Here is a 72,089-nt window from a genome sequence, read left to right on the forward strand (position 1 = left end):
TGGATAAGTGATACCCTTCCAACTGCCTCAGAGAAATATGTCTTAATTCATTCCTGTAGATACTACATGTCACACTAGCTCTAAGGAAGTCTTCTCAGATGGCCAAAGCTTTCAGGTAAATTACTCTCTGGGTGCTAGAGACTGATGCCACACAATTTGACACCACAGGAACTTGCCTCACCTAAATCAAATATGCTTGTGGGAAGGAGATTATCCAACTCTGTTTTAATATTTTCAGATACTTTCTATGTTTTGGCAAGAGGATTTCCAGGTATGACATAGATTGGCTTCAGTAACTCTGCTCAGTGTAAATGTACCAAAATGAAGAAGTATTTATTGAAAAGGGATACAATGTGTTGACTTGGAAAGATTAATATCTGTGGCTTCCGAGCAAGGCGTTTGATGAAAACATTAGTTAATCACTTTCAAAGGTAGCTTCCCTCCCTCAAAGATTTAGACGTTTTACGTATGTCTTCAACTCCAAAACACACGTGTGCTTGTGCATGCTCACACACACATACATACACTCCTTGCTGATAGTGATTTAACTTTTTACTAAAAGTGAAAATTCAGTTTCAATAGTCCTATCATTCAATATGAACCAAGAACCTTCTGGAAACTATGTAATAAAAGATGTATTTTGGACTAAACCATGAAAGAGTCTAAGGCTTCCTTTATGTGATAAAACTATTCAATTTACATTTATTATGGTTCATCTGAAGCAAAAGTAACCCAAGGGCATGGCAGAAATGGTAAATTAACATATAGAACCAGATAGAGAGTAAACTGGAAATTGGTAGGGAGCTAAAAGGGAGCCAACAAAATGCGAATTATCTTGGCACATGGGAAAGTTTGAGGCACAGAAATAAAAGATATAATGGGGCATATTGAAGTCCATCATAAAATCATGAGAAAATATTTGCTGGGTTCTTCCACGTAACCCAAATTGAAGCATATGACTAGCTTAGCCTAGATGTAAATACCTTAGAATAGAACAAAAGAAACATATACACTCAAAATTGTAATTCAAAATTCTTCCTCTGCCTAGAGATTGAGGCCTGATTTATACCAAATGACAAGAGAAGTACGCTGATTTCATTCCTTTTATTACAAGTACAGCTCCCTGGGGCAGGGTCGGTTGGTGAAAATTCATGTAAGCTAGTACATTATGAGTCCTTATTTACAAGGCATTAATAATGCATCAGGAAGACAAAGGAACACTCCAAACAATAAACTCTAACAGCACTGAGCCATGTGGTAATGCAGCTCTTTCCCCAATCCAAGTCATACCATAGCTTCCTCTTGTTAGTGAACTTTCTTTCCCTTATTCTCAGTGAGCTTCCTCCAGTGGGACAGGACTTCCTCTAGAGTCTGGATTGTGTTTTAAAACTTGAATTGTCTTGATGTGAGCACCGAAAGAGAGTATGATATTGTTTACTGTGGAAAGGTTTACTATGACCCATTCTTGTCTCTTTTCATAGACATGTGACTGGATGTTTTTGAGATGACTTAAGAGACCACAGACTAAGTCATCCTAATTTTCAGTTCTCAGAGATTTTTACTTTTTTAGGGGATTGATTTCTTAACCAAATAATATGCAGATTTGCAAAGAAAATGAGAAAAGGCGAAAAACTGTCTAAAATGACCCTATAGGCAGAAATAAAGATTTGGAGGAAGCAATGGGGCATTTTATATGCAGAGGAACATATTTATTTTTTTAAGTGGGCATTTTTAAAACACAGCTGCCTTATGGATTATAAAAATGCCCATGTGGTAGGCACCTATGGAAATGTTTGTAGAGCCTTGCATAGTGGTTAACAGTGTGAGTTTATACATCAGAACTACGAGTTTCAAATCACAACTGCAACTTGGTTAACATCTCTGTGCCTGTTGCCTTATGTATAAAGCAAGATTATCTATCTTATTGTTGTGTTTTGCTTGACAAGTTGAATGTATCCAATAAACATTGGATATTGATATTGTTGTATGCTTTGATTTTGCTATTGTTTTTCGTAGTATTAGGACAGCTGATTGTCACATTCAAACTTAAATGATGTCTTACTCTTCTGCTTAAATAGTTCCACATCTGCATACAATAATGAATGCTTCAAAAGAGAGCCATTAATAAGCTTTGGACCATTCAGTTGTAGTTTCTACAATACCTCGAAACATGGCAGAGTAGAGAGAAAATTTTGAAGACAAGCCTGATGTGAACCCCAAATTTTCCATTTATCAATTCTGTGACATCAGAAAAGTTATTCTACTTCCCCTGGGGTTAAAAAACAAAAACAAAAACAAAAACAAAAAACCAAGGTCTGCTTCATCCTATGACAAATAATAGTAAAGAAATCAATAAATCCATTTTTCTTAAGTTATGTGATTTGATGGGAAAAGACCGTAGAGACCCACTGAAGCACCATATTTTCCTCAAGTAGCCTCAGTTTGAGTTCCCGTAGTAAAGCACAAGGGATTCTGAAAGAGCTCTCCAGAATCCTCATTCACTGTCTCTTCCCTTTCTCTCTTTCTCAATTCTATGAATGTTCTGCTCTTTTTCCTCTAGTAACCCAACTCTGTGAAGAACAAAATGACAAACATTAAGCTTACTTAATACCTTATCATGAATTCTGTCCCAGTCCATGATAGCACATTTCGCCTTGTATTCAATTATTTATGTACATATTTTGCATCCTTAGGTAGAATTTGATATGCTTTTTTGCACAAAATCCATGGCAATTACATAGTGACTGCCACATAGTCATAAATTCCACACATATACACATTTATTGAAAACAAATCAGTTATTGGTCCTACTGACTTCTGAGAAGCTAACAAACAAACAAAAGAGAATTGCCCACGGTTGTTATTTGGGACATGATGTATGAGTTGCTGACATATTAATTCTAGTTTATGGTATAAGGTAAATGGTTCCAGTAACCAGATGTGTTGCGTGCACAGTTGTCGTCAAGTACATGTGAAACATCTGTTAAATTCTGAGCTCTCTAGTAAATCTAAAACACAAAATAGTCTCTTTATTAAATAAGCAGATGGCAGTAGTTTGCTAGGAGAGTAGTACAGAAATGGCCTTATTTTGCACTAAGACATAAATTGAAGAAAACTGTTAATATTAGCCCAAAAGATAAGGGATCATAGTAATAAAAACTGAATATACAAGCATCAAATTTCTCCTGTTGAGATTTAAAACCTGAGTGAAGCAGGTGAACAATGAGGGATTCATGAGCTTCTCAGTTTATTAAAGCAAACGACAGAAGCGGCATGCTTGGGCTCTTACACATGCTCATGAAAATGTCCATTAATGAACTTTGATACAGGGAGTCCAATTATTATTCAGTTTTGCTTCCGTTTTTTATTTTTAATTTTCTTCCTTCACAGGACTGTACCGCAGTAGGGCAATAAGACAGTGTGCTTTTGAAGTAATTTTCATTAACTTTTAAAACACTTTACTGAATAGAAAAGAAAACCTAAATAATTAACGGTTGTAAGAGCAGCATGGACTTGGGTCACATAAAATTGGTTTCCAATGCAGATTCCACCACTTTATAGCTGCCAGACCTTGGGTTTATTAAGTAGCATCCTTTTTTCTCACTCCACTGCAGTGTTTAAGATAGAAAAGAGGGGAAGGACATAAACTTTGGCTTAGGATAAACCAGCTTGTGAAGACTGTTTGACTAGTGACTTGGGAAAATGATATACTCTCTTGAGCCACTGCTGTAAAAGGAGACAATGAATTTTGTAGAATTGTTTTGAGCAGTGAATAAAATGTAGGAGCACAGGGAATGGCCCATGGTGGTTACTCCATAAACGCCAACACATTTTATTGCCACCCTCTGCCCTTCCATTGCCTCTGATCCCCCACCCAACCTGTACCATGCACAGAGTGAGTGTTCTATCAAAGGGTGATCAAACGATACACATAAATGGCTACCCCACGGTCACGGTCATGGGCTTCTCTGCTCCTGTGCTGCAGGGTGAGATCACTGGCAAGGAATTGCTCTGCCTGTGTCTAGATATGAGATAATTGCTTGTAAATGGATCTTTTGTGAAGAAAGATCAAACTGTGAAAATGACTACTGAAACAGGAAGATACATCTTTCTCTGAAGACAGCTTTGCCCTCACAACTACAGCCACGCAAACACTCACACAAAGTTTAGGAAGAGAACAGTTAACGTAGCACACAAAAAGTATGCAGTGTGGATAGCATGGATGTGTGAGTGAACAGGTGAAGAAAGAAGAGGGCAATAGACAAAGCAGGATCTGCAGATTTCAGGGCTTACATTCTCTCTGCTGTATGTTGCAGGTCTCTTTAATACCCTCTTCTCGTTCCTACTGATCACACTGGCCACAGATGCTCAAATGAGTCCCTCCAACTTTGACACTGAGGGTGCAAAGTGCAATCAGCAGTCCACCACCAATCTCTTCTAGCTTTCTTCGTACTATTTTCATATTTGTGTGTCTTCTCTGAAACTTTTGCTCCAGCTCAGGTCTGTTGTGTTACTACTATTATAAAATAATCTCTGGGGGACTGGCCAGGTGGCTCAGTGGTTAAGTTGACTCGTTCCGCTTTTCGGTGGCCGGGGCTTGCCAATTCGGATCCTGGGTGCAGACATGGCACTGCTTGGCACACCATGCTGTGGTAGGCATCCCACATATAAAGTAGAGGAAGATGGACATGGATGTTAGCTCAGGGCCAGACTTTCTCAGCAAAAAGAGGAGGACAGGCAGTAGTTAGTTCAGGGCTAATCTTCCTCAAAAAAAAAAAAAAAAAAGATAGGAAAAAAAAAAATCTATGCATGCATTACTTCCTCCATGAAAGTAAGAATGTTGTCCTACCACTCAGCACCAAAAAGGCAAAACTCAGGATGAAAGAAATAATTTTCTTTTAGTTCTTGTTGCTAATCAATACAAACATATCAAGTGACTACTTTCTGCTGGGCTCAGTGCAAAATCGAGATAAGAATCTTTACTTTCATGATGATTCAACATATTCATACAACAAAATGGTAATAATACCAGATGATACAAACAGAGGGGGCCAGAATGATCCATAATTAACTGTTAGATAAATGGCATAGAGACAATCTTGCTTTTGGAATTCATAAAAGAAAGAGGCTTGGTATGGCACAAACTAGTCAAAACAGATGGAATTTGAATAGCAGCTTTTGGATGATTTGCAAAATGGAGAAAAGTAAGGAGTCATTCCAGTTGGGAAAACTGCATGAGCAAAGTGATAGTAGCCAGAAAGAATAATTGTCTCTCTGGCAAGGAGAAAGCAAGTTTGCCTTTAAGAGAAGTTAATTTGAGAAATCAGAGGAAAAGGACAGGTTGACGTAACATCATAGAAGGATTTATATGCTAAGCAAAATAATTTGCTGTAAATAAGCCAAAAATGTTATAAAATAGGGGAAGAGAAATAAAATATTAATATATGAATACACTTAAAAAATAAACTAGGTTTTTAGGGCAGTGGAACCATACTGTATGATACTGTAATGGTAGATACACGACCTTATGCATTTGTCAAAACACATACAACTGTACAACACAAAGAGCAAAACAATGTAAATTATGGCTTTTATTTAATAATAACATATCAATATTGATTCATCAATTGTGACAAATACACAACACCAAATAAATATGTTAATAATAAAGGAAACTATGAGAGGAGTGAGAGAGGGTATGTGGGAAATGTTTGTACTATCCCTTCAATTTTCTGTAAACCAAAAGCTGCTCCAAAACTAGTTTATCAATTAACGAAAACTACCTTTACAGAGGAAAACCTTATAATTTGTTTTGTGTTTGTTAAGGCATTGTTTTATACTATGATCTTAAAATATATTGTGGTTTTAAAAATGCATCTTTCCTTTGAGTTCTATAAAATGCATTATCTAAACTTTGATGAGGGAATTCTGTAACAGAGTGCTTTCCACAAGAACTTTGCTGTGCCTTTCCTTGAAAAATGTTGTGGAATCATGGTGCTAAAGAAAGAGGAGAAAAGGGAGGGTGTGATAGATTTGTCTTGCTGCTGTAGTAGATTACCACAAACTCAATGGTTTAAAACAACACAAATGTATTACCTTACAATTCTGAAGGTCAAAAGTCTAAAGTGAGTCCTAATGCAGGGCTGAAAAGTCAAGGAATTGGCAGGGCTTCCTTATTCCCAGAGGCTCCAGGAAAGAATCTGTTGTCTTGCTTTTGCTGGCTTATAGAGGTAACTCACATTCCTTGGCTTGTAGCCGCTTCCTGCATCTTCAAATCACGTCACTCCAACTATGCTTCCATCATCACATTGCTTTTTTGACTCTGATCTGCCTGCTGACCTGTTAAAAGGACCCATGTTATTACATTGGGTCAACCTGATAATCCAGTGTAATTCCCCCATAGCAAGATCTTTAATTCAATCACATTTGAAAACTTATTTTTTCTAAGTCTCTTTCTAGGCATTAGGGTGGATACATCTTTGGGGGTGCACTATTCCACCTATTAGAGGTGGCTAGATCAGAAGCTGAGTGCGGATGGTTTATCTGATTGAGGAATGGAAAAAGAGGGTCATGGGAGATAAGAGAATTAAAAGATCAGAAGAGAATCTTGAAAAATGGGAAAAGGAAAAGACAAATGTGTGTCACTAAAGTCTAAGTACACACTTCACCTGGAGGGCTATTTTTAATGAAATATATTGTTAGGAGGATCTTTGTAGATATGCCATTTGAAATACACAAAATAAGGATTTTAGGTACCTCCATTGTGCTTCCCTTGCAATTGTAATAACTAATGTGGAAATTCATTTTCAGCTGTAGTTTGTCATGCAGCTGTACAATTTGTGAAGGATTTGCAGAGGAGGGGACTAGATAATGTGCAAATGAGCAAAGGCTCATCCAATTTACATCCAATTTATGAACAGAAAATTTACATATTACTGAAAAACATTTAATGATGTAATTTTTCTCAGTTTCCCAAATAAAGAGATAATTATAATAAATACGATGTAAGTAAAGTTTCTATTCCAACACATCAGGGTTACCAGGGAGTTGATATTTAAAACAAACTATGTTGTTGTTTTGTGTCAAACAAGGAGTTTGATTGGAGAGACAAATCCAGGTTGGAATCATGCCTCTGCTACTGAGTAATAATTTAATCTGAGTCTCAATTTTCTCATCTAACATGTGGATATACTAATGTCTTCCTCATTAGCATTTTTGATAACAGATGGGATAATATATGAAAAGTATCTGAGATATAATTATATACAAGTCATTATTTAATGCACCTCTAGTGCCTCAGTAAATGGTAATCAGAGTTAGGTAAATACACACCATTCGTTCATCTATTAATCCATTATTGAATAGCTACAGGGTGTCAGGTACTGGGCTGGAGCTGGTGAAACCAAGAACATCTGGCATGAGAACAGAGCTAAGTCGTCCTTATTCATGCTGATCCCCTAGAACTTAGCTCAGTTCCTGCTACAAAATAGGTTACCAGTTAGTGTTTCTAGTTAATATATAGACGAACGACACACAGCTTGTTCAATCAAAATTTTCCTCCTCTTCTTATTAGGGTGAGGGAAATAAAATAAAATTCAATAGGTGATTACAATAAAAATTATAAGTTTGTGTTTAAGAGATGCATTAAGAGCTTTGGGGAACCAGAGCAGGAATACTTACGGGGAGAAGACTTTCTGATTCCCTCCCAGGTAACAAAGTGGGAGAAGTACATTTCAGGGAACTGGAACATCATATGTGCAGAAAGAAGAGAACAGAGACATAATCTGGGAGGTTAGAGAGTTTTTAAAACATTTAGACTGGACATCAGAGCAAAGGGTGGAGTAGGCAGTTTCAAGTGTCCATCCCTCAGTCAAAAACCCAGACATAACCTGTAGAACTAACTTTGCCACAACTCTGGCAAACAAAAGTCTACAGGACCCAAGTAAATGCTGAATCAAGGAAAAGGCAGCTTTAAAATGGTAGGAAAGCTTTGTGACGTTTTTACTTGTCTTTGTCTTACCTCCGGTCAGGCTCACAGAGATCTTGAAGAGGGCAGGCCACATTCCCAATATGGGACTCTGGTGTCTAGTTCTGGAGGGAGCAAAGAAGATCTTATTTGCAAAGAAAGAAGATTTTTCTTTTTCTATTCTAACCTGTCTGGCTACTACCTGAAGGACTGAAGCAGGGTGCTCATCTCTGTTTCACAAAACGCAGAACTCACCCAGGGCAGAAAAGCAGCAGGCATCCTCTGAAAATATGGCAAGGTAAATAAGCAACTCATAGCTTCCTGGGGCAAAAGATCATTATCTGGTTAAGGTACACAAGAGGATGCCAAAAGCCTGGGAGAAAAAGCTGGAGAGAGAGTTTCTTTGGAAAATTAGAGCATTCAAAAGCACCCAATTATACTGGGAATTTAAAAAACCATATGCAAGCTCAGGGCAGGATGCACTTTCAGAAAAGAACTGAGGACACCCTCAGTCTTCACCTCTGATTTCTAGGCTCAGTGCAAGCAGGAAGTGAAGGCTAAGGCAGAATTACCAACAGTCTGGCTAGGCATTGAAGGAATGCTCCAGCACCGAACAAATCTGTAAAGACTGGGAGAGGTTTTTTATTTGCTTTTTGTGTTTCCTTCTTTCTTTCCTATTTTTTTTTTCTCTTTCTCTGTTATTGTTTGTTTTTTGGCTTTTGGTGTTTAAGGAACTCTCTCAGAAAAGTAACAGACACTGCAGATATCATACACAATGAATACAGACTTAAAAAAAGAAGTTCAGAAAAGTCGCTAAACAAACACCCTACAGAAAGCAATAAAAAGAAACCTTAAGGAGCGGGAAGAATCTGATTTCCAGAATAACTACATTACAATATCCAAAATGTCTCATTTTCAACAAAAGTTATGAAGCATGCAAAGAAACATAGAAGTAAGGCCCATTCACAGATTAAGAAAATTATCACTAAGGAAGTGCAGGCTTTGATATTACTAGACAAATCTTTTAAATTGTCTTCCAGATGCTCAAAGTGCTAAATGAAACCATGGACCAGTTGATTTTTGACAAGGATATAGAGACCTATGATAGGGAAAGAATAGTCTCTGTAACAAGTTGTGAATTTTTGGACAATTGGATAACCACATGCAAAAGGATGAAGCAGGACTTCTATCTCACACTACATACAAAAATCTACCAGAAAATGCATCAATTACCCAAATGTAAGATGTGGAACCATAAAACTCAGGAAAAAAATAAAGATAAATCTTCAAGACCTAGGATTTGGAAATGGATCTTTACCTGTGACATGAAAAGTACAAGCAACAAGAGAAAAAATAAATTAGACATCATCCAAAATATAAACTTTTGTGCATCAAGGGACATTATCAAGTAAGCAAAAAAGCCATCTACAAAGTGGGAGAAAATATTGGAAAATCATATGTATGATAAGGGTCTAGCATTCAGAATATATAAAGAATTCTTATAACTCAACAGCAAAAAGAACAAGTGACCAAATTATAAAATGGGCAAACCACTTGAATACACATTTCTCCAAAGAAGATACTCAAATAGCCAACAAGCATATGGAAAGATAGCTAACATCATTAGTCATCAGGAAAATGAAAATCAAAACCACAATGAGCTACCTTCTTACAACAGTAGGATGGTTATAATTAAAAAAAATAAAATAAAATAACAAATCTTGGTGCAAGCATGGGAAAGTATATCCCTCATCCACTGCTGGTGGGAATGTAAAATGTTTTAACCTCTGTGGAAAACAGTTTGTAGGTTCCTCAAAAAGTTAAACATAAAATTATCATATTACCCAACATATGTGCTCCTAGGTATATATTCTTAGGTATATTGAAAGAATTGAAAGCAGATACTTAAACAAATAGAGTTTATGTACATATTCATAGCAGAATTATTCATAATAGTCAAGTGGTGGAAATAGTTCAATATCCATCAATGGATGAATGGATAAACAAAATTTTGTGTGTACAAACAATGAAATATTATACAGTCATAAAAGGGATGAGGTAAAATGAAATATTATACAGTCATAAAAGGGATGAGGTAACAATATATGTTATGGCGAACTTCAAAAACTATGGCAAGTGAAAGAAGTCACACAAAAAATGTCACACATTGTGTAATTAGCCACCCCTGGTGATAGTGGTTAAGATTCAGTTCTTTCACTGCTGTGGTCTGGGTTTGTTTTGCAGTCAGGGAACCACACCATTCATATGTCAGTTGTCATAATGTGGTGTCTGCATGCTACTATGATGCTGGAAGCTATGCCACCAGTATTTCAAATATCAGCAGGGTCACCCACAGTGGACAGCTTTCAGCAGAGCTTCCAGACTAGGGCAGACTAGGAAGAAGGACCTGGCCACCCACTTCCAAAATAATTGCCATGAAAACCCTGTGAATAGTGGGGGAAGATTGTCTGATACAGCATCAGAAGGTGAAAGGATGGTGCTAAAAAGCTGGGCAGGGTTCTGCTCTGTGGCACACACAGTCACAATGAGTTGGAATCAACCTGATGGCACTAACAACAAATTATGTGACTCCACTTATATGAAGTATCCAGGAATGGGTAAATATGTAGAGATAGAATACAGATTGATAGTCGCCAGAGCCTGGGGAAAGGTGGGCATGAGGAGCAACTGTTTAATGGGAATGAGTTTCCTTTCCTGGTTGATGAAAATATTTTGGAACTAGATGGTATAGTAGTTATACAACATTGTGAATTTACTAAATGTCATTGAATTGTTCAATTTAAGGTGGTTAACTTTATGTTATATCAATTTCATTGCAAAAAAATACAAAAAAACCCTACTTTAGTACTGACAGAAGGGAATAAATTTATGGTTTTATAAAATCACAATGAGTGGCACAATTAAAATAATAAATAATTTAAAAAGATGTTTGATACCTACAGGGTAAATCGTGATGGATCTATAACAGATTATCTTTCCAGACTAAAACATTTTGAGGCAAGTCAGACTTTGACATCAGGTATGATAGTCCCAAGAAAGAATGAGAAAACACAGAAATGAATGAATACTTAACATTAATCTAGCATGGTATTTCTTATGTTCTTCAGTATTATCTGGGTATGTGATTATGTGTGAACATGGAGAAATCTTTACAACTGTGACAATATAATTGTTGTTGAGTTATGAGTATATAGAATAAAACAAAATGACTACATGTATTTCTCAAGAATATTTTAGTGTTTATTTTAAAGGATACTCTCAAAGTGAAGTGCTAATAGATACCAACTCTCTCAAAAACCATCTTGTTCAAACGATATGTCTTCTGACAAGTCTAAATATCCAAATCCTAATAACTTACTTTCCTTTCCCCTGATCATATAGCGTAATATTCCCTGATTATATATTTATCTAGACCAGCGCAGTCAAAAGAAATGCAATGTGGGTCAAAATTGTGAAACACATATGTAGGGTTTAAATGTTATGGTAGCCAAATTTTTAGAAAAATAAAAGAAGATGAGGTGCCACTAATTTTACTGATATATTTATTTAACCCAGTATATCTAAAATATTATTTCAACATATAATCAATGTAAAATATTAATGAGACATTTTACATAACCCTTTGATAGTAATTCTTTCAAATCAGATGTGTATTTTACACCATACCTAAATTGAGACTTTTGGCTAGTGGGTTTGGTATTGAGCACAGGTAGACCACTACAATAACATATACTAAAGTATGTTACTGTCATTATTCATAAACTTAAAAAGTCATCAAACTTTAGCTCATCTATTCAATATAAAACTATGCAGCTAACAGAAGCATCTATGAAGTGTTAAAATAACATGAAAAATACATAGCCTAAAGATTTCGGTAGAAAAAATTAAAAATTCAGGACAACTATAATCATGAAAACTAAATCCGTCCTCTTTTCCACCACTCTTTTCCTGCCTCCCTCCTTCCCTTCCCTCCTTACTTCCCTCTTTCCTTCCTGTTAGAAATAATTCACAAGTAACTGATATAAATTGCTCCTTAACCCCAGTGCCTTTTGTCTGTGGCAACACCCAAACTGCATTCGAAAGCACGCTTACATCGGTCTGCAAAATTATGCTCATATAATAAATGTTTGAAAGTGTTTATATCTTTATTCATCAGAATTGTTATAACAGTTTTTAACCTTCTGATTTCTTTTATACTTCATTTATTAAATTATATAGTTACTATTTACTGGTCAATTGCCCTTGATCATTTTGTTGTGCTAGGTCGTTCTTCAGGTGGAATATATAAGAGCTGACTCTAGGATGTATTCACTAATTTTACTTTTTTTCTAATTAAATACTTTTTTCTTTCTTTTTTTGTTTGCTACATATGTATTGATAGATATCTATTATTAATAGCTATTCTTTATTATCTAAATGTAGAGTGAGTAGGTTGAATTTTATTATTTCTAAAAATAATAAAAGTAGTTAAGGCTATGAATGTGCCTCTGAGCTTAGCTTTAAGTAATATATATGTATGTTAGATATATATATAATACATTGTTGCATATATTATATATTACATTCTAGGAGAGGAAGACATTTCCTCTACCCACTCTGGGTCCTTCCAGCTGCACCATGAATTAAACTCACATGAAACAGAATAAGAGAAGAAAATTAAACGAAACTTTATAACATGTATGCATAGGAGAGACCCAGAAAAACTGAGAAACTCACCAAAATGGTAGAAGTTCTCCCCTTAAATACCATCCTCAGCTAAAGACAAAGGAGGATGTTAGGGGTCGGGGCAGTCAGTTATGGGAGGCTACCAGAAAGTACAGTAAACAAGAGTAAGGTTATTATGCAGGTTTAAGTCCCTGCTTTTGGCACTGATAAGAGTTTCCAGAGATAAGGTTATATCCACTTCTTCCTGGTACAGAGAGGGAGACACATTTACAGATGGAGATTTCCTTTACAAATGTAAATGTCTCTTAAAGGGTAACTTCTACTTATCAGAGTTTCTCCCCTATTTTCAGCTTTTAAAAGTAACCACCCCAAAATAATCCTCATTCCAAAGAGATGTATCTTGGGGTGGCCAATTCCAGTCCCTTACAAAATATTATATTTAATATGTTATGTATTATATATTATGTATCATTCTTTTCTTTTTTGCTAAGTACTATATTACTGAATATTCAAGTTTTCTGTAACCCCTTACAAAGTAGATATTTATACATGCACAGCTCATGCATTCTAGCAGAAAGAAGCAGACAATAAAATAATAAATAAGTAGTGGAACAGGATAGACAGTGATAAGCATTGTAGAAAAGAAAAAAATAAAACAAATAGAGAAATTAGAGATGTGTAGGGGCACTGCTTGCTTGCTGTAATAATTAGAGTGGTTATGTCAAGTCTCATTTAGAAGTTTAAAGTTAAGTATAACAATTAAAGGAAGCAAGGGAATTATCTAAATAGTTGTACGACAGAAGAGTGTTTCAGGCAGGGCAAACATCACAGAAGAGGCTGGTGCATTCAAGGAGGAGCCAGAAAACCAGGAGCTGGAGCATTAGGGAGAGTAGGAAGGAGAATCATAGGAGAGAAGATCAGAGAGGAAATGGGGCTAGGTCTTGTAAGAACTCGAAGTCTTTGTAATACCACTGGTTTTTATACTGTGAAATGAGGACAAATATCAGGGGTTGTGCATAAAGGTAAAATGAACTGACTTTTTTTTTCTGCTGTGTTGGGAATATACTCTTAGAATAGAAATTAGGTGTATTAATAGTTATATACAATAATCCTGGTGGGAGGTGATGATGACTCAGACCAAGGCTTAAGGAATGAGACAAAAAGAAGTGTTTGGATTCTAGGTCTGCTTTAAAGGTAGAAATGGTCACGAAATACGGCCTGTATTATTCTGACTTTTCAAAATTAATAAGCAGTTACTTGAGGGATAGCATGCAGTAAAAGTTCTATAGACACTTGAAAAATTTGAATGTTTACTGATAAGATATGAAATTTTAAAATTTCCATTATTTTAATATTATTATTATACACTCTGCAACCATATTTAAATTTTGTCTACTAGGTTAGTCATAAACTAAATGTTATATATTAAACATTCTACTGTGTGACAATCTTGTTGATTTCTTCTTGTATTTCAACACATTTTTGCTTTGTGAATTTGGATACTACGTTGACACAAAATGATTTAAGAGTTATATATTCTTTGAGGTTTCTAGCTTTTATCAATATAAATTGAACTTCTTTCAATGCTTTAAGAAATCCTACTATCTGCTATGAACATTTTCATTCCTGTTTTGAGGATTTTGCTGTTCAGCTTCATTTGATATATTTACCCATTCTTTATTTTTAATATTTCTTATTTTAGGTATACAACTAGCAAGAAGCAATAGAGTATCTTGCTCAAATGGTTCCTAGATGCGCTTCCTTCGTACCAAATCTGAGTAATGGAAATGTTTAATAACCATGCCCATGACTACTTGGGCTATAAAAAACTTCAACTCTAGGAACTCTACTTTGCACCAAGTGGACAACCACACCATGTATCATGACTAATATAAAATATTTGTTGACACTTTAGAAAAGAACAGCGTGAAAAATCAAGTTCAATACCTCCCCCACAAAAATTGGTTGCAATGTTTATATGGTTACAGTATTCCTCAAATGAAGGAATATTTAAATTCTATCCACAAATGGATTTTCATTCTGGTTTAAACTTGAGACAATGTTTCAAAAAAGTGACATTAGTGTATCTTGCTAGAGGAATTCCACTCTGCCCATATGACTTGTGCCTTTTGTTGTATCTCAGATAAACTGAATCTACTTGACTCTGATCACAGATAATGTCCACTTTATTTTGATTGTCTTGATATCCTTAACACATCTATACTATTGGAATTTTCCATGAAAGAATTATATTCCGTCACCTTGATTAAATCATACTTGGACATGGACTTTGCTTTTGTTAATAAAAATGAATACAGATAATATATGCCACTTCTAAGCAGAAGCTTTAAGTTCCATTGCATAGGCACAGCATTGCACATTTCTTCTTTTACCATATTAATCTATCCCAGTTTATGGCAGTTGTATTAGCTTACATCCCAGAATGTCCAACCATGATGGACACGTGATATGAGAAAGAAATAAATGTATTGTTATATGCCATGGAGATTTTATTTTCGTTTTGTTTCATTTTGTGTGGAACTTTGGCACAAACTAGTGAAGCCAATACAGAAATCAGTACCAGAGAAGCCAGCTTCCACTGTAATAAGAATGAAGCAAAATATGTAACTCTTGCTTAAAGCTCAGGAATTGTACACTGAAAAATCTATTCTCAGAGACTAGAAAAAAGACATCTCACATTATGTGTTGGCAAAATATTTGTGTATCACTAGCAGCCTTGAGGAAACCACTTAATTTACTATATAAGTATGTGGCTTTTGGTGAAGTGCTGGGGAAATTATTGACATGACTTGGATGCTATTTCCAAGAAATAGAAGAACTCAGGAAAAAATTGACACACAGTTATGCAGAAGTTAAAGGGAACACAGAACCCGGACCAGTAGATTTGGAAGGTTAACTGATTTTCATTTACAATTGGCAAAAGATAAAAGTAGGAATACTTTTAAGTAGCAAAGTATTACTAAAATACACTTTATGTAAAGGATAAAATCAAGTGTATTGCAGTCACAATCACTGTTTAAATATCTGAAATGATTAATAAGTGAAAAAATATCACTCAGAGAAAAAAACTACAATGTGGCTATCCCACAGAATCTTGATATGTTCAATGTGCCTGTAATTAAACATGGATTAAGAGGTATGTCTGGAAAATAATTATCAGTAGAATAGTTGTCACATGAAACTGATGGGAAGGAATGAAATAGACAGAAGATGAACTAACTTTTTGAGAACCTTACCTGCTCAATGAACTACAAATCTGAATCAAAAGACGCAATGACAGTTTAAGACACCAAATGATTGTTAAGTCACCAACTTTCTTATGGAGAAGTAGTCTGAAAAAGCTTAGTATCCTCCCACTCCTCAATGCCCTCTTCAGATGGGCCAAGAAGGATAACAGAAAAAGAAGGTCCTCAGAGGCAGCAAATCCAAGACCCATGAAGTACAATGGGCTGGAGAGAAGAACTGAGGCTTAATCAAGACGCGAGGCATCTCTAGTGACTCCTTAACATCTCCTTACTAAGATTTCATAAATACTATGGACCAATGATTTCATGTAGCTCACTTTCTTTATTTTAATAATGACTGAGGTGAATATAATTAGACCACCTCTATTTTGCCACTCTACGTTGAATGAGTGAGGATATAAAGTGGGGAATCACATCTGACCAAGCTCATGGGATCCTGGACTCTGAGCCTGACCCTGTGATTGGATGATACTGTTGAATGTTTTCCCTTGGGAAAAGGGGGTGAGCAAAATTTTCTTGTGGAAGGTGAATATATGTGATAAAGATGGAAAGTTTTAAATTTATTACAAATTTCAAGGACTCCTTGCTCCTCTCTAAAGGTAGATTTTAACTGTTAACATCACTCTTATCATGTGTCTTTCTTTAAGCCCATGAGAGCCATTAAGAGCCACTCTGTGGTATCCTGTGCCATCATAATAGTAAGTTCCAGAGAGGAGTTGTTTCATTAGCCTGGGTTTCAAAATGAAGACAAACTATGATGGAGATGTGTCATGAGAAATAAATAAACCTTTGTTTTTGCAAACCAATGAAATTTGGGGACTATTGGTAATCAGAGAATAATGAGGTAAAAGCTAACTGAGACAAGCCCACCACAGATTCCAATTCACTTGACCTACCCCAGGTAAAAGTTAATCTTAAGAAAATATCTTTGAGATTTCTACTCAAAGAGGGATGAAATAAATTATCCTTGTTTCCATTCTCTCTCTTTAAATATTCTAAAAAATAGGAAATCTAATAAAATAAAAAAATGCTAAATGAAGCAATCCATGTCTAAAACCCCAAACTACATATTACCTTACAAGTAAGTACTACTTTTCCAAACTCAATTCACTGACTATTTAACTGACAGGCAAGATTTGAGTATGTTCACAGGCTAGGAGAAATGGGAACAGCTTCACTGGATATGATGGAATATCTCAAGAGATATGGAAATGGTGGAGAAATAACACAGTGATGTCATGTTTGATTGCCTGTGACCTAGCATCTTAGTTGAGGGAGAATGTCGAGGAAAGACCTGAGGGAAGAAGCAGACGCTGATACTCAGAGTGAAGTGTAGAGACTCTGGAATTTAATATCACAGGGAAAAAAGTCACACTATAATAAATACAGTGGCTAGTATATGGAGAGACATAGTGAAAATAAAAAATAGTAAAGATATAAAATTAATGTTAGAGAAATTAAAGATATGAAAGACAGAGAAAGGAGATGATACAATGGAGGAATTTTCACAAAGTTCTGAGGAAAAATAATCAAGGGATTCTCTAATATTATCTCTAAACAGGTTGTCACTTTAATATCAAGATTACAAACAAACTTGTACAGCCATTTAAAATTTCAAGGAACTACTCCAAGAAGATCCCTACTTGTGAAAAAAATAAAAACTCAACTTGACTAGTAAATTAGTAACTTTAAAATGGGAAGTACCGTTAAAAATGATTGGTAATGAGTGTTTACTTCCATTAAATGAATAACTAACAATGCTACATCATGGATTATAAAATGTAGGAATATAGAACAGAACGTAAAATGGATAGATTTTAATAATATAAAAATAATAGTTTATATAAGAAAAATCTAGATATAAAGTAGGAGAAGACAGAGGGAATACATATATGCTCATTTGTTTGACTTAATAACAAAGAGCCAGTGGATATTCTACATGGATAAAACATGTTTTTTAAAATTAGCATGAACTTTAAAAATATTTTATTTTTTTAATTTTAGAAGAATTTCTTTACGTGACTTTGCCTTGAAATAGGGAAATATCTATCTAAAGTTCAGTATTTCAGTTTTCTTTCAGTTTTGTTCTTAAGTTAAATTCAAATAAGATTAAAGATATGCTTTATCTGAATAACATGCATACTATAATCCTGGTTTTTAAATACTTATTCTCTGCCTTTAAAATTTAAATTTCTCTCTCTCTCGCTCCCCTTTTACACACTCTCCTTCATTTTTTCCATTTGTATATACAAGAAATATGTTCATGAAATATAGGAAATGGTTATTTCTGTGGTAGTAATTTGAGTGATTTTTTTATTTTTCTTCCTTTACTTTTCTGTATTTCATAGCTGTTTTCCTTTTGTTTTAGTCTTCTATAATGAATATATATCATTTAAAAGTTAAATTATACTTCTAAAATCAATTGATTGCTTTTGTAAGAAGTGAAACAGCAAGATTCTTCACAACTCCTCAGGACTGTGCACTGACCATGCTTCTTGTCCTGAATGGCCTTCCAGTTAGCAGAGGTTCATTACACGCCCCCTTGGGACCTCATATTCCTCATCTGTACAATAAATGGCTTGGAATAAGTAATTTCTGAACTACCTTAGGGTTCTGTGCTCTGTGGTTCTAACTAGATTCCCAATGACTTGGAGAATTAAATTGTGGCTGAAGCAATAAATAAAAAATGTACTTTTGAAATTATGGAAGACAAAAATGAAGCTTAAATAAAATTTTCTGGCCACATTCCAAAATTTATATTATTATATTGACTGAGAGAACATATGAATTGGACTTTAATCAGTGCATGGTGAACACTAAATTGACCTTGGACTTATGGCTAGTACTGAAGTGCGGGTCTTCATCAATTTGATTCAGCAGGCAGGGAAGAGCCAAATGGAGAAGTGATGATTGTGCCTGAAGGCTGGAATTTATTATATTTTCAGTAAAAACAATTTTTGAAGTAGGAGGATGGTTTTCCTCTGAATTGTTTCATTAAAATTTGATCAGAGAGAAGAATGTTTCTATTTAACTCCAGAAAATGTAATTTCAGCTTCTACCCACAAAGAAAAGTTTCGACAGTGTTGTTCATACTTGTGGAGAGCACTAGTTTGAATTATCTTTCCTTGTGAAGTGCTATTTCAAAACCAAAGCTATCAGGAATAATACAACATATTCTCCAAACAGATTTGTCCTAGAAAAACTACCTACTTATGGTAAATTATATTCCATTAATAATATCTTCCTGCATGCCGCTTCTTGTAGATGTTCTTGAATATTTGGTTGCACTAAACAGCAGTTGTGCTTAGTGTTGCACTCTTCATTGGTTAAGAAATGTCATTTTCCAGTTAATCCTTCTTGTCCATTAAATATTTAGGCTCTCCTACCATGAGACTAGAGGCACAACTTCCTTGTTTACTTGTATTTGGGAGAGGTGATTTGGCTGTGGTTTGGTGTTCAGTTCTCTTGCAACAAAAATAGTCTAACCTACTTAATCTTGACATTTTTTTTAAAGCAGACTTTCTTTTAAAATATGAAAGGACTTCCAATACAAGTTTGTGCACAATACCATTTCTACCAACAAAACATCATGGAGAGCAAGATTAATACTATTTTTAAAAGAACAGGAGAGAATTCTAGTGTTGGAACAATTATCAGGACAAGTGCGTATTTCTCTCTAAACTATATCTCACACAGGTTAGCAACAAGTCACAGTGTGTTTAAAAAATAAATTTTAAAAATAAAACACTCTTTAGTTATGGAAAGAATATTAAAAATTCCATTAAAAAACACTTTCTGTTAGATTTTTTTTTAAAATCTGAAATGGACAAAGCTAAAGCTGATGATTTGTGTTTTGAAATTTAAAACTCCTTGAGCCAAATGATCTTTCTGTAAGCCAAACACACACATACACACACACACACACAGACAAACCCACCAACACATGAAAAATGGATGTATGGTAGGCAGAATATTGGCTCCCATTTTACTCACTCCCTAGTGTTACTTACATGATTATATTACATTATGGGAAAAAGATTATCTGAGTGAATCTAGTATAATCACATGAGCCTTAAAAAGAGGAAGTAAAGATGAAATCAGAGAAATCCAAAATTCAAGACTGCTGGCTTTGAAGACGGATGGGGCTACCATGAGCCAAGGGATGTGGGCAGCATTTACAATCTTAGAACCACACTAGGCTAATAGCCAGCAAGGAAACAGAATCTCAGTGTTACAACTACATGGAACCGAATTGAACCTGAATGAAACTGGAAGAGATTTTCCCTCAGAACCTCCAGGTAAGAACTTGAAATGGCCTACATCTTGATCTCAACCTGTGAGATCCTAACAGAGAATCCAACTGAGCCATACTGTGCCTGAATTTCTGACCTACAGTGATTGTGGAATAACAAGCATTTGTTGGTTTGTGGTCATATGTTTGTGGTAATTTGTTACACAGCAATAGAAAATGAACACAAGGGCAAGCAGCTATCTAATAAATAGAAGGACATCTTGTCTTTGAAATGAATCTGAGTAGAGGATGGTGTCAAGATGGCAGCATAGTAGGACTCTGAAGTCATCTCCACGCATGGACACAATAAATTTACAACTACTCTTTGAACAATTACCCCTGAGAGAGAACTGAAAATGGGATAAAAAGAATTCCCACAATGAGGAATAGTGCTAACTGAGGTGGAAGAGGCATAAGTTCCTTTCTGGAGAGAAAAACCTTCCCCTAAGCCATGGTGCTTCTCAGCCAAGCAACCTAAGTTAGGGAACGTTCCCTGGAGGAGAAGGGAACGAGAGCAGGGGAGCTTATCACTCTAAGCAGCTTTTGGACTCAACACAACTGAGACATATGTCATAGCATATGGCTTTGCTGGCTATTAACTACAACAATAAATACCCCCAGAACGCTATCGGACATGAGGGGGACAAAAGCCAACTCTTAAAAGACTGATGCAAATATTCAATCATTTTGGAAAGCAACCTAAAATCACCAGGAAGAAAGATTCACAGTCCTTTGGTGAAAAGAGACTCACTTGATAGGCTCTGGTTGCATCTTGGTGACAGGAGAGATCTCGCCAGGCCTGAGACTTTGGAGGCCATTATTGTGACCTAGTGGAGGTGTGCTGACACAGATGCTGGTAGACACCATTGGAGTTCTTCCCCTGGCCTGTTAGCCCAGGGTCTGCCCTGCCCACTAGAGCACCAATTTAATCCAGTTCAGCCAGGCCAGGCAGCCTGCCCTAGGGACTGGTGTTACCCAACAGCAAGCCCTTGGGTAACTTGTGGGCCTGCATAGGTGGGATGCCTGGAACCTCTGCAACCAGGTGAATGGGTCCACCTCTGCAGGGCAGGGCATGTGGAAGGAGCAGGGAGAGTGTGTGGGGTATTGTTGTAGTGTATAGGGTCTCTGCAATGGGGTGACAATCTGCTTCAGTGGGTTGGAGCGTGTGAACAGGGTAGGACTGTGTTGATGTGGTGTGTGACCCTGGGGGCAGTGGGGCTTGTCAGCTGCAAAATATTTGTGCTTCTCAAACAACCACATAGGGGATCGGTCCCACCCCCCAAAGCTTGAAACAATTGGATGCTTCTAGGACTGGGGCCAATCTGGCTCAGTGCCTTGTTGAGAGAGCTGAAAATAGCCTTACAGGTAGGAGGCATACACCAATTTTAAGCCCCTGAGCCTAGCATCCAGCCATGCTGGGGGCCTACTCACTTAACAGAAAACATGCAACAGGAATGTGCTATGAGTCTTTGAAGCCAACAGGCTGGGGTTCCCCATGCCTGATAAACTGACTAAAAGGCCTATAGCAGCCACATGCAGCTGAGAATTACAACAGGCTGTCCAAGGGGACAGCTTAGTCTACCCAGGCAACTACAGCAAGAGTAACCCTGCCACAGCAGAAAGACACATGTATTCGAAACAGGAGACACTCCTGGAACATTTGGAACTGGTGATGAGAGGGAAGCACACTGCTGGGCCTCATAAGTCATTTGTTACATAAAGCCAACTCTCAAAGATTGGGAGATGTATCTGGCCTACGTAATACACAGACATAAGCACAAAGAAAGAGACAAAATGAGGAAGCAAAAGAATACCTTCTAAGTAAGGGAATAGGACAAAATCCCAGAAAAATAATTAAATGAAACAGAGATTAAAAAATATAGATGACAAAGAGTACAAACTAAGAGTCATGAGGCTGCTCATTGATCTTGGGAGAAGAATGGATGAACTCAGTGAGAACTTCAACAAAGAATTGCAAAATATATAAAAGAACCAATTAGAAATGAATAATACAATACCAGAAATGGAAAATTCCCTAGAGGGACTCAACAGCAGAATAGATGATACTAAAGAATGGATCAGCAAATTGGATGAGAGACTAGAGGAAATCACCCAAGCTCAACAGATAAAAGACAAAAGAATTAAAAAGAGCGAGAACAGTCTAAGGGAGCTATGGGACAATTTCAAGTACACTAAAATTTCTATTAGAAAGGTCCCAGGAGAAGAGGGAGACAAAGGGGCTTGTCTCAAAGAAATCTGCTTGAAGAAATAACAGCTAAAAACTTTCCTAACCTAAGGAAGGCGACAGACATCCAAGTACAGGAAGAACAGAGAGCAGCAAACAAGATAAACCCAAAGAGGCCCACACCAAGACACATTATAAAAAATGTAAAGAATTAAAGATGAAGGGAGAATCCTAAAAGCTGTAAGAGAAAGGCAACATGTTGCATACAAAGGAAACCCCATAAGGCTATCAGCTGACTTCTCAGCAGAAAGCTTACAGACTAGAAGGGAGTGGCCCAATATATTTAAAGTGCTGGAAGGAAAAAAAATCAGTTGCATTTCTATACACTAACAACAAAGTAGCAGAAAGAGAAATGAAGAATAGAATCCAATTTCCAATTGCAACAAAAGGAATAAAATACTTAGGAATAAACTTAACCAAAGAGGTGAGGGGTCTGTACACTGAAAACTATAAAACGTTGTTGAAAGAAATTGAAGGAAACAGAAAGAAATGGAAAGATATTCTGCGCTCTTAGATTGGAAGAATTAACACAGTTAAAATGCCCATACTTCCTAAAGAAATCTTTGATTCAATGCAATCCCTATCAAAGCTCCAACAACATTTTTCACAGAAATAGAACAAAGAATCCTAAAATTTATATGGAACAAGAAAAGACCCTGAATAGTCAAAGGAATCCTGAGAAAAAGAACAAAGCTGGAGGTATCACACTCCCTGATTTCAAAATGTACTACAAAGCTATAGTAAGAAAAACAACATGGTACTGCCACAAGAATGGACACACAGAACTATGGAACAGAATCGAGAGTCCAGAGATAAACCCATACATCTATGGACAGCTAATATTCGACAGTGGAGCCAAGAACATATAATGGAGAAAGGGAAGTCTCTTCAAGAAATGGTGTTGGGAAAATTTGACAGTCACACGCAATAGAATGAAAGTAGACCCTTATCTCATACCATACACAAAAATTAAATCAAAATGGATTAAGACCTGAAACCACGAAACTTCTAGAAGAAAACATAGGCAGTATACTCTTTGACTTTGGTCTTAGCAGCATATTTTCAAGTACTGTGTCTGGCTAGGCAAGGGAAACGATATAAAAAGTGAACAAATAGATCTACATCAAACTAAAAAGCTTATGCACAGCAAAGGACACCACCAACAAAATAAAATGACAATGTAACAATTGGGAGAAGATATTTGTAAACCATATATATGATAAGGGGTTAATATCCAAAATATATAAGGAACTCATACAACTCAACAACAACAAAACTAAAAACCAAATTCAAAAGTGGGCAAAAGATCTGAACAAATATTTCTCCAAAGAAGATATACAGGTGGCCAACAGGCACACAAAAAGATATTCAACATCCTTAGCTATCAGGGAATGCAAACAAAAACTACAATGAGATATCACCTCATCCCTGTCAGAATGGCTATAATTAACAAGACAGGAAATAACAAGTGTTGGAGAGGATGTGAAGAAAAGAGAAACCTCATACACTGCTGGTGGGAGTGAAAACTGGCACAGCCAGTATGGAAAACAATTTGGAGATTCATCAAAAAATTAAGACTAGAACTACCATATGATGCAGCTATCCCACTGCTGGGTATTTATCCAAAGAACATGAAAACACGAATGTGTAAAGGTACATGCACCCCTATGTTCACTCCAGCATTATTCACAATAGCCAAGAATTGGAAGTAACCTAGGTGCCCATCAAGGGATGAATGGAAAAAGAAGATGTGGTCTATATATACACAATGGAATACTGCTCAGCCATAGAAAATGATCAAATTTTGCCATTTGTGACAACGTGGATGGACCTTGAGGGTATTATGCTAAGTCAAATAAGTCAGAGAGAGAAAGTCAAATACTGTATGATCTCACTCATAAATTGTAGATAAAAACAACAACAAAGAAACATAGAAACAGAGAGTGGACTGGTGGTTACCACAGGGGAAGGGGGAGGGAGGAGGGCGAAAGGGCTGACTGGGCACATGTATATGGTGATGAATTGTAATTAGTCTTTGGGTGGTGAACATGATGTAATCTACACAGAAATCAAATATAATGATGTACATCCAAAATTTCCGTAATGTTTTTAACCAATGGTCCTGCAAAAAAAATTAATAAAATTCTTTAAACAAAGAAAAAACAATGAGAAAAAAAAGAAACTGAGTAGTGTCACCCTAGGGACTTTAAACTTATTAGCAGCTTCCCAGTGCCCAAAAGATGATTTAGTACTTTTTAAGTAAAATAAACACACTAACTTTTTTCACATGCACTAGACTCTACTGGAAAGTGACCTTTGATGGTGGGGGAGTTACAGGATTACAGAAAGAGTAAAAAGCAAAGGGGAAAAAAAAAAAAGAAAGAAGTACGGGATATGTAGAGTCCATTTGCATAACACTCTCAAAAGCACAAAACTATAGACTTGGAGAATATTTTAGTGGTCGCCAGAGGATCGCCTGACAGAATTGGAGGGGGGGATGTGCAGATATAAAGGGGTAGCATGAAAAGTTCCTTTATGGCTATGGAATAGTTCTGTATCTTGATTTTAGTGGTTGTTGCACAAATTTATATGTGGTGAAAAATTTCATAGAACTAAACACACAGACACACAAATGGATTCATATAAATAATGGTGAAAAAGGAATAAAGTCTGTAGTCTAGTTGCATTGCACCAATATCAATTTCATGGTTTTTGTATTGAACTATATTTAAATAAGATGTTCCCCACTGGGGAAGTTAAGCGAAGGGTTAGACTCCATGTATTATTCAAATGGGCTCTGTGTATTATTTTCGTAGTTTCTATGAATCTGTAAGCATTTCAAAAGTAAAAGCAACAAAACAAAAATGAAACAGCCCATTAAAATGTAGACATATCCATCCTTAAGTGAATCTTTGAAATAAGATGAATTCCAAAGTTGGCCCCATCTCAAAGTTGCTATTCAACAATAAATTGAACTCCCATGCCAGAACCCATTAGTTGACTAAATACTTTGAGATGTTTGAATTTTATTACTTAATTTAATCCTTGTACCAACAATCAGATGTGGTTACCAATACTTTCAGATTACAGATGAGATATCTGAACCTCAGAGAGTGAAATAGGTTGTCCAGAAGGACAGGTTCACCTTGAACCCCAGGCAATGGACCAAGGACCCTCCCTTGACAAATCATTGCTACTCCAGAGAGCAAGAGAGAAAAACTAAGGATAATGTAGGGGAACTGGGGCATATGTAGATTCTTAGAATCCCAGGGCTTTGGTAATTATACAGATAACTTTGCCTCTTTCTTCAGAATAGAGAGGAGGAAAAACAAGACATTTATCAGAAGTTCATTGGTCCCCCATAAACTTTTTATGCAGTTGGGCTTAGGTGAAAATATTTTGGCCTGACTTTAGAAGACTGCCTTTATTCATAGAAATGTCCAACTAGCTCTTAGTAACTTTTGTATTTATTACTTATTGATTTAAAAATTGTGCTCATAAGTTTTCTAAAGACTAACCAGATCTACCTGGAATTTTATTTAGGAATTCTATAATATTCAGATTCATTGATCGAAGCAATTTTCAAGCAGAGTCTTCTGACATGATCTCCATTAAGTTTTCCATATATTTTTCCCCAATGAAGATAAGTCTGCAGGCCAGGGATCGGGTTTGTAGTCTCAACTAATGGAAGAGACTTACCTAACACAGAGCAGGCGCTTAAAGTTTGGAAATAAATGAATGGTGAGGAAATTCCCTCCCCACTCCTAAATACATGAGACTTTATCTAAACATTGCCGTTAGTCAAAAATCTGACAGAGAATTAAGAGTGCAACCTATTACAACAGTTTTGAAAATAATATATACATATATTACCAAATACATGTCTAAAGGGGGAACAACGGAATTGGACATTTAATTTACTTACCCCAAATTTCAGGACGTGCTTTAAAAAAAGAGAAGAAATAGAGAAGAAAAGAATGAGACAAAAAGGGAATTTTGCAAAGTTGTGAAAGAGAAAACATCCTTTTACTCAGAATCGAGAATTCTATTCTATAATTTTCTAGAGTGAGTTGACCCACAATGAACAACAAAAGAGGCCATTAAAACAAATATTTACATTTGGAACTGGTTGCTTCTAAAATAGGTTGATATATTTGGATGCATGAATATTTTTAAGAAAGATAATATAAATTAAGGGATGATAGCTACATAAAGTATTAGTAGGGGGAGCCAAAGATACTTTGGAGTTACTTCCATCAGTTTTTGAATTTGACGTCATGGAATTTAACGCAACTTTCCCTAAGCTGCCTTTTTTTTTTTTTTTTCTGAGACAGAACATTTGGCCTCTTTTAAGAAAAGGGCAGTACTAGCAACCTCCTTTATAGAAGGCAGAGAAATCTTAAGGAGATGGAGTCAGTTCAGACACCAAAAGAGTGGCTCACAGTCTGTTGAGATGAATGGCATGAGAGAAACTGGAGACCAAAACAAGGGTTAGAAAGACACCTGCAAGACAAGTGCCTGTGCAGCCTGCAGTGTTGGCGTGAGCAGATTTCTTGGAGTAGGGAAGGAGGTGATGATGTTCCAAAGAGACCAATGTAGGAGGTTAAATGATAAGACGTGCATATTCAACCATTTTTACTTTCAACCTTGGTAATTTCACATCATTCAACCTATAGTATAAAACAGGCCAACAAAAAGGTTTGAACTTCCAAAAAATTCTTCTTCAGGCATAGTCTGTGTAATATGCATGAAATGTTGAATGTCCTGACTTTCTCAGGGGAGATCAGGCACCATTCACCAGTTCTCATTAAATCCTTTTTCTCCTGATTCCCATCTTCAATTTTCCTTTCATTAATTTTTTCCATTATGTCCAGTCATGCCCAATTTTATGTGAATATATGTGCACTAGTCTTTAAAAATAATCTTTGAGTTTTTATTTTAGAAGAAGACTATTTGATTATAACACTTGAGAAAACACAAGCTTTGTACTCATATCCAATCGGCAGATTCATATTAATGTTTAAAGCCTATTCATCACAAAAACGTTTTTATTTTTAGTATGCTAAAGTTTAATTATTAATTAAAATTTCAGGAGCATATATCTTGGGAAACTGAAACTCAAGAGGCCTCATGAAACGTAAGTGATTTGATGTAAATGCGAAAATGGAACAAGAGCTCAGACATAATTTATCACTGTCACAACTAATCATTGGGATTGTTAAATGAGTAACAAGAAAATCAATCATTTTATTTACATATATCAAAATAGTAGCAATGTTGATAAGTGTAGAAACATGTTTTTATTGCTCCCTCCCATCTTTTTTAAAAATAACCCTCTGCTTATCTCACTGCTTCCAGCTATTATGCCATTTCTCTCCTTCCCTTTCAGCAAATTTTCTTTGAGGACATGTCCATATGAACTGCCTCCAGTTTTATTCCTGCATTCTCTGTTGAACCATCCTCAGTCAGGCAATCATCTCCAGTATTTCGCCAAAACTGCTCCTGTCAAGATGCCCATGACTTCCATATTGCTAACTTCAGTGTTTAGTTCTGTCAGCAGTGTTTGAAATTATCCATCATTCTCTCCCCTCTTGAAACACTTTCTTTCCTTGATTTCCAGGTTTCCAAAATGTGCTGGTCCTTCCCACTCCCCTGCCAATATTTGGCAGCATCTTTTCAGTTTCTTCCTCATCTCTGATAATTAAATGTTGGAATGAAGACTTAATCCTGGTATCTTTCCCCTCTTCTATCTACACTTACCTCTTGATGATTTTATGGCTTTAAATACAATGTATATGATCATGTTTTCTGGATGTATATCTTCAATCTAGGGTTGTCCCTTGACGTCCAGACCCTCTGTCTAAATTCTCACTCAATGTATCTATAGAACACGTCTAAAACTGAGGTCCTGCTGTCTCCTCTCCCCCAAATATACCCTTCCTACAGACTTTTGCATGTCATTTAACTGTAACTCAATCTTTATGCTCAAGATGGAAAGCTTGTAGTCAGTTCTGACTCCAATTTCTTTCACACTCCACCTCCAAATTAATAAATTTTGTCAAGTTTAACTTCAAAATAGGTATTGAATGTAGTAACTTCTCATGACTTCCACTGCTATCTCTGTCGTCCAAGGAACCATAATGTATATGGTTTACTGTAAACATCTATTTGCTGATCTCTCACCTTTCACTTTTCCCTTCACCAGTCTATTTTCAACACAACATCCACATATAGTTTGTTAAAATATAAATCAGTTATGTTGCTTCTCAACTCAAAATCTTCAGTGATTCCTCCTCCTTTTTGGAATCAAATCTAACATCTTGACTGGGACGAGCAAGGCCCCATAGGATATATCTTCTTTCATTTTCCATGACCTCTTGACTAATTGCTTACTTCTCTCGCTCTGTTACCTGACTCCAACCACACTAGCCTGTCACTTTTCTGTAAAGAGGCCAGGCGACTCCTACACTGGGATCTTTCTCCTTAGTCATTTTTCACGTGGAATCTTCATATCTCACCCCAGATAGCATCATGGCTATCTTCTTCACTTCCTTCAGAGTATTTCTCAAATATAGACTATTTCTCACATTAAAAGTGAGACACCCCCAGGCAACCCTCCCTAACATTTCACATTTCTTTCCCCACGCTTTGCATCTCTCTTCCCTGTTTATTCTTCTTTGAACATATCATTGATATTTTAATTTTATTTTCTGCTTTCTCCTCTAAGATTTAATCTCCACAAGAATGGAGATTTTCTATTGTTTTCACTGCCACAACACCCAGTGCAGTGTTTAGCATATAATAGAATCTCAAGAACTATTGATCGATTGAATTTGTTCATTAATGATAGTTTATTATTGCTGTTGTTATTGTTATAAAAGAACTTCTAAGTGAAAATCATAAGCTTATATCTACCATGATACCAAAATAAATATTGAACAATGGGAAGTATATTAATCAATAGTTCAGTTAACTGACAACATGCTTTTTATTTAGTAAAACAAACAGATGTAGCCATTCTTTCAATAGACAACCTTCACTCATTTATTTCAGTACTGTTCAGGAAATTCATTTATGCATCATTTAGCGTTAATAAATTGCATATAGCTAACTTTCAATTATAATCACTGCTGAAATAAACACTAATAAATTGGGTTTAGCTAACTATTCAATTATAATCATTATTGACATAGAATACAAAGAAGCTTGCCTAAGAACAGACATTAGTTGGGATACTTGCTAATTTTAAAATTTTAGATAATTTTTTTAGAATCATAAGTTAAACTAAAATTTCTTACTAGTTTTCTAATATTTTACCTTTGCTGTACCATCCATTATTGTACATCTGTATTGCTCAGCTATTTTCCAGAACTCTCTCAATGTTTAGAATCTTTCCGTTGGCCTACAAGATGTGCTTGATCAGTGTCCACATTAACCAAGTTATCGTTTTTGCTCCTAGATGATGCTAGTTACCATGAAGATTATTCTCTGTGAAAGATGACAGAAGAGAGAACATTTTGGCTGAACAGTGTGACTTCATGGATTTAAAAGACTTTAAATAAATTGAATGACAGAATGATTTGAAAGTAAACATAATCTTCAACTTGTACATCTGGTAATAGAGTGATACCTTCCCAAACTGAAATCAAGCTGGAAATATTTTACCATGAATCTGGTTGAAACAGTAGAGGCACACATTTTATTTTTGAATACCTATTAAAAGTCAATTTTATGTCTGTAAGGAGTGGTAATTAATAACATGGAAAGAAACTCTGATATTATGTAAATAGGAGAGCAACTGGAATCTGCTGGATTTGGTGCATATAACTTGAAGGCACATGATATATAATACTTTTGGTGGTAAATACCTTAATCAAATCCTTCTCTTCAATCACATACATCATTGAGTCACCACGATTTTGTAAAAACATATTTCACAAATATTTTAAAAGTTTCCATTAACAAATTATATATGAAAGTGCAGTACATGTAGATCGGTTTATATTGACTAAGAATCTCTATTTAGCTAGACTGCTCACTCACGGGTCTGAAATTTCCCTGCAAATTCTAGTTAGATCAACTCATTCAGAGTCATTCATGTTTGTTAATACCTGGAGAAGTTCTTTAATTTGGCCCCTTCTGAAAGCATGAATAGAATAGTACAGACTTTAGAGTGTATTATGACATTTATATTATAAAACACGAAGATAGTAGTATAAAATATACATACAGTATGTTATTATAAAATACATAATTTACTTAAATAAAATTATGTTTTTATCTCTCTGTTACAACATATTTTAAGATTATTCACTTGAACGTCTCCACCTCAGGGGGCATTTAGAGATGTATAACTTAAAGCCCAGGCCACACGGTATTTATAAAATTAACATTGAGGAGTTGTGAGAAGCACTTCAAAGAGATAGTCAGTCAGTTGCACAGAAGTTGAAGTTGAGATAAAACTATCAAACGATGAAGGAAAAAGCATGTTGTGCATAATAAGCTTCCTCCAGTAGTGAGCACAAAGTATGATTTTCCATTGAAGCTCCAAATTTAAAGCTACAATGACAGGTACAGATGTTAGCCATAATTGGGAAATTGAGCTGCTTCTTATGAAGGAAAGTCTACGATTTAGGGTAAGTTGTGGAAATGATAATGATTTACCTGAGGAACATTGAGAGTCTTACAGTGGATCTACATCTCAAAAGCAAATAAATATAGCAAAGTAGAAGTTATATTTCCTACAGTGAAATTTTGGAAATACTGATTGTCTATTTACGCTCAAGATTATTTTCATTTACTATAGCTCTCAAATCTACTTTTCCACATTTCATCAATTTTTATGGAATTGAGATCTAATATTGAATTTCAAAGATCTTGAAATTTTTGTCAGGAGGATTCCTTTCAAGACTAGATCGCAAATGAAAAGTGCTACTTCTGTCTCAAAAGTTTCAATGTCTTGATAACATTGTGTTATATTACGATCTCTTTACTCTCTAAGAGCACTGAATTTTATAGTGTAATCTTTTTCTAATTTATTTTTGTAGACCTAGATTGGCACCTGGCAAATAGTTCATTTATAATTATGGGGTCTGAGCAATTACTTTGATTCACCATGTCTTAACAATTTCATTATACTTCTAAAAGTCAAAGAAAAAATATGTTCTTATTCAGCAATCATTATGAATATGCATGAAATACACAGGAGGGAAAAATTTAGCCTATTAATTTTTCCATCTTCCCCATGTGTTTTTAATATTTCACATGAAACAGATTTTTAAGTATTTTGCCAGTATTTGTTGCATAAGCTCAACCTGTTGGAAGATTTTGATTAACACAGAGAAGCACAGTTTTGAGGAAAACAATTCTAGGTTTATTGACTATAGCTAGTTTTCCAAACGTTCTGCTGTGAATGAGCCAATTTCTGTTTAAATGGCTACTTATTTTCTTCCATATAGCAGGAGAATACTTTTGGCCAGACAGAGCAAGATAAATTAAGATGTGTTGGCTTTAAATGCTTCAGGAAACTTGCATTGGGAAGAGTCAGTAAAACAAAATATAGACAGTATTCTTTTGGTTTTCCTCCATGTGCTAAAATCAATATTCTTGCCAAGTAACAGGTCTCACATCTGAACGGACTAGTCTTCTTTGATTAAGCTCTGAACTAAGCCCTCAGGACAGCCTCAGCTGTTCATATTTGGATGTGGAATCACGTGGCTGACATTTGGAGTTTTCATCAAGCCTTTTGGTGTTAAACATGAAAAAGAGACCTTTTCTAAGAATTGTTAATTAATGCTCTCTGACAGTATCTTATCACAGACCAGCATTAGGAATTTGGAGAGGCATTTTTTTTTCTTCTTAAAATCTTAATTGTCAGTATTGTTATAATGTCTGAGTCTGCCTCCTGACTTCTCCTTAATTAAGTATGTGTGGGTCTGGTGGCAAGTGGAATTTTCATTCTGTTTCTGTAAATGTCTTCCTCACAGATTAAATTAATTTCACTCCTAAGCCCAGGAGGAAGCAATATCTCATTCTTTTTAGAGTCTAGCAATATTTAAAGGTGAGCAACATCTTTAAATGCTTCCAAATATTTAAGGACGTTCAATTTCACTTTTACTAACCTAACAAAAAGAGGGCATTAAAATAGAAATAAAACAGCATATACTCTATTGGCTAATTAAGTCATTTAGACTGCAAACCAAAATGATTAAAAATATAATGAAAATATGAGGGTGACACCAAACTGACACAGGTTTTTAAGCCATTTAGTGCAGGGTGTGTAGCCTGGGTCTACATTTTACGAGCGATGAAATTTGGAGCTAGCTACATAATCTCTAAATCTCATTTAATTCAGTTTTAAAATCCTCATTCTTATATGTCTCTCAAAACTCAGGCACCATCTTCCCCAAGAGACCACTCCAGTCATCTGCCAATCCAGGTTTGGTGATTTTTGTAAGGGTACCACTTTGTGGCAACCTGCCATATTGTGCTTCGATTTGCCGTTTGCCTGAGCGCCTCTCCTACTAGATTAACAGCTACTTAGCTGAGAAACTGAGACTTTTTCCTCTTTTCCTCAGTTTCTAACACATTATTCAACTTATAATAAGGGTTTCACGTATGTCACAGTCCTTTCTTTCCTCATATTATCCAATGAGTTTGAAAAGGATTATCCATATTTAGCTAATCAATGAAGGACATACATATTCAATAGATTAATACAAAATATCCGGTACTTGTCCACACTTCAGGAAAACCTGAGTATTCCATAATTTTAAATTTAGGAAAATTATAAAATTATAATGAAAGGCCTAAGATACCATCTTAATAAATGTAGAAATATAACATATTTCTGGATGAGAAAACTCAGTAATGCAAGACCAATTCTTTCCAAACCACCATGATCCCAATCAAAACCTGAGACAAAGGTGCATCGAATTGGAGAAGTTTTCTTGGAAAATGCATATATATGGGAAAGAAAATGCACAGGAAGAGGGAATAATATCTTGAAAAAGAAGAACATGGACCCATGAGCACAATCAGTTTGCAAGTGTAATTACAAAGCCATAGTAATCAAGTCAGGGCTGGATTTATGCAAAAACAAACAAAAATATTTAAACATAGAATCCAGAAAGAAATCTATGCATATATGATAATTTAGCTTTCCTTAAGTGTGACATTTCAAGTCAGTGGGGAAAGGATGCACTATTCAATAAAATATATTTAAACAACTGATTATTTGGGGAAAAAAATCAGATACTTCATACATCTCTCTATCTTACACACACACACACATACACACACACACATTTAATCTAGATAGATTAAATGTATAAAAATAAACCCTTAAAATATTTAAGGAAAACATATTATAATATATTTTTAGTATTGGGATTGAGAAGGCCTTTAAAATAAAATATAAAATATTAAAGAAAAAGACATAAATTTTCCCAGATTAAAATGTCAAACTTCTTTGTAAAATGAAAAGAAAAACCTGTAACAAAGTGAAAAATAAAGAAAAAATGAAAGAATGACAAAATATTTTCTGCTTATGCTCTGAATAAAGCCCTAATACCTGGAGGATACAAAAATGACTAAAAATATATACAAAAATAATAAGTAAAACCACAGACTAATTATATAAACAGAAAATTCACAGAGAAAATACAGATAGTCAATAACTCATGAAAAGATACTGTCTCACCAGTACCTGTAAAATGCATATTAAAAATAATGTTACAACATTCCTGTACTCCTAGAGCTGATGATTATTTAATGATAATATCAAATATTGCAGCAGGTGCAGAGAATATATTGATGACAGGAGTTTAAATCTGTAGAGCAATTTTGTAGGGCAATTTGGCACAAAAGATAACATTTAAAATGTGAATACTGTATGACCCAGCAATCTAGTCATTTGTATACATGAAAGAACTTTCTCATGTTAATACAAGAAGGTATGTATAAAGATATATTTTGCAGCATTGTTTATAATAGCACACTAATATATTAATGATAATATAATAATCTAAATATTCATCATGAAGAGAGAAGTAAAATAAGCTGTTATGATTCCAAACTGTGGAATACTATCCAACAGTTAAAAAGAATAAAATTGTTCTATATATATTAACTTGGGAGTCCTGAGTGACATATTTAGGTGAACAGAGAAGTTGTCCCACAAATTTTTTTCATAGAGCTTCCACATTTTCTCATGGCCTTGGGATTTACTTACTTTGGATAAGCTCTAATTACTTTAGTTCAATCAGGCTCAGACTACCCTTCTTGACATACTGATTGGTTTAGGAGATGCAGTCAACTGGTTCATGCCATTCTCCTTCTAAACCACATGGATTCAAGCAGAGTATGTGACTCAATTCAAATCAATGATCTGTGTTGGGGCAGTTTGCTAGAATCTTCTGTAAAGGCAGTGTCTCATTCTTCTTAAGGAAATAACAAAATGTTTCTTCTCTTCTTATAGACAGTGTAGAATTCAGCTGGAAAGCTTGAAATCTCTGTAGCTGCTTTTCTCTTATGATAACATAATATTATACATGTATTTATTTGATTATTGTTTATTTTCTGGCTCTCTCACTAAAAAATAAATTCCATGATAATAATGACTTTCACTGTATTATTCACCAACCTATCGTCGGCAGTTAGAAGCATCACCAACCCACAGTAGGCACGCAGAAAAAGTTTGTTATGTGGATAAACAAAGCCTCCCTAAGAAGATACTCACAACAAAAGAGAATAAATCTAGAAGAATCAGAGTGAAGTGGAGCCACAACCCACAGATGAACTTCACGCCCCCTTGAAGTTTTCAGTTCTGTAAACCACCAAATACTTTTTGATATTTACAGCAGATTGGTGGGGTGTGGGTGTGGATGGGGTGGGAAGAGTTCTGTATCACGCAAAAAGAAAGAGGAATCATATAATGCTAACAAATAAAAGAAAACTTTATAACAATGTATGTAGTATAATACCCACTTATAGAAAAAATCTAAAAAGCTACATGCATGTATAACTACAAATACAGACACACACAGGGAAAGATGTCTGAAAAGACACTGATCACATGAAAGTATTCAGAGCAAAATGATAACTAACCCAGAATTCAGAACTTCCAACTGGTCAATTCTGTCAAATCAAAGAGAATAAAATAGTTCATACCCCATGTCAGCCTAGTGGAGCAGATCTAACAGTCATGAACAGACATAATACAAAGGATTTCTGTTCATCACTGTTGCTTAATCTCCTCCGCAGCAAGCATCTGTATTGACCACAATCAGTTCTCCCCAAATGACATATCACTGAAAGTACTAAATGATGTTATTGGCCCTTAGCCATACATCACTGAGGGCACTTTATAGCACATTATATTATCTTGTCTAAGTGATTTCATTTGTTTTTCCATTATGTTGCCATAAAGTCACTGATCCTCTAATAATCCAAACTTTTTTTTAAATTCGGCTGATTTGGACCCTATAATATTATGAAGCAGATATTTAGCTAGAATGCAAGGAGTTTAAGGTTCCATTATTTGTTCATGTAGGATTGCATCATTAATCATTTTGACCAGCTGTTGAGAGCAATGAATGATGATCTTTCAGATTTCTAGAATTCAATGAACACTACAGAGTTATAAAATAAGATTCCTTTTGCTAACAAAGGCAATGTGATTAACATAAAGCAATTTTGTTCCAGAGTCTGGACAATAGCTAGGCTACTAACCTGTGACTTCAAGTTAGTTTATGAGGAGGGTTGTGTTGCACAGAGAGAGCAATGTCACCATTAACTGGGACTCTGCTATGTGCTAGATTCTTATATAGTCTATCTTTGAAAGTTGGTATTAAGTAGATATTATTCCCATTTTACATATTATGCACCTATAGCTCTGATGGTAATACGACTTGCCAAATATCAATTGTTAAAAAATAATAGATCTAGAATGAGAATCAGGTCTAGCTGACCCCAGATATAGCGGTAAAAAATTTGATAAATATTCCACTGCTCATTAATGAGAACTTAGTATGACTTTGTTAAAGGAGCTTCCAATTTTAGCTCGCTAATTAAAGAGCTTGCTGTGTGACTCACAACAATTGGGTCTCACTTTCCTTGCCTATACACTCAGGGCTGTCAGATCAATGGTAGGGATGGATACCTTATAGTAATCCTTCTAACTTGGCCATTTTATGTCTCAATAAAATTTTTCATGTGAATACTTTTAAAACACAAGTGGGGGTAAGGAAATAGTGCATCATATCTATTGTGAAAGGTAGATACGGCTTATTGAAGAAGTCTTGAATTTTTATTGTTTTTTTCCAAAACACCAAGCAAAGTTTCCTTTTAAAATGTGAAAATTCTGATGAAACAATGCATTGGAATGTGGTAAGAAGAAAGAGGATGTTAGTTCAATTTAAATTTCCAAAGGACAAAGGGAGTAAGTAAACAAAAAAAGTATGTATTACAATCATACAATGAAAATTATACTGTAGCTAAAAGAACAAAGAAAGTATATATATAATTATGTGTATAATATATACGTATACATCCCAAGAATATAATATCGTATTACAATCATACAATGAAAATTATACTGTAGCTAAAAGAACAAAGAAAGTATATATATAATTATGTGTATAATATATACGTATACATCCCAAGAATATAATATCGGGAGCACTAGTGGAAGATGCAGAAACACATGTTCCATATGAAATATATACATTTCAATACAAATTCTGGGAAGATGGTGGTGGCAGGGCCTACGTTGTGAATTTCTCTGTACCCCTAATAAAAACAAATATAATAAGTAGATACCTAAACCAATACCCATAGACATTTACCACAAAATTGTGTAAAAAGATATTATCAAAAAATGAAATATATGCAAGTGGGAATAAACTACCAATGTTCACAATGGCTTCATAAATTGTACTGACATCTCTGCAGGAGAAAGCAAAGAGAAACAGCAGAGTATTTGATAAACCTGAGAACAGGAAAACACCGAAGGAGCCAATGGATTTTCCTTGAAAAGCATGACAAACAATCTGAGGTTATCAGCTGAAGTAGAAAGGGTGCACACGTTCCAATAGGAGTGAAGGCAAAGGATCCATAGTAACATCTGCAGGTGCTGCATGAGCCTCGCTCCTATGAACACTTGTAACTGTTAGTCAAGGGCTCCCTTACAGAAGGATCTTCACTGTGGACAAATGGCTTGGAATGAAATAAAAATGCAGTAATACATGAGAAATAGAGAAGAAAAGATGAGAAGATTTAGATACAAGTAGAGAAGGAGAAAAAGCTAGGAAATCTCAGGAAACAAACAACCGAATTTTTCAGTACTATATGAAAATAAAAGAAGAGAATTCTCTAAGGGTTTACAAAAGTGACCCGAATCAAGCCTAATTCTAATAGTTCAGGGAAACTAATTAAGGTCAAATTAGTTTGATCAATTGAGATCAAATTGTGGAGGCAGAAATTTGCTTTAGGAAAAAGGACAATAGGGAGCAGAATAACATTTCTGCTACAATAAAACATGCCAGAAAGACACGTCAGTAAAACAGATCAAAACTATTATATTCTATACAAAGTAAGCTAAAAAGTAACAAGAAATTCATACAAGGCATAAAGAAACAGCAAAGTCAGAGTTAGAAAAATCTCAGAAATAGTGACACACCTCAGAAATAAATAGAAATAAAAGTTTGTTTCTGATATGGAGACAAAATTGAAAGGAAAGCTAAAATGAACAAACAAAGCAGATAGTACCTTACAATAAACAGGTGAAAAAATTGAAAATGCAAGACAAATCATGAAAGTGGTAAATAGGATTCCATAGAAAGTCACAATTATTGAAAATAGGCTTAAAAAAGCCAACAAATTAATAATAGGCTTCGGTGAGAAATAAAACCAAAGTAAGAAAATAGAAAGAAATGCTAAAAGCCAATTTCCCTCCAAAAAATCTAAAGTTAAAAAATATGTATTTTTAATTGTACATTAAAAGAGGACACTTCATTCCTTATAATACTGAAACAGAACAGCAACACCAAGACATATTCTGGTAAAATTAATCTGATTTATAGAAAAATAATAAAATCCTTTGGGCATCTTTACCAGGAATAGGCACAGTTTTTTTGAATAACTATTAAAATACAAGCATTTAAAAATGTTAAAAAAAAAAAAAAAAAACAACACAATCCTTAAGTGTAGACTGCAAAAAAGCAAGATGCAGGTAAAATTTGGCTTAGATGTAGTTTACTAATCCCTCCTCTAGGAAAAGAGCAAGCATAATATAATGAAATTAAGATAATATTATTATCAATGTCTTAGAGTGTTGATTTATCAGGACAAAATTGAGTTACATACTTAATATGAACAAGGAAAGAAAATGTGAGCCAAGATTTTAGATTCCAAAAAATTGAATTTAAGTTAAGAGACAAACTGTTATCAACAACAGCTCGGGGAATATTGTTTTTTGAGGCCTTCCTAAGAAATCTATTAGATAATGAGATACATAAAATACACAGAAAACTAGAGGAATGTTGACATAAGGACTGGTGAGCGTTAATTACATAATTACTTACAGAATTAAAACTATGTGAGGGTTACAAGGGAGAGAGAATCACATGCAATGACTACATGATAAGACAATGTAGATATAGTGAAGATGTATAAAAATAGAGTGGGAGTAGGTGGATCACATTCAAAAATATCCATTTTCAGTAAATATATATGGTAATAACATCAATAATATTTTTCTAAGTCTGTTGTGGTTGTATTATTTGGTAAAACAAATGAATGATTATTCTATCATACTCCACATCATTGGGAATGAGCACTTTGAGTATAAAACAAAGAAAATATACATGTAATATAAAATGAGGTAAATATTTTGTTGGACCTATATTTGCATGGGAGGTATCAAAATGAGAGATTATATCTTAAGTGCGTGTGTATGTTTGTCATAGCTCTGATCATTGAAAAGCCATACATAAAATGACTAATCCAATGGCAATAAGCATTCTTTGTGCTCAGAAATACCAGTTCCACTAAGAGAAAGTAGGACTTGGAGAAGTTTAGTTTAGATAAATGTTCAGGGAAAATTATATATAAGATGAGCCTGGAACATCTTGTCATACCAAATAGAAAGCTATCAAAGACTACTAGTGTCATGTCAAAAGTACCCAAAAGCCAATTTTATTAGACATCTACTGTTTAATTATGGGACAATTGGAGTTTTAAATAAGATAGTAATTGCATTAAATTTAAGCTTTTTAGAATATTAAGTCTACGAGTTCATAATATCTAAAAAAGAATTATTCACTTTCAGAGAAGGATAGAGAAACAATTAACTTCTTGAAAACTAGTCAAGCATGTATCCTGACTTTTTTTAATGAATTGTACCATAGGATAACTAAACAGGAAATTGTTGCTTATTTTCATACTTCACTTTTTTTTTTTTTTTTTTAAAGATTTTATTTTTTCCTTTTTCTCCCCAAAGCCCCCCGGTACATAGTTGTATATTCTTCGATGTGGGTCCTTCTAGTTGTGGCATGTGGGACGCTGCCTCAGCGTGGTTTGATGAGCAGTGTCATGTCCGCGCCCAGGATTCGAACCAACGAAACACTGGGCCGCCTGCAGCGGAGCGCGCGAACTTAACCGCTCGGCCACGGGGCCAGCCCCATACTTCACTTTTAAAAAGGTATTTTATTACGGATAATTTTTAGGTGCTCACTTTTTTCACTTGAAATTATTGTAGTAAAACTCATCAATACTGTTGTATATCACTGTAGTTTATTCAGTTTAATTGTTGTAATATAAACTATAATGTGAATATCCTACAAAATGTTTATCTGTTTTCCTGACCATGAACACTTGGGTTGGGTCCAGTTTTTGCTGTTATGAAGATTCTTGTACACACTTCCTGATAACGATTGGCAAGTCTGGGGTATATAATTAGGATTGATACTGCCAGGTCTTAGGGTATGTGAATGTTCAACTTCATAAAATAATGTCATATTCCCCAAACTGGAATACTTCTAATAGCGATTATTAAAAAATCTAGTATGATTGGCATCCTTCCCAACACTTGGGATTTTAAGACTTCTTAATTTTTGCCAATTGTATGGTTAGTAAAATAATAAGTTATCATGGTCATAAGTTTTTCCCCAAATTACTAATGAAGTTGGATATCTGGTTGTAAATTTAGTGAACAGTTGCATTTTCTCTTTTGTAAAATGCTCACTTATGTTCTAGATTGTTTGCTTTTATCTTATTGATGTTTTGAGATTTTGTATATACACAATATTAATCATTTATTGGATAACAGAATTGTAAATTTATTCTGGAGATTTGTAGTTTATCTTTTTGCTGTGTTTATGTAACTTAGAGTGAATGGAAATTATATTATTGGAATATCCAAATTTATTAACACTTTTTTTGGCTAGCACTTTTATGTTTTACTTGGGAAACTTCCTCTACTGAGAAGATAGAAAGCATTCACCTAGATTTTTGCTTATGACATTCAATTTCTTAATCCATTAGGGATTGACATTTGTGTACCATGTTTATGTGTTTATAATGTTTTTATACATAATGTCACATTTACTGAATGCTGCATCAGATCTTTTATAGAATATGTTCTGTAAATTCACAAACAAGTGCATACAGAAACTACCGCATAATGGAGGGTGGAAGGTGTATAGAATGAAAAGAGTAGACAAAGTAGCACATGAAATAGATCACTTCATTCTGCCAATGGCTGGTTATGGACAACGATAAAAAGGCTGTTGAACAGAAAGTGTAAGGGAACAGCTGTGAGATATGAAATGAGGTTCTGGCACCTAATCTTGCTTGGCACAATGCTAAAGAGCTCAATTAATATAACTCTATGATTGCTTCTTGATTATCATGGTTTTCCACTGAGTTTCAATGGTCTTCAATTTGACTTTTCTTCTTTTTTTTTCTGCTTTGCAATTTAATCTACATTTTTCCCCCCAGAGATGAGTCAACAATAAATGTTCCATAAAAAATTGAATTATAGAACTAGAGATATCTTCAGCTCTTACTCATATCAATCTGAGCGATTATCAGAAACACACAGGAGAAATTTTAAAAGTACAAAATCCAGGACTTTAGCCATTGGAATTTGTGATTAAACAGGTTTTCTATGGGCCAAGAAATCATCCTAAAATATTATACAGACAATTTAAACAGTTAGGCAATCTTGGTAATTATCAATTGAAACTTTTCATTTTATAAGCAAAGCTAGTCTGGGCAAGATTGCACCACTTTTGACAGTGGAACATAGAATAGTTTCAAGATCATGCGCAGGGAGATTTAGTAGAAATTAGAGTTTACATCTAGGGATAGATGATATAGGCATACATATAAATATGCATTTATAAATAGATACTGATATATGTTAGACATACATCCATCCTTCTATCTTGATTTCTACTCTAAAGGAGGAGGCAATGGGAAGAAAATTCACTTGAAGAACAAATCTGAGGAGGACATCTGGGTTCTAGTTCCCCATGTCAGAATCTTGGAAGTTGCCGATACATCCTAAAGACCAGTAAAAACAGACTGAAAAATCAACAACTTTCATGGATTTGTAAGAGAGGAGAATACACAGGGCAAGCAACTGCGCCCAAGATGGGAGAGACAGACAAGTGAACATAGGCAGTCATGGCTTACCGGAGCAGAGACTCATGCGCAGAAATCCTCCTCAGGAAGCAGTGCTGCAGTAGGAAAACCTGAACTGTAATTTGCAAATTGCTAGAGGCTCAGTGTGGACAATTCTAAGAGTTAAAAACTCCAGAGGGGCCCAACCATAGTGGGGACTGGTGGGGGAACAAATTCTGAGATTGACCTCCAGGAGCTCAACTAGGGTTTCATCGTAAATATTAGAGAAAAATTCCCTCATGCTTCTCATAAGAGGAGAGAAAAAAGAACCAGTTTGAAATAAACTTTAACAAGGTCTGCCCTCAGGGGAAATTAGTTAACCAGAGCCTAACTGGCTGGGGTATTATCAGAGCCTAACTGATCTGGCTGAAGGGAAACATCCACCTCTAGCTGGCTGTAGCCTTCGACAAGCAAGAAGGAAAATGATCAATTTCAGCCCACTCTACTTATCCTGTACCACCTAAGAGGGGGAGGAAAAAAATGCTCTTGTGAAGTTCACAGTCTGGAGGTTTAGGATCACTAAAAGACTAAGACCTAATCACAGGACTATAGAAAGCTTTCCTTTCATCCACACCTCACCACCACATTCCTAAAACCTACGGTAGTTCCTTTTGCCCAGTACATCATGTCCAGCTATCAAGAAAAAAATTACGAGACACACCAAAAGTCAAAAAATACGATTTGAAGTGACAGAGCAAGCATCAGACCCACACATGGTAGAGATGTTGAAATTATCAGACTGTGAACTTAAGACAACTATGATTAATTTCTGAAGGACTCTAATGGATAATGTAGATAATGAAAGAACAGATGGACAGCATCAGCAGAGAAATGGAAATCTTAAGAAAGAACCAAAAAGAAATACTGTATATAAAAAACACTGTAACAGAAATGCACAATTCATTTGATAGGCTCATTAATAGATTAGAAAAGGCTGGTAAAAAAAAGAACTTTGATCTAGAGGGCATATCAATAGAATCCTCAAAAACCAAATAGACTCTGAAAAATAAAAACAAAACAGAACAGCTAAGAATTGTGGTTCAATTACAAAATGTGGAACATATGTGAATGATGATATCAGAAGGAGAAGAAGGAGAGAAAGTAACAGAAGAAATGATTGGAATGATAAAGAGTGAGAATTTTCCCCAAATTAATGTCACCAAACCACAAGTACAGGAAGATCAGAGAACACCAAGCAGGATAAAAAACTACACTTATGTATATCATCATCAAAGTACAGAAAAGTTCAAAAAGTGATTTATAGAGGAGGAAAATAATATGTCAGAAACTTGGATCTATATAAAGAAAGGAAGAATATCAAAGAAAGTATAGGGAAGATAAAAGTGGTGTATTGGTTAAGTTTGCACACTATGCTTTGGCGGCCAAGGGTCTGCAGTTTCAGATCCCAGGCACAGACCAAGAACCACTCTTCAAGCCGTTCTGTGGCAGCATCCCACATAAAATAGAGGAAGATTGCCACAGATGTTAGCTCAATGACAATTTTCCTCACAAAAGAAAAAACCCAAACTTTTATTTTTCTTATTCTTATCCATGTGTTCCAGATAATAATAGTAACAATGCATTTGATTATGTGTGCTTATGTATAAATTATATATGCATGCTTATATATTAGTGAAATAAACGACAGCAATGAAACAAGTGACAGGAGGGAGGAATTAGAATTATTTTGTGTTTATAAGATACTCATACTACCTGTGAAGTGGCATGGTGTTATATGAAGGGACATGGATTAGTTGTAAGTGTAAATTGCAAACTGTAGGGCAACCACTAAAAAATGTAGGGAAAAAACACCCACCACAACTGGCATGCTAAGATAGGAGAGAAAATAGAATCATATAACATGCTCAATTAAAATCACACAAAGTACAAAAGAGTGAAACACAAAAATAGAAACAAAGAACAAGGGAGACAAATAGAAAATAGTAATAAATATGGTAGATAATAATCCAACTATAGCAATTATCATTTTGAACACGATCTAAATGTACTTTCAAAGTGCATTAAAAAACAGATATTGTGACTGGATTAAAAAAACAAGACAATCAATTGTGTCTTGCTTACAAGAAACATACTTTAAATATAAAGACACATAAAGATGAATAGTAATGGATGGAGAAAATTATACCATGCAAAAACTAATCAACAGAATGCAGGAGTAGCTACACTAATTTCAGACACAGAAGAATTCAAATCAAGAAAAGTTATTAGGTATAAGGAAAGGCATTATATAATAATAAAGGGGTCGGTGCTCAAAGAAGACATAACAATTCTTAACATGTATGTACACCCCAAAAAATATCAAACTATGTGAGGCAAAAACTAATGGAAATGAAGGGAAAAATAGATAAATCCACTAATATAGTTGGAGACGTTAATATCCGTCTATCAGAAATGGATAGATTCAGCAGGTGGGAAATCGGTAAGGACATAGTTGAACTCAACAGCACCATCAGTCAGCAGATATAATTGACATCTAGAGACTACTGGATCTGACAATAGCAGAATACATGTTCTTCTCAAGGGGACATGGAACATTTACCAAGACAGATGACATTCTGGGAAAACACACACACATACACACCTCTTAATAAATTTAATTGAAAGAGTAGAAATTGTATGGTGTCTCCTCTCGGATCAACATGGAGTTAAACTAGAAATCAGGTAACAGAAAAATAATTGAAAAAATCCCGTAATACATGGAGATTAAACAACAAACTTCTAAATAACACATAGATAAAAGAAGACATCTTAAGAGAAATTTTAAAGTTTTTTGAACTAGATGAAAATGAAAACACAACTTATCAAAATTTGTGGGATGCAGCAAAAGCTGTACTTAAAGGAAAATTTATAGTATTGAATGCATATATTAGAATAAAGAAAGATCTAATATCAGTCATCAAATCTTCTACTTTAGAAAACTAGAAGAAAAGGAAGAAATTAAGTCTAAAGTAGGTAGAGAAGAAGAAATAGTAAAATAAGAGCATAAATAAATGAGAATGAAAACAGAAAATCAACAGAGAAAGTCAGTAAAACCAAAAGGTGGTTCTTTGAAAAGATCAATAAAACCAAGAATCCTCAAGCCAGGCTAAGTAAGAAAAAGAGAGAGAGAACACAAATGCCCAATATCAGAAATGAAGGAGGGAACATCACTACAGATCCTACGGACATTAAAAGGATAATCAAAGGATACTATGAACAACATATGCCCACAAATGTGACAAACTTGGTGAAATGAGCCAATTTCTTGAAGGACATAATCTGCCAAAACTCACATGAGAAGGAATAGATAATCTGAATAGACCTATATCTATTAAAGAAATTGAATCAATAGTTAATAATCTTCACAACAGAATGTGCCAGACACAAATGAGTACACTGTTGAATTCTACCATACATAAAAGGAAAAAATTGTATTGATTCTCTACAATTCCTTTACAAGGACAGAAAGAAAAGGAAATACATCCTAACTCATTCCAAGAGGCCAGAATTACCTCAATGCCAATACCAGACAAAGATATATAAGAAAACTACAGACTAAATTCTCTCATGAATAATGATGAAAACAACCATCAATAAAATATTCAATAAAATATTTGCAACTTAAATCCAACAATGTACAATAACTATAAACCATGAACAAATGGGACTTACCTCAGGTATGTAAGGCTGGTTCAACATTCAAAAATCAGCTAATGGGATACAACACATCAATAGGCTAGAAAAGAAAAGTCACATGATTATATCAATCAATGCAGAAAAAGCATTTGACAAAATCTAATACCCATTCATGATAAAAACTCTCAGTAAACCAGGAATAGAAGAGAATTTTCTCAACTTGATAAAAAAAAATCTACAAAAATTATACAGCAAATATACTACTTAACGGTGAGAAACTCAAAGCTTCCTCACTAAGATCAGATATTTCTCACTACTCCTTTTCACATTGCATTGGAAGTGCTAGCTAATGCAGTAAGAAAAGAAGTGGAAATAAAAGATATGCATATTGGGAAGACATCTTTGTTTACAGATGATATGATCATCCATGTAGAGAGTTCGAAAGAATCTACAAAAAATTTCTGAACCTAATAAGAAATTATAGTAAGGTTACAGCATGTAAGTTAATACACAAAAGTCAATCACTTTCTAGGACCATCCTGGTTGCATAGTGGCTAAGTTCGTGCACTCCATTTCAGTGGCCTTGGGTTTGCAGGTTCAGATCCCTGGTGCAGACCTACACACGGCTCATCAGCAATGTTGTGGCAGCATCCCACGTACAAAAAAAAAGAAGACTGGCACAGATGTTAGCTCAGCAACAATCTCCTGCAAGTAAAAGGAGGAAGATTGGCAACAGATGTTAGCTCAGGGCCAATCTTCCTCAAACCCCCTCAAAAAAGTTAATCACTTTCCTAAATACCAAAAAAATAAATAAATAAAACAAGCAGAATTTCACAATAAAAATACAATACCATATACATAAGCACCAAAAGAAGAGAAAGACTTAGATAAAAAATTTAACAAAACCCTATGTAGAGATTTATATGAGGAAACATACAAAAGTTTGTTAAAAGATATCAAAAAGAAGTAAATAAATGGAGATAAATTTCATTTTTATGAATAAGAAGACTCAATATTGTCAAGATTTCAGTTCTTCTCATCTTGATCTATAGATTCACCAGAATCTCAATCAAAATCTCAGCAAGTTATTTTGTGTATATCAGCAAACTGATCCTAAGGACAATATGGAAAGGCAAAAGACCCAGAATAGCCAAGACAACATTGAAGGAGAAAAACAAAGTTGGAAGACTGACACTACCTGACTTCAAGACTTACAAGAAAGATACATTACTCAAGACAGTGTAGTATTGACAACAGAGTAGACAACAAATTCAATGAAAGAAAACAGAGATCTGAGAAATAGACCTCTATAAGTATAGTCAACTTATCTTTGACAAAGGAGCAAAGGCAACATAATGAAACAAATATAGTGTCTTCAACATACTGTACTGGGACAACTGCACATCCACATGCAAAAAACTGAATCTAGTCATGAACATTATATCCATTACAAAATTAACTGAAAATAGATCACATGCCTAAACGCAAAATGTGAAACTATAAAACTCCTATAATATAAAATAGGAGAAAATCTAGATGACTTTGGCTTTGGCAATGACCTTTTAGGCACAACATTAATAAAGGCATAATTCATGAAAGAATGAATTGATTAGCCTGACTTCATTAAAATTAAAAACTTTCTCTCTGAGAAAGGAATGTCAGAGAATGAGAAAACAAGCCACAGACTGGGAGAAAACTTTTGCAAAAATCATATGTATTAAAGGACTATTATCCAAAATACATAAAGAACTTTTAAATCTCCTAAGACAAATACAATCAACCCAATTAAAAAATGGGACAAAGGCTTAAACACACATCTCAACGAAAAACATATACAGATGGTGATAAGCATAGGAAAGGATGCTCCACATCATATAAAATCAAGGAAATTCAAATTAAAACATCATTGAATCTGGGAGTTTGGAAGATAGTGGCATCAGTGGATCCTGACTTCATCTCTGCCCACAAAAATACCTACAACTACTTGTGGAATAATTTCCTCTGAGAAGATCTGGAAACTGGATGAAAAGGACCTTTACAATAAGGGACAACGCAGAGAGGGGTGAAAGAGGCAGAGATACAGCCCTGCTTAGGAAAATGCCACAGCCTAGACACAGCACTTCACTCTCAGGAGCAATCGCAAAGGTACGGAGCTTTTGCTAAAGGAACAGGGGACTCAAGCCCCACATTAGACATCCAAGCCCTTACATCCAGCAGAAGAGAAAGGAGAGTCCAATACACCTGGCACTGAAAACCAATGGGGAATATACCCAGTAAAACTGTAGAACTGTAGAGAAAGGAAACCTCCTTTTCAGGAGCCCACGCACAGACTCACTCGATGCAGAAACCATCACAAAAACTGCAGATAGGAAAGTGGATAGTTCATTGGTAAAAGAAACTCACGTACCAAGCTTGGAGTACATCCTGGAGAGGCAGTGGAGGCTTGCCCTCCTGCCCAGGACTGAAACACTGGCAGCAGCCATTTGTGTGACCTAGTTCAACCATACGGACACAGAAGCTGGCATGCACCATTTAGAAATCCTTCCTCTAGTCTGTAAGTGCAGGGATCTGCCCCACCCACGACAGCACCTAACAGCAATGAACTACTTAAGTACCCTTAAAGAAGAGTTAAAGGAACTTTTTAAGTGGAAGGGAAAAGGCCACAAATAGAAAGAAGAAAAATATCAAAGAAAAAATATCACCACTAAAGGCAAATATATAGTAAAGGTGGTGAATCAACCACTTACACAGCTAGTACAAAGGTCAAAAGACAAAAGTACTAAAATCATCTGTATCTACAATAAGACGGTAAGGGAGGTAAATATGATGTCAAAATCATAAAACGTGGGGGGAGAGTTAAAGTGTAGGGCTTTTAGTATATGGTTAAACTTAAGAGACCATCAACTTAATATAGATTACTATGTACATAGATTCTTATATACGAACCCCATGGTAACCACACATACAAAAAACCCCCTGTAATAAATACACAACAAAGAGAAAGGTACCCAAACACAACACTAAACAAAGACACCAAATCACAAGGGAAAAGAGCAAGAGAAGAATAAATAAACCAAGAAGAACTACAAAAACATCCAGAAAAAAAGTTAAAAAATGACAAGAAGTATATACCTAATAATTATTATTTCAAATGTAAATGGACTAAATGATCCAATCAAAAGATATAGGGTGGCTGAGTGGATAAAAAAAAACAAGACCCATATATGCTGCATACAAGAGGCATACTTCAGATCTAAAGATACTCACAGAGGCCAGCCTGGTGGCATAGTGGTTAAGTTCATGTAATCTGCTTTTGGTGGCCTGGGGTTCACATGTTTGGATCCCAGGGGTGGATCCCCCACTGCTCATCAAGCCATACTTTGGAGGTGTCCCAGATACCAAACAAAGGAAAATTGGCACAGATGTTAGCTCAAGGGAAATCTTCTTCACACACACACAAAAAGATACTCAGACTGAAAGTGAAGAAATGAGAAAAGACATTATGTGCAAATGGAAATGAAAATAAAGCTGGGGTAGTAATACTTATATCAGACAAAATAAAGTTTACAACAAAATCGTTACAAGAGACAAAGAAGGGCACTTCATAATGATAAAGGGAACTATCTAAAAAGAGGATATAACACTGTAAATATATATATACCCAATATTGGAGCACCTAAATACATAAGGTAAATATTAACAGACATAAAAGGAGAATTTGACAGTAACACAATAATAGTAGGGGACTTTAACCTCCAACTTACATCAACGGATAGATCATTCAGACAGAAGACCAATAAGAAAACATTGGCCTTGGATGATACATTAGACCATATAGACCTAATAGTTACATATGGAACACCCTATCTTAAAACTGCAGACTGCACATTCTTTTCAAATGCTCTTGGAACATTCTCCAGGATACATCATATATAAGGCCACAAAACAAGTCTCACTAAACTTAAGAAGACTGAAATAATATCAAGCATCTTTTCCAACCACAACGGTATGAAACTAAACATCCTCAATAAGAAGAAAACTTCAGGGGCCAGTCTGGTGGCACAGTGGTTAAGTTCGCATGCTCTGCTTTGGCGGCCTGTGGTTTGTGGGTTCAGATCCTGCATGAGGACCTACACACTACACATCAAGCCATGCTGTTGTGGTTTCCCACATACAAAACAGAGGAAGACTGGCACAGATGTTAGCTCAGAGGCAATCTTCCTCAAGCAAAAAGAGGAAGATTGGCAATGGATGCTAGCTCAGGGCTAACCTTCCTCACCAAAACAAGAAGAAGAAAACTTGAAAAAGTCACAAACATGTGGAGATTAAACAAAACGCTACCTAACAACTACTGTGCCAACAAAGAAATCAAAGGAGAAATCAAAAAGTATCTGGTGACAAATAAACATGAAAATATGATATACCAAAATCTACGGGATATAGCAAAAGTGGTACTGATATGCAAGCTTATAGTAATACAGGTCTATCTCAAGAAAGAAGAAAAATCTCAAATAAATAATCTACCATTACTCCCAAAGGAACTAGCAAAAGAAGAACAAAACAAAGCCCAAAATAAGAAGAACGAAGGAAATAAAAGTCAGAGTGGAAATAAATGAAATAGACTCAAAAGACAAGAGAAAAGATTAATGATAAAAGAGCTGGCTCTTGGAAAAGACAAACAAAATTGATAGATCTTTAGCTGGACTCACAAGGAAAAACAGAGAAGGTTCAAATATATAAAATCAGAAATGACATATATGACAAACCCACAGATAATATTATACCCAATGATGAAAAACTGAAAACTATCCCTCTAAGAACAGGAACAAAACACGGATGCCCACTTTCCAACTCTTATTCAACATAGTATTTGGAGCTCTAGTCAGAGCAATCAGGCAAGTAAAAGAAATAAAAGAGGTCCAAATTGGAAAGGAAGAAGTAGAATCAATACTATTTGAAGATGAAAATATTTTACATGTAGAAAACCCTAAAGAATACAGAAAAAACTATTAAAAATAATAAATGAATACAACAAAGTTTCAGGAAAAAAAATCAGTATAAAAAATCAGTTGTGTTTCTATACACTAACAATGAAATAGTAAATAAATTAAATAAATAAATAACAACATTGAGATATAGCTACACACCTATTAGAATGATCAAATCTAGAACACTGATGATATTAAATATTGATAAGGATATGAAACAACAGGAATTCTCATTTATTGCTTGTGGGAATGCAAAATGGTACATCCACTTTGGAAGACAATTTGGCACTTTCTTACAAAACTAGACATACTCTTATCATGCAAATCAGCAATGGCATTCTTTGGCATTTACCCAAAAGAGTTGAAAATCTGTGTCTACAGAAAAACTCACACACAGAATACTTATAGCAGCTATATTTATAACTGCCACAACTTGGAAGCAGCCAAGTTTTCCTTCAGTAAGTGAATGGATAAATAAACCTGGTACATCCAGACAACGGAATATTATTCAGTGCTACAAAGTAATAAGCTATCAAAACCTGAAAAGACATCAAGGAACCTTGAAAACTTATTAGTAGGTGATGCAAATCTGAAAAGGGTACATACTGTACAATTCCAGATATACGACATTCTTTAGGAAGTAAAACTATGAAGACAGTACATAGATCAGTGGTTACCAGAAGTTAGTGTAAAGAAAGATGAATACGACAAGAACCAAGAATTTTTAGGGGAGTGAAACTGTGCCGTATGAAACTGTAGTGACATGACCTTGTAAAATTGTGCAATCCCATGGAATGCACAACACTGATGGTAAACCCTAGTATAAATTACAGACTTTGGGTAATGATCATGTGTCAATGTAGGTTCCTCAGTTGTAACAAATAAACCACTTTGGTTTGGGATGTTGATAATAAAAAAATCCTATGCATATGTGAAGGCAAGGGTTATAGAGAAAACCTTTGTACTTTCTGCTCAATATCACTGCAAACCTAGAAGTGGTTTAAAAACTGAGCTCTCTTAGAAAAAGAAAAAAATCTGAAGCTCAACATACTGATCTTATGTACAAAAGAAAAATCTGAAAAACAAAGTGGAAATAGACAAAAAATGAAATGACCTGTGGGAAAAATTACAAAAATTCAAATTTGTTTTATTAAAGTCTCAGAAGGAAGAACAAAAAAGAGTGGAACTAAAAGAGTTTTCAATGAAATAATGACTGAAAACCACTATTTTGCAAACCTTACACATCTACATATTTAAGTTTGAGTCAATGCTAAACAGGATATACTAAAATAAAGCAGTTATGACACCTCATAATGAAACTAAGGAAAACTAAAGATAAAGAAAAAAATTTCAGAGTAACCACAGAGAAATAACACATTATATATGTAAACAAAAATTTGAATTTCAACAGATTTTTTACTTGAAATCATATAGGACAGAGGGAATAGAATAAAAAGTTTTAAGAGCTGAAAGAAAAAAACTGTCAACCATAAGTTCTATAGTCAGCAAAATTATACTTCAGGAAGGAAGGGAAAATGAAATCATTCTCAGACTAAGTAAAACTAACAGAATTTTTCACCACTAGATTTATGCTTAAATATTGATTAAAGAAAGTTCTTCATCACAAAGGAAATGATAAAAATAAATAATCTTGGAACATCGGAAAGGAAAATAAGACAATGAAAAGAGCAGAAATATAAGTCCTTACAATAGACTATTCTTTCTTCATGAGTTTTATAAATCATACTTTATGATTGAAATAAAAATTCTAATACCATCTAATAAACAATTCAATAATATTCAAAAGTGAGGGAAGTAAAAAGAACTAAATGGGAGTTCGGTTTCTGCACTTCACTCACAGTGGGAAAATGGTGATATCAGTAGATTGTTATAAGTCTTGTATGTATATTCTAATACCAGTGCAGCCACTATGATATTATACAAAGAGGTACATTAAAAACACTTTAAATAAATCAAAATGGAATTCTAAAAAAATGTTTGTTATACATAGCAGTACAAGAAAAGTGAAACTTAAGAACACGAACCAAAGGAAACAAAAGTAAGCAAATAATAAAATGGAAACTTTAAGTTCTAACATATCAATAATTGTCTTAAATACAAATGACCTGTATATAGCAATTTCAAAAACCCAGAAATTGACGTAGTGCATAAAATATATGACCCAAAAATGTTGCTTACAAGAAACTCACTTCAAATCCAAAAACATACTTTGAAAGTTACATGATGAAAAAATATATAACTTTAATATATTAATTGTTTAAGAGCTGGGGGCCTGTATTAATATTAATATAGACTTCAGAAGAAAGAAAATAACTAGAAACAAAGTAGGACATTAAATGCTGATAAATGATTCAATTCACCAGAAAGACATACTCTACAACTGTTCATTGCTGGTACGTAAGAAAGAAATTGGCTTTTGTATATTAACATTATATCTTACAACCTTGCTATAATCATGTTAATTTCAAGAGTCTTTTTGTCCATTCTTTGGGATTTTCTACAGAGACAATTATATCATTGAGAACAAAGACAGTTTTATATCTTCCCTCCCAATCTTTTGAGAATCTTCATACCTTTTGTTTCCTTTTCTTGTCTCATTGCATTACTATGACTTCCACTATGATGTTGAACAGGAGTGAATAGGAACGTGAGCTGGAGCAACTGGAGCCGGATGTCTGCAGAGCTCTACCTGGTCATCATGGTCATTATGGGAAGAAAATGTCACCACTTTGAAAAGCTACTCCGGAGTATCCTCCTCTTTGACCCCCAGTTTGCACTGCATGGTTATCAGCCCTTTCAACCCTTCAGGGAACTTTCCATGAATGCCATGGCAGCACTGGATTTGGAAACACAAAATGACCTGTAACCATGGTCTGTTACTCTTCCCTCACCTGAAGACTGAAGTAGCTTTTCCTTCTTAACCCTTGAAGGATCAACTGTCTGATGAAATTTCCTTTCCTAAATAATTACTGATTCTACGCTCTTAAGGATAACCACCCTCAGTGCCAGCATAGGAACTGTATTCATCTGTGGGAAAGCCCAAGACTACCTGTCTTACCTCAAATAAGACTTAACATTATCCCAAATCTCCTACTTACATTATTTCCTTTCTACTCGAAGTATTTCATTCAACTCTTTTTATAGTAAGGGGTCTGCTGGTGATGAATTCCTTTAACCTTGTATGTCTGAAAAAGTCTTTTTTTTTTAATTTGCCTTTTGAAAATATGTTCACTAGCTGTAAAATTTTAAACTGATGGGTGTCTTGTTAATTTCTAAAATTTTCTTCTAGTAATTTAAAGAACTAGCTCTGATCTTTTCTTCTCATTTATATTGTGCTTGGGTTTAATTGAACTTCTTTGATATGTAGGTGTATAGTTTTCACCAAATTTGTAAATCTTTTTTTTTCAAATTATTTTTTCTGCTGGCCTCCATGCCCTCCTAAATTTCTTTGAGGACTCCAATTATACCTAAATTAGACTGATTGAATTTATTCCACTGCTCATTCATGCTCTATTCATTTAAATATTTTTTTATCTCTGTTTTATCTTAGATAGTTTCTATTGACATGTCTTCTAGTTCACTAATCTTTCCTCTATAATATCTAATCTGCCATTAAGATAATCTAGTTTATTTCAAACCTTGTAGATTTTTTCTTATGAGTTTCATCTGTTTTTACTTCATTCTAACTCTACTTAACCATTTGAAATTATGTAAAGCAGTTACAATAACTTTCAATGCACTTGTCTGATACTCCTAACATCCTTGTCAAAACTGGGACAGGTTCCATCAACTAATTTTCTCTGCATTTGTGGTTACATTTTCTTACTTCTTTGCATGCCTGGTAACTTTTGGTTTGATATGAGACATTTTTAATTTTATTTTGTTGGGTGCTACATGTTTTCGTGTTTCTATATACTTGGGACTTTTTTCTAACGTGTACTAAGTGACTAAGAAACAGTATGATCTTTTCATGCCTTGCTTTTAAACTTAGAGGTTTAGATGTTTTAGATACTTTTATTATTACTAGAGTAGTGTTCTGTCTGGGGCTAATTATCCCCATCCTTGAGACAAGGCCATTCTGTTTTCTCTACCAACTGCCACATGAATCATGAAGCATTCCTGGTAGGAAGAGGAATTATTCCTGGCTCTGTGTGAGCTCTTGCCACTGTCATTTCTAATTTTTTGGATATTTTTTCTCTTGCCTCAGGGAGTTCTTTTTGCAAGCATGTGCTGATAAATTCTCTGCTGAGTATGCAAGAGGGACTTTCTGTAGATCTCTCTAATTTTTTTTCATTGTGCAACTATCTCTTCTGTGGCTCTTTGGTGAACTCTAGCTGCCTTGCTCTCCCCAGGTTCTTAGTGCCATCTATTCTAGTTAGTGAGTTTGCCCTCTGCAGTGGCCAGGAAACTGTCTTAAGGAAGCAGTAAATTGGGCCTATTGTAGGAGTCATTTCCTATGTTTCCCATGTCTCTAATGTCATTGTCCTTTGTTATGATGTCTAGTGTCTTTAAAACTACATATATTTCATTTTTTGGTTGTTTCAGGTGAAAGAGTAAACCCAGTCTCTGTTTCTCTATCTTGGCAAAAGTTGACAGTCACAGTTAGCTTTTGTTTTATTTTTTTGATCATCACACATTTTTCTTTTTCCTGCTTCATCTCCCCCAAATCCCCCCAGCACATAGTTGTATATGTTAGTTGCAGATCCTTCTAGTTGTGGCATGTGGGATGCCACCTCAATGTGGCCTGATGACTGGTGCCATGTCTGTGCCCAGGATTGGATCTGGCCACCACAGTGGAGTGCATGAACTTAACCACTCAGCCACGGGGCCAGCCCCTGATCATCACAAAATTTTTATGGTGTGGTATCATTAGCTCCATTTTATAAATGAGGAAAGTTAAATAGCAGACAGATCAAGCAGACAGACAGACTGTCCCCACAGTCACAAAGCTTAAAAGCAAGAGGGCAAAAACTTAAAAGTTTAAGTTCTTTCTACTGCCAAATGCTGTGCTCTTTCCTTATTGGAAGAGAAGATTAAAGAAATTTTAATGATTAAAACAATAAGCATGGTGTCTGTGTCCTTAGGGCAATGGGGCAACATAGTCTTTCTTTGGCACGCTTATTCTTTATGACTCAACTCAGATATTATCTCCCCTAGCCAGGTTAAAAGACCATCTTGCAGGTCACATAGTGCCCTGTGCTAACTTCTATCACTCATATATGAAAAGTACACTAAATTTTTTGTTGCCCTGGCTCTCTTTGCCTTAGTACATGACAATTTAGGGTGAGGGCTACGTATTTTCTCTATTTTATCTTTCTGTTCTTGACATCAAGCACACTGCTTGGCACATGGTGGATAAAATCTGTCTTTGTAGAGCTGAATGACTGTTTGAGGTTTTCTCAAAGAAAATTCATTTTATTAATGGCCTCCAGGATGAACAGCAGAAGAAATTTACAAGTAAAATTACAAAGGTACTCCACAGCTAAAGAGAAGTCTGTTTAACTATGTGGGTTTATCTTTCTGACTCTTCCATTAGTTGAAAACGTTATGAGGTGTAAATAATACAAGTTAGATTTTCAAGCTGAAGGATTAGTTTTTCCGAAAACCTGTCTTTAAAGAGATGGAAAAGATGCTAAAGTATAATGGCTTATTTAGGTCTGCATTAACTGCAAAAAAGACAAAAAATTGCATGGAGAAATGCATATCGGGATCTATCAAGTGGATTTATATTGGCATACATTTTTGAAAGGCAGTGTGATATAACAGAAAAGACTCTGGAGTTTGAATTCATGTAGCCTCAGATTTCGTGCTTTCTTCTACTACCACACGAGTCTTGACTAATCTTTGACAAGTGACTTAACTTCCCAAGTCTAAAGTTTGTCTTTTTTAAGATGAGGATAGAGACAGTATTACCACATGGGATTGCAGTGAGGTTTATATAATAATTTGGCAGAGAACATACTAAAACACAGTCATGCTCTCCTTCCAGTATAGATTTGTTCCTGGGAAGAAGCTGATCTATCAAGGACTGTATATACCAGCCCCCATACATTCAGATGGGACAACATAACAAGCTCTTACCAACAGAATGCAAGTGGACAGAATATAGAGATGGAAGTATATAAGCGTCAGGCTTGGGATTCTCTGCAATCTTCTATTCTCACCTGCTGGGTGAATGATCATGGCAAGGGGCATCTGCATTGGAATTTTTTTGAGGAAGAAATAGTTTTAATTGTGTTAAATTGTTGGGTTTTAGGGATTATATTAGTTTCAGCTATTAACCTACCTTGGCTAGTTAAGAGAAAATGCTCCTGTAGAGTATAGTATGGTAGCTCAGCTCAGGACAGATATTATTGGCTCCCAGGTATAATGATAACTGAGTTGTATGCCTGCCTCTGATTGTAGACAGCTGTGAAATCTTACCCTTGCCACTTTACTGCTAGGACATATTTCCCTCACCCTCAGAGTGTTGAATTAGATGATTTGTAAGGTCCACCTCAGCTGTAACAGTATATTTTCTTTTCTTAAACTATGTGCTTATTACAGTATATAAACTACTCCAAATAAAGCTCACAAAGTACAAAGGGTGAGATCTCTGTCTGCTATTAGTACATGAAAAATAAGCATATATGGGTATTAAATATGACCAAAGGGTATCAATTTATAACACTTCACATCATGAATGAAGAGAGACATAAATTGGGACAAGGATAAAGATTGCTTAGCAGTGTTGTATGCTTATTTGTGTTGATCGTGGCACAGTAAATACATAGGGGATTTTATTCAAAATTTTCCAATGATCCAAAATAGGACTAAAGAAGAGAAATTTTATGACTGACTCAGGATTATATGATTTATGCCAAGGGCAAAATGCCAAATCACAGGGATGTTAATAATTCTGGTAAGAGAGTGATTCAGATTTTGTATCAACCGTGAGGCTGAGGCTAGTTAGCAAAGTAACTGTGTATAGAATGATTAAACAGAATGGGCTATGATCGAAGTTTCCAGATATCAATGTTTCTATGAGAAATGAGTTGGTCATGAAAGTCTGAGAGAAATGAATAAGTGTTTAAAACTCCTGAAGTATAACAATTCTTGAAGATGGCTAGATTCCACAGTATGTTCCAAGGGTGAGTGAATAAATTGGTATAGAGATGAAGGTTAGGAGTGCATTGTGTTGAGCAGATATGGCCATCTCCAGTGGCTGGTATTTCAATAGAGAATAAAATTATGGCCCTCTTCTTTAATGAAAGTAGAACAGTGACTTAAAAGTCAATAGATGGCAAGGGAAGGATTAGAGAGTGGTAAAATTTCATGGTTTACATTTCATAGAAAGGAAAGGCTTTGAAAGAGAAAAGGAGACTAAGGGTTAAAACTGAAATTGGGAGACTGTGAAAATGATTCCAGCTTCTCAAATTGTGGCATGTAAGTCTTAGGAAAATGAATACTTACCATTGGAGTAGGCTGCAGGAGAAGAAGTTTAGGAGAAGCTAGAGTGTTGAAAGTGTATCTGTGCACAGATTTCAGATGTAGGCATATGTGTGTACAATGGGACCCAAATATTCTACATGAACCACTTGTCTAGGTCTCAATTTCCACATTATATTGATTAAATGAAAAGTTTAGACTTGACAACTACCAGAGCTTCTCCCGTTTCTAAACTTTTCAATTTTTTAATTCTGAAGGATAGAAATTTTGATTTTTTTTTTCTTTTGCTGAGGAGGAGTCTCCCTGAGCTAACATCTGTTGTCAATCTCCCTCATTTTGTATGTGAGCTGCCACCACAGCATGGCCACTGATGAGTGGTGTATGCCTGTGCTCAGGAACTGAACCTGGGCCAGTGAAGCAAAGCATGCCAAACTTAACTACCAGGCCACCAGGGTTGGCCCAAAGATAGATTTTTTTTTTCACATGAATTTACCGTAGTGATATAAGATGCAGACTGTCAAAGTGGCACTCGAACTTTCACAAACCTTAAATGCCCTAAGCAGTAGTTCAGCAGGAGAAAGGGCACAAATAACGTAGTTACAGATATAAAAACAAGAAAGTAATGCAATCTGTTTTGTCAATAACACACCAAAAAGATCACACAATAGGGCAATAGGTTATGGATGAGTAAGTGAGTTCTTTAGTTTAATTAAATGCAAAAAATTCTACTCCCTCAAGAATACCTTGCTCACTTAATCTGATCATCATTTGATTTTCATTACTTGTGATCATATCGCTCAATACATTTTCTTGTTGTAATGAATTCCCAGGAATCTGAGCCCTCACTAAAGCCATCTTATATTAAATTTTTGATGACAAGGAAAAAGGAGTTCCCAAAATTTCTGTACGTGTTTTTGAATTTGTGGTGCAAGGCGAAGAGTAGTTTGTGAGACTTAAATATTACCCAAACTGAAAGGTGGTAGATAATTTAGTATCAAAACTATCCTTGACTGAAAGTGTCAATCACATTAATAAGTATTTTTGAACATTGACCAGAGGTCTGGTCAGTGTAGCACCCAGCTGAAAGATTACAACTGCACTGTAAAAAGAATTTCATAAATCACCCATGGGCCATTTATACTATGGAATAAAATCCCACAGATTGAAACAATGAGGTAGCTCTATAACTACATAATTACTGGCTTATAATTATCCACAAGACATTTTTTATTTAAAAATAATGAAAGTTTCTACTAATAAATTAAATTTAGTAACATTTTGGTGAAAGAAAAATGAAGTGAATCTATGTTTTTCTTTAGTAGAAGGATACACACCAAAACTAATACTATTTCTCTAACGATAGAAACGGGATTTTGGGGAGTCAAGGATGGCTTAATTTTTAATTGATTCTGTTTGAAACAGTTCCTACAATGGTTGTGAATTAATATGATTGCTATGTAATAATTATACCAACATTAAAAATGAGAGAAACCTAAATGTGCTAATAGTTGGAAAAATAATCATTCACATATATATATATATACACACACATATAAGTTAAAGCACTAAGGAGCCAAACAGTTTGCACAATGTACTTTCATTATAAATGTACACACACATGCCTGTTATGCTACATACACTTTTAATTTTCCCACTTTTCCTTTCACAATTTACCATGTGAGAGTAATCTCTCAAACTGCCCTTAGAAAAGTTCCCTCAGGCTCCATGACATTTCATTTTTTCTCATTCTCAGGTAAATAATCTCATTCTAAGGTAAATTCAAGTGCAAATCTAGTCTCATTGCAGAGTCTAGACTGTCCAGTATACCATTCTAATAAGAACTATGCATTTGCAAATGTCAACAAAACCTAACTACCATCGCCACTCACGCTTTAGCAGCTCTCAGCCATTTTCTCCAGGTTGGCTGAGAGAAGGGAAGAAAAGTAAAGAAATCGGAAGGTCCTCCTTGAATTGGTACCATAGTAACCTAGCTCTATGCTCTTTGGACATGAGAGAATTTTAAAAATGACTTTCCTTAAATGGTTTCTTTTGAAATGGTTCACAGCTGGGATCCTCCCCTCTGCCCTGGTGCATGCATTTCTCTTTCAGGTGGTGGCATTTGCTTTTCTCCTGTTAATGATTCCTTTAGTTGGTGTTTTCACTGTTGCCATGCCTCTGCCTCTCCAGGTAGCTGGGCCTAGGAGGACTCCGTGTCAATTGCTTGTACATTCTCTGTGTCTCTGTGTTTGCCTTCTTTCTCCTGACTCACCTCTGGGCACTTAGAAAGACTCCTGCATCTTTAGCCCAACAGAAATCCTTGGAATACAGCCAGATTCTGACTGAGGGTCTCTCCTGGATACACTAAGCTGACGGCACTCAGGGGGTTTCTCATCTTCTAGATTTCACTGGGGAAAAGTTAGACCTTGGCTACAATGTCACAAAGGGCAGAGAAACACATAACAGTTTCCCTGAGGAGTCTTGCTTAAGACTCAAGTCTCTAGGCCTAAGGTTAGAAGGTGTATCACCCCCCAAACACTCTCTTCTTCAGAGAGCAAAATAGCAGCTTTCTCCAAAGAAACCTCTTCATGAATCTTCTGTACACTCTGAATATGTTTCATATCCCAGATATGGCTGATGAAGCAAGACTTGAAGATCTGTTTCTAGGAGATAGTTCCTTTGTAGATTCTGCATTGGCTATTTGGCTATGAAATTTCATATCTATTTTATCTTATTGTTTTTCTATCTTAGTATTGGTTCTCCAGAAAGAAGAGTCTGAAACATAGGCTTATGTGCAAGTATTGTATTGGGTAAGTGTTCCAGGGAACGAGAGTTGAGAGACAGGAGGAGAAGAGAAAAGAAGAGGGGAGAATTAATACAAGACGCATAATGGGGTTTGCCACCACTGCATGCTTCTAGTTGCCCTATCCCATGGGAATAGGTGATAAACCATGTGGTATGCTTTTCAGGACCTTCAGTGCCCAGTTGGTCAAAACTTTCTATATGGGGCTTTAACTCAAAGACTTCAACTGAGTTTCCCAAAGAAAGGCAACCACAGAAAAGGCAGAGAACAGGATGCAAGAAGGTGCAGTGATAGCCAAAGAAAGGAGCTAAGGGTTCTAGTCTGTGTGAAGTTGGGTGCGCCCACGCTACAATAGCTGGAAAACAGACAATAGAGACCAAGAGGAACTCAAGGGGAGCATAGGAGGTGCCCAATGTACTGGTAAAGCTTCCATTTCAATGTCCTATTACATATATGTATATAAACATAAATTAAGAAAGATACCCAAGCGATTATTAAGATGATTACATTTGTATTAGGAGATTGGACGCTGAGGGTGGAACGTAGATTTACTCATTTTTTTTTTCCTCTTAAAGTTTAAATCTGATGTTGAAAAAAGATACCAGAGTTGACTGAAGCCTCTCATGTACTCCTCCTGGAGCCCATTTACCTCTCAGTGTTTTCAAGGTAACCATATATCAAATTGAGTGATTATTGTCCTTATGCATCTAAAAACTTGTTGTTTGTATTTTCCAAACTGTATATTATTTTGAAAGTTTTAAAACTTTAAATAAATGGTATCATCTTGAGTCATTAATTAACTTGCTTTCATTTCCTTGGAATTATACTTGAAAGATTATCCACTTAGAGATCCAATGTTTTATTTCATTAGTGATCATCATTCTGCAGTATTCCACATTTGAAAACCTATCATACTGTGTTTATTCACTCATGTCTGGATGAGCACTGAAGTTTGTTTCAGCCTTTGTCTATGACACCCAAGTTGCTAGGAACATTCTTCATATGTTTCCCTGGGCATTTGAGCAAGAAACTCTCCATGGTTTATGTCTGAAAAAACTGTTGGTTCAAGGGGGATGCATATATTCAATTTTACTTCATATTGCCAACATGTGATACAAAGTGGCTGCATAAATTTGTATTCCCACAATAGTGCCTACTGCTCTACCTTCTCACTGGTAGTGGTGTCAGGCTTCTTAAACCTAACTAATATAATGGATATGGAATGGCATCTCAGTGTGGTTTTATTAGGTATTTATCTGATTACCACCGAGGTTGAGCATCTTTTCAAAAGCTTATTGACTATTTTGGTTTTCTCCTTTCTGATTTGCCTGTGTAAAGTCATTGCCAATTTTTCTATTAGATTACTTGTATTTCCTGATTTTTATGAGTTCTTTATGTACTTTGGATACTGAACCTCTAAGAGGAAAATGCATTACAAATATCCTCTCTCAAGCTGTGGCTTGTCATTTAACTTTTCTTTATAGCGACTTTTATTGATCTAAAGTTTTAAATTTTAAAGTAGTCAAACGTCAGGTTTTTGTGCTTTTTTAGAGAAATATTGCCTACACCAGATCATAAACATGTGCTCCTATATTTTCTTTAAATATTTAAAATATTTGTTCTCTTCATTTAGGTTTTTTATTCACTTGGAATTGGGGTTGTGTGTGTGTGTGTGTTTGTGTGTAGGTATACATATGCACAGCTTGGGGCATGGAGAGGAAGTGGGGTGGGATTATCTGGAAATAAATTCTTCTATATGTATGGCATTTTGCTTCACCATAATTTGTTGAATTGTGTTTGTCCTAATTAATTTTGCCATTTCATTCATATATGAGAATTCCATATAAGAGCTTTTTTTCTGGTGTATTCTATTCTACTGGACTATTCATTTATCCCAATTCTAGTACCCTGCTGTTTTAATTCAGAGAGCGTTATAAGTTGTGAAGTCTGATAGGGCTACTTTCAAGTTCTTTAAATTCACTTTACTTCCTTGTAGCTTTCGTACTTTCACGTAAATACTAGGATCAACTTGTCAATTCCGAAATAAAATATTCTGTTAACTTTTCATTGGGAATTCATTAAATTTATGTATTAATTTGGTTAGAGTTGGTATTTTTATGCTAAGACTCATTTCATTGCATTTTCCTTTAAATGGCTTAACATTATGATTGTTTGTTATTCTCTCTGTATGTTCCCCTTTTAAGCCAGTATCCAAATCATAATTTTGGGAGAGAGGAGCAATGGACTTTTTGAGAATTCAGAATGTAAAGAAAGTGTCCTACCGATTTTTAAGAAAATCTAAAAAGAACGAAGATCCCTATTAGCTGAGAGACCGAGAAGCTCACAGTCCCCAACGCTACAGGTAACACTTGCAATAGTCCAGGACCTGTGCAGTCCTCAGCCTTGGTATCCTTTATTTCCAATCATCAATGTTATATAAGTGCTACTGAAAGACATTATACCCATGGGCCAAAAGAACTGACAGCTTCCTTTATTTCTGCAAAATACACTGATATATGCTCATAGCATGCAGTATTAAGTATTCTTAAATTTAAGCTTTCACTATTCATGTTGTATGTTTTTCAAGTCAGTTTAGTTTGTTCCCCAAACTATTTATTCCAATTTTATGTGTTAATTCAATAACATAATTTAATTATTGCGTAAATCAATTAACATGGGTATAAAAAATGATGTCTATTCCAGGGCCAGCCTCATGGCAGAGTGGTTAAGTTCACGCGCTCTGCTTCAGTGGCCCAGGGTTTTGCTGGTTCAGATTCTGGGCATGGACCTTGCACCGCTCATCAAGCCATGCTGAGGTGCGTCCCACATAGCACAGCCAGAAGGACCTACAACTAGAATATACAGCTATGTACTGGGGGGATTTGGGGAGAAGAAGAAGAAAAAAAAGAAAGAAGATCAGCAGCAGATATTAGCTCAGGTGTCAATCTTTAAAAAAAGATAAGAAATAACACAGAGAAAAGAATGATATATATTCCATAAAACATGTATGTTTTGGAAAGAATTAGTAAAGATGAGTATACAAAATCAAAAATTGGTCAATTGAAGTATGGATGAGATAATGAGAGGGAGAATTATTTTAAAATGAGAAAAATTCTACATTCTTTGCTTCTAGTTTATGCTCTTTAAATAAAACAAAATTGGAAATAACAAAGGTTGAATCATGGGTTCAGTTTATGAAAAAGAGAAATTTGCTACCTCAAACAAGGATTTATATTAAAAAAAGAATTCTTGACCCTATGATCAAAGATTAACAAAGTAATTACCATTTACCTGTTTGGGTAAAAGTAAAATATTTGAGGTACATATAGTTTATATATATGTAATTTTAACAACTGATCCCTCTTATGTTCTACTAAATTTGTTTGCTTACTTAATGTACAGATGTGAAACCTAAAACTCTGTTAAATGATTTCTACAAGCTTTGGCTTCCTTTTGCCATGTTATCAAATGCTATCTGTGGATCTAACCCTCTAAACTTCTCCCCTTGAATGTGAAAACCTTATACCTCTCCTCTCCAGAAAGCAAAATTCTCTGACTGTTCCAACAATTACAGGGATGTTTCAAGGAATACTTTGAAAAGCAGAATCTGTGTCTTTGTGCATCTTAAATTTAAAGCGACTGCCCCATTGAACAAAACACAGAGAACCTGAAAATTTCTGAGAAACTCCATCAAACAGCCCTCGTAAAGCAATGTCTCCAGGACCTACTGTTCTATCTCTTCAAATCCAGCACATGTGGGCTAAAAAAGGACTTAGTATGTTACCGGTCATGAAATGGACTATCCATAGATATTTTCTAAATTTTAAGAAAAAATATATTTACTGCCTAATTGTACAGTTGTCTACCTGTCTTTTTATTTCTTCTTTGTGTTATGAAACTGGCTACCCTGAGGAATTGGGCCTTTTAAATTTTCTAAAAGAGATAGTAATAGTTTAAAAGTTGCCATTAGTTTTCTGGTTCTAGATACAGAAACATCTATTTCGGTTTAGAATACATTATTACCGTTATTGTTCATTTTGTTTTGTTTCAGTGGTAGGAATATCACTAAAATGGATTTCAGTTTTAGAAATGTTGAGCAAGAGACCCCCATCAATGTTTTTGGAGGAAAATTTAGTCATTCTAAACATGGAGAGGATATTGCAGATCAAGACACTATATTTACAGATATAAATATATATATATAAAATATATATATATATTTAATACCAGATTCCGTGTTCTTAACTTCTCCTTTAGGTCAAGAATTATATGAGCAAAACCCCAGCAACATCAAAAGATTTTTTTCTTTCTTTTTGAAAGCAAATCCCTCACTATTCCTAGGATAAGTATTCATTTTCATCTGCATTCTCTTTAATGTCTCTGTCACAGTACAATTACTACACTTTGTAAGGAAAAATCAAGTGAAAATTAAATAATATTATTTCATATGCTTTCTTATATAATACTTAATATTCTTTGTTAAGGATGGCTGGAAAATGCACGTTTAAAAAACACCTTTATCGATAGTTAGGTTTAAGATGTGAGAAAAATGTACATTTTTTAAAAGAAAGATTTAAATCGACTGTTTAAAGAGTTAAACTCAAGTTCTTTTGAAATTTTACGTATTACATGTAAGAAAAATCAGTAAATACATATTTTACTCAAATATTGAAGACTTTCAGTTAATATTTGAATAAATCCAAAGTTGAAGCTAAGTATTAATTTCACAAAATTAACTAATGGGTTATTAGCATAAACATAAATTTTGCACTGCAATTACCATGGCCATTTTATTACTATACATTTTGTAACCACAGTTCTCAAGTTTTCATTCACGTCCAGGGACGCGGCGTCCTCAGCACACTCCGTCGTCAGCTGGCTCCTGCCGTCATTCACTCTGGAGTTTCAACTGAAGTTCATGGAGAAGATATATTGTGGAAATTACGTTATTCTCTAATATATTCTCATTTCTTTTTAATCATTATATTTTATTAATTTAAGATGTTTAATCATGGATATTGTTTGACAAATTTTTCATTCACATGAAATTCTGAGGTGTCAAAATTGACAGTCTAGTTTTCCTTATATACATCCTTATAATATGCAGATAATCATATATCCTTATAATATATGATATATTTTCAAATAGGAATATTTGCTTGAAAGTCTGAAAGCCTAAACAGAATTCAATAACTACCAATGAACATATTTTAAAGTTCTTTTTCTTTAATTCCACAAATTTTAGCTGATACACAGTTCAATTCTACAAAAAATACAAGCATAATATATCAAAATTTCCACTTTTTTGGCCTTGGATTGTTCTTAAAATTTTATTTTTTTTCAAATATTACATAATGCTTATAACAATATGAATTAAATAATGCACACTTTTGTAATATTTAAATTAACTCCAAAATATTTTCCTGTTTTATATATGGATTTGTTTCCTGGGGCTGCCACAATAAATTATTGCAAATGTGATGGCTTAAGATAACACAAATTATTCTTCCACAGTTCTAGAGGTCAGAAGCTTGAAATCAAGCTGTCATTAGGGTTGGTTCCTTTTAAAGACCCTTTGGGTGAAACTACCCATGCCTTTCTCCTAGCTTCCTGTGGTTGATGACAAACCTTGTCAATCCTGGGCTTATAGAGGCATCACTCAATTTCTGCCTCCATCTGCACATTGCCTAACTGTCTGTGCTTCTGTGTGTCCCCTCATTTCACTTAGACATTCTCATTAGAGTAGAGGCCTACCCTAATCTAGTAGTATCTAATCTCTATCCTTACCTTAATCATATCTGCAAAGACCCCATTTTCAAATAGGGTCACATTCTGAGTTTCTCAGTAGACATGAATTTGGCTGGGGGGGAGGGCATGGCGGGGCACTATTCAAACAACTACAGTTGGCCCTATGCCCACCCCAAATTCACATCTGTTCATATACAGAATACATTCACCCAATTACAACATCCCTGAAAGTTTTAACTCTAAGTAGCATCAACTCTAAAGTCGAAGTTTTATCTAAGTATAACTAACTCAAAAAGTCCTAACTTTCATTATCTAAGTCAGGTATGGCTGGGACTATGGGAATGGGTCCATGCTGAAGCAAAATCCTTTTCCATCTGTGACTCTCTGGAACTAGAAAACAAGTTCTTTGTTTCCAAAATACAACAGTGGGACGTGCATAGGATAGACATTCCCACTCCCATAGGTAGAAACTGGAAGACGTAAAAGGGTCACTATTCCCAAGCAAATTTGAAATCTACCAGGGCAAATTCCACCAGGTTTCAAGGCCTGAGGATAGTAATCTGTGGCTTAATGCTCTGATCTAGAAGCCCATCCTATCAGATACCCTTTCTGGCTTCTGCCTCTGCCTGTGGAACTCTGCTCTTAGTATCATTTTTTTTTTCTAGAATGGTAGCACATGCTTATAGCTGGGTAGGCTATACGTCCATTTCCTGCTTGCACAATTTTGAGAGTCTTTCATTTTGCACAGTCACTGTCCCTTTCAGTCCAAGCTGCTATAATATTTTTGAAAATGTTGTAGTCTCCCACATATGTCAAACGTTCTATGCCATTAGAAAAGAGAATTTTCCACAGAATCTTCCTAGATAACCCAATCTCTAATTCTGGCTTCTTCTGAGATGGATTCATTATCATTTAATTAATTTCTGGTGCAAATTGTCCATCTACATCCTTGGCCCTTTCTCCAGATCATGCTTTAGCATCTTTTGAAATCTGGAAAGGCTAAGAATTTTTCAAATGAAGCAGTTCTGCTCCTTTTGCTTAACAGCTCTTTCTTCAATTTATCTCTTTCCTCGCATTTTACAACAAGCAACATGGAGAAACCAGACTGTGCCTTCATCACTTCTTTGAGAAATCTCCTCAGCTAAATATCTAAGTTTATCACTGACCAGTTCTACTTTCCACCTAAAAGTAGAAAACAATTCAGCCACATTTTCTGCCACTTTGTAATAAGAATCATGTTTCTTTCAGTGACCAATAACATGTTCCTTCTGACACCGCCACAGAAGCATTTTAATGTTCATATTTATACCAAAATTCTGTTCATGATGTATTCTCTAAGACGATAGCTTTCTTTATCATCCTCTCCACTTTCTTCTAAGACATCTTTGGAATCACCTCCAACATACATTTTTCTACTAACAGTCTCTTCAAGACAATCTAGGATTTTTCTATCTTGCTTCTCAAAATTCTCTCAGCCTCTTCCCACTGCCCAATTCCAAAGCCATATCCACATTTTTAGATATTTATTATAGTAGTATCCTACTTCCCAGGATCAAAATCTGTATTAGTCAGGGTTCTCCAGAGGAACAGAAACTACAGAACCAACAGGATGTACAAATTTGTTCACACAGTTGTAGAGGCTGAGAAGTCCTATAATCTTCTGTTTGCAACCTGGAGAACCAGAAAAACCAGTGGTGCAATTCCATCTGAGTCTGAAGGCCTGAGAATCAGGGAGGATGGGAAACAATGCTGTAAGTCCAGGTCTGGGTTTGAAATCCCAAGAACCAGGAATGCCAGTGTTTGAGGGATGTCTTGACTCAAGCAGGGAGAAGGAATTGCTCTTCTTCTCCATTTTCATTCTATTCAGGTCCTCAAAGGATTGGATGATATCCACCCACATTGATCTTCTTACTCAGGCTACTGGTTCAAATACTAACGTCTTCCAGAGACATACTTACAGACACATCCAGAAATAATGTCTTACCAGCTATCCAGGCATCACTTAGCCCAGTCAAGTTAACACATAAAATTAACCCATACAGATGCTACAGAACATTACCACAAACTCAGTGGCTTGCAACCACAGAAATCTGTTTCTCACCCTTGAGGAGACCAGAAGTCCAAAATCAAGCAACAATAGTGCTGACTCCTTCTGGAGGCTGTAGATGAGAAATTGCCCATTGTCTCTCTCCTGGTTTCTATTTGTTGCCAGCAATCTTTGGCACTCCAATCTCTGCCTCCATGGTTGCATCACTTTCTTCTGCATACTACTTAATGTCCTTTTCTGTTTCTCATATAGACACTCTCAGTAAATTCAGGACGCACCCTAATTTGGCATAATCTCATCTTGATCCTTACCTTAATTATGTCTACAAAGACCTGATTTCCAAATAGACTCACATTCTGAGGTTCCAGGTGGATGCGAATTTTGGTGAGTCACTATTCAACTTATTACATTATATGAAATGTGTTAATAACTTTCTGTGTGTGAAATTAGCAGCTTTCATAACAGTAACTTATTACATTCGATTTTAAGCTTGAAATAGTATATATATATACACACACACACATATATATATTATAGTTCAACTGAGTGATGTAATGCCAACAAATGAAAGAGAGATGGAAAATTTTATTTTGAGTTATACTTAGAATGCTTACCTATATTTGGAAGTGAGTATTTAGGGATTAAAAAATATGTGTGAATGACAAACTTTGAGGGTATTACTGATATGGTTAACACTGATTAGATTTCTTGGCAACCTACATAATTGAAATGACATTACCAATGAACACTTGACAATTAAGTCAACCTTCCAAAGATTTGAACCCACAAGAAAAACCGAGTAGCAAATATTAGTTAATGAAACCTCAGAGTGCGGACAGAGGTGTGGCTTAGACATTATCTGAAAATCCCAGACCTGTTACAGTTTCTGCATGTCACTGAATGGGATAAAAATATATATCTTTTTAAAAACTCACTATTCAGACCCTCGTTTGAGAAAGAATTAAACTTTCCAAAGGTTTTTTGAGTTCTCTGTAAGGAGTCAAATACCTTCTGTTAGTTCTCTCTCATCACCTTTAATTTGATATGATCCTTCCTAAACATGGATATATCCACTGGTAAAATGCATAATGTATCTCTTGGCTTTTTCATTAAACCATCAATTATTTATAAGAATATCAGAGGACGTCCAACTCAATAGGAAGAAATTTAACTTGAGGTCAACTGCATTAGTGATTTCTCTAGAAATGCAGTGTGCTATATGGTAGCTGCTAGACACATGTAGCTATTTTAATTTACATTAATTAAATCAGATTAAATTGAATTAGATTAACTTAAAATTGAAATTCCTTAGTTACATTAGCCATATTTCAATGCTCTGTAGCTACACGTGGCTAGTGGCTACCATACTGAACAGTGCAGATATAGAATATTTTTCATTGTAGCAGAAAGTTCTATTGGACGACACTGCCCTCAAGCAGTAAATAATCAATTTGGTTCAAATATGCAAATGATGTGCATATGTATGTATTCACATGCACTTATGTGTTATTATACTTTGTATAATAATAAATAGATGCAAGATTCTAACAATAAAATGTTCAAACAACTAGTCCACTGTGGTACTATGCTCAGTTACTTTTGGCTACAATAGATTTGCATCACTGAACTGAAAACCCTTCCTCTTCTAGAATACATGAATAGCAATGTAGCTACCTGAAACTTGATTACAGAAAACAAGAACTTTAGTTTAGTTGAAGCATTGGTTATAAGGCTGAGAAGAGAGAGAGACAGCCTACTCTATCACTGGAAATTTACACACACATAAAGTGAAACACGCGTCAGAGTGATGAATGGGGTTTCTTGTTATCTTACTGTCTATATCATTTCCAGCTCAGATTCCCAAACAATGCCCAGATTACATGACCAAAGCAGAAGGAGAATTTTCCTGCATATTATTTTTCTGCTCAAGGAATACGAGAAAGATTTTCAGCTGTATTCATTGGTAGGATTGATCTCATTTTTACTTCATTAATCTTAGAATTTAATTTTTGCCACCCATAATCCAAAACCTATTTCTGTAAGTCAGAGCTTGGCATTTTTTCCCTGAACTTGTATGTTTGTGTCTTGTTTTTTAGATTTACATAGTATCTTCCCTTGAGTTTTGGAGTCAGGTGAAGGGAAATAAGAAACCCCAAGATGTTTTGTCACAGCAAAATCAGAAATAGTGTCCAGTTGGTGGGTCTGGAGGATGATAAATCTAGACATTTTTCCTGAATATCTGCATCTTCCCTGTGGTAGCACATTTGCTGTATTAAGGAGGCATTCTCCTGGAGGCAGATGACCTGCTGCCCTCCGCCCGGGTCTGTTTGAGAGAGCAGGGGTAGATGCAGAGTCAGAGCAATGGCTTCTTGTCTTAGCACTCCCATGCAGCCTTGAATAAACCATTTAGCCGTTCTGAGCTTCAGTTCACTTACCTAAAACATGTTAATAAAACATTCCCTGCTTGATGTTTGATGATTAAACAACATGAAACTAATTATGATAACAATATCACCTATAGATTTGCTCAGTAGGTAAACAGCAGACCCTGGGTGAAGCATACGTGCACTATCTCACTTAATCTTCTTAACTCTACAAGGGAAGGAGTTCTGCTCAATTTATTTTGCAGGTGAGAAAACTCAGTTTCCTTAGGCTTAGAAGAGTGACTGGACTTATTCAGGATCGCACATGGTTTTTAGTGACCTCTAGGTTCTGGTCAGGATTCAGTGGCAGTCGTCTAACTTCAGAATCTTGATGCCAATCAATCCATATTTTATATAAAGATACTAGAAAACGATTAAGCCTATGGAGGTTATTGCTATTTTAAGAAGATTAGAAATAGCGTACTTAGGAATATTCTTTTCCTTTTCTCCCCTCGTTTTGGAAACACATCTATTTTTCCATAATTCATCATTGAACTATTCTGTTCTTGCTTAGCTCTCTTGATCTTTATGTGCCAATACATCTCTAAGTGCAATCAAACACCTTGATATTATGCTCCAAGAAGGTGAAACTCTCATGTGATTCTCTGCTTTTTTTGGTGAGGAAGATTCACCCTGCACTAACATTTGTTGCCAATCCTCCCCTTTTTTTCCTTAAGGAAGATTAACTCTGAGCTAACATCTGTACCAATCTTTCTCTATTTTTTGCTTGTGGGATGCCTCCATAGTATGGCTAATGAGTGGAGTAGGTGCACGCCCAGGATCTGAACCTGTGTACCCAGGCTGCCAGAGCAGAGCACGCAGAACTTTAACGATTCTTTTTTATTTTTATTTCAGTAA

General features: G+C 35.2%; 1 long non-coding RNA gene across 1 annotated transcript; it reads right to left on the bottom strand.

The window, feature by feature from the left end:
- Positions 1-6,207: 6,207 nt before the first annotated feature.
- Positions 6,208-42,291, bottom strand: LOC138918703 (uncharacterized). The gene is made up of 3 exons (XR_011428404.1): positions 42,153-42,291; positions 8,021-8,091; positions 6,208-6,339 (listed from the first exon to the last, which is right to left on the bottom strand). It is a non-coding gene; the product is annotated as an uncharacterized lncRNA (long non-coding RNA).
- Between the last annotated feature and the right edge of the window lie 29,798 nt (positions 42,292-72,089).

The sequence above is a fragment of the Equus caballus genome, chromosome 18 (genome assembly GCF_041296265.1).
Source record: "Equus caballus isolate H_3958 breed thoroughbred chromosome 18, TB-T2T, whole genome shotgun sequence".
In the NCBI taxonomy this organism is placed as follows: domain Eukaryota; kingdom Metazoa; phylum Chordata; class Mammalia; order Perissodactyla; family Equidae; genus Equus; species Equus caballus.